This window comes from Camelus bactrianus, chromosome 10 (genome assembly GCF_048773025.1).
Source record: "Camelus bactrianus isolate YW-2024 breed Bactrian camel chromosome 10, ASM4877302v1, whole genome shotgun sequence".
Lineage (NCBI taxonomy): Eukaryota > Metazoa > Chordata > Mammalia > Artiodactyla > Camelidae > Camelus > Camelus bactrianus.
The window spans coordinates 48,808,474-48,880,562 of NC_133548.1; the positions used below are offsets into that span (position 1 = coordinate 48,808,474).

General features: G+C 37.9%; 1 protein-coding gene across 2 annotated transcripts; it reads left to right on the forward strand.

Annotated features, from left to right (window-relative positions):
- The first annotated feature begins 3,876 nt into the window (after nucleotides 1–3,876).
- On the forward strand, nucleotides 3,877–59,145 carry POLD3 (DNA polymerase delta 3, accessory subunit). Of its 2 annotated transcripts, XM_010973135.3 has the most exons (12): nucleotides 3,877–4,073; nucleotides 5,344–5,399; nucleotides 16,938–17,040; nucleotides 21,475–21,514; nucleotides 22,751–22,883; nucleotides 27,412–27,676; nucleotides 28,872–28,944; nucleotides 31,887–32,052; nucleotides 34,496–34,602; nucleotides 40,494–40,624; nucleotides 41,755–41,833; nucleotides 47,725–59,145. In XM_010973135.3, exons 1-12 carry the CDS (start codon nucleotides 4,014–4,016, stop codon nucleotides 47,922–47,924), a joined length of 1,413 nt encoding a protein of 470 aa, XP_010971437.3. In that variant the 5' UTR covers nucleotides 3,877–4,013; the 3' UTR covers nucleotides 47,925–59,145. The 2 variants fall into 2 exon arrangements, with proteins under 2 accessions (XP_010971437.3, XP_074228719.1); XM_074372618.1 differs by lacking the exon at nucleotides 41,755–41,833 and having other exon boundaries at nucleotides 47,725–47,859.
- Nucleotides 59,146–72,089: the final 12,944 nt, after the last annotated feature.

Below are 72,089 nucleotides of genomic sequence, written 5' to 3' on the forward strand. Positions count from 1 at the left end.
ACTTACTCTGTGATCTTGGGTGAGTTACGTAACTTTTCTGTGCCAATGTTTACTTATCTGGAGAAAGGGGATAATAACACTTACTTTCTAGCGTTCTCACGGAGATTAGATGGGTTAATATTTGTAAAGCACTTGGAACAGAGCCTGGCATATAGTTAGTGGTATACAAGTGTTAATTATATAATAATAGTTACCATTTTTAGAGCACTTAGCTATCTGCCAGGCACAGAACATGTTGCCTTCGATCCCCTCAGTCATGCAAGGTCAACTATTTATAGTAGTGTGCTAGAGCTGGCCTGTACTTGCTTATGAGAGCTGAACATTAAAGTTTCAGAAAGTTTGTAAGTCAGCTGTTGAACAGAGCCATTACTAAAATTTAAATTATATAAATTACCACTAATAAATTATATTAAAAACAAAGATAATAAATATTCAGATCTCATCATTTCCCAATTATTTTACTAGATTTTACTATCATCTATGCTCTTGAGGTTATCTGTTTATTGTATCTGTACAGTGGAAATAATGGTGTGATAATGTGCCTCTCTTCCTAATTCTGTGACATCAGTTTCCATAGCTCAGAATCTGCTATGGTGGGAATATTTACACCACAGAAGTTGGCAACCCCTACAAATCAAGGCTTTGTTTTTTTAATTTGGTTAATTGGTTGTTCAACATTCATCAGAACACCACTGCCTATCATTGTCCCTTCTTTAAAGATGATGAAACTGAGGACTACAGACGTTAAATGATTTGCCCAAGGCCACAAAACTAGGAAGTGGTAAAGCTGGGATTCAAGCCCAGGTTTTTGTTTGTTTGCTTGCCTTTTCAAAGAAAAATATATTTCCAAAGTCCACATGCTGTCCAGTCAGCTACTCTCCCCTGAGGTAGGAATGTAAAAGCTGGGTAGGATTCAAATATAAGGGGAAAAGCTCTTCCGTTCCCCTTCAGCTCCCTGCCCTTAATGTACAAGTCCAACTCCTAGCCTGCCCCCTCCTGGGCATAGCAGTGGTTATTCCTTTCTAGTCCCATTATTCCAACCTTGGGGGGAGGGTATAGTTCAGTGGTAGAGCGCATGCTTAGCATGCCCGAGGTCCTGGGTTCAATCCTCAGTACCTCCATCAAAATAAATAAATAAACTATCCCCCAAAATAAATAAAAATAGTGATAAAAGATACTTTAAAAGGAAGTTTCCATTATTCCAACCCAGACTTAGAGATGCCTTTGATCACTTAACTTGATAATTCCATTACTGTCTTGCTTGGGGGTCCATTTTTGCCCATTATCCCTTCTTCCCAGAATCTCTTTTCTTTTTTCCAAGGTTAAGACTAAACCCTTTAGCACAGGAAACTACATTCAATATCTTGTAATAATGTTATGGAAAACTTTATGTAATAATATTATGGGAAAACTATAATGGAAAAGAATCTGAAAAGAATATATATCTTCTTTGAATCACTTTGCTGTACACCTGAAATATTGTAGATCAATTATACTTACTTTTTTTTAAAAATCACATTAAAAAAAAAGACTAAACCTACCTTTTTCAATACCTGTACCTATTTTCTATTTTCCTGGTTTGAGAATACTTGGCACAGTAGTTAAAATCCCTCAGATAAGAACTTAAACTTTTTTTTGGCTTTTTTAGGGGGAGACTGTTTATTGCTGGTAAAATCCTGATGGTATAATACAAGGTGAAAAAAAGATACCAATTTTGTAATATATATATATATATATGTATGTATATATTCCAACTATATATATATATATATATATATATATATATATATATATATATATATATATGGAATTTTTTTCTTTTTAATAGACTATTCTTTTAGAGCAGTTTCAGGTTCACAAGAGAATTGAGCAGAAAATACAGAGTTTACACATAGCCCTCCCCACCCACACATACATACTCCCCTACCCTCAACATCCCTCATCAGTGTGGCATATTTGGTACAATCGATGAACAAGAACTTAAACTTTTTATTGATGTAACATACATATAGAAAATCATATATATCAGAAGTATACAGTTCAGATCATTTTCCCAGACTTGATACACCCATGTGACTAGCACCCAGATCCAGAACCAGAACTTTATATATTTATCAGAAGCCTCTTCCTACTCCCTTTCAGTTTCTATTCTCCCAAAGATAACCACTAAACTGGCTTCTAAAAATCACACACCTCTTTTAATATTGGCAGATTTAGGACCACACTGGGCTAGGTAGTCTATAAGTATTATTAAATGCTCCCTTCAGGCAGGGAGGTACTATCAATTATCTTGACTTATTTCCCACTCCTGTGGAGCAATGACAAGAAAACTGAGTTCCAATCCCAGTCTACCACTTAACCCTGTGACCTGGAAAATCCATTTCTCCTCTCTTGAACCTTGGCAATCTAGTCTATAAAATATGGACAAACATAATCCATTTGCAGAACCAAATGAAATCTCACTCTCAAAGCCTGGTACAGTGTGCCTGGTATATAGTAATGTAATCGCTGTGTTTTTTCCCCCTAACTGTAGTTAGTCATTTTATTACTTGCCAATTCCAAGTACAAATACTAATTGTTGATTTTATTTTATGCAGGCATGATGTGAATGTTTTATCTATATTACCTCATTTATAACTCTGGCCAAATAGAATTCTTTAAATTTCTCATCTGCTTTTTCTCAGTCTTCCATATCTCAGTAGTCAAAGGCATCACTATCTAGAGATTTAGATTCCAGTCTAGGCATTTTCCTTTATTACTGTCTTTCTCATAGTCCACTCATCTAATTTATTAGCAGGTTTTGCTGACTCAGAGAAAATCCAAGTCACTCAGTTCTCAATTTCCAGTACCACTATGCTATTTTAAGCCACTACCATCCCTCACTTAAATATCTCTACAAAAATGTAAGCTACAGGTGAACAGACTCTGTGTATTATTGATCACAGCTGTATCCCCTAGCACCCACAACAGCGTCTCGCCCTTAGTAGGCTTTTGCTATGTCATGAACAAATGAATGTTGCAAAAAACATTTGTAGTGTGTGCCCTTACTATTTCCATCTTACAGATGGTGGGGGGAGGCGTGCAGTTGTTAAATAACTTACTTAAGTTCACATGACAAATATAAAAGCCAGGGCTCAAAGCCAGGGTCTAAACCTAGAGCCTGCTCCATCATCCACTAAGCTGTCCTACTAGACTACACTGGCTTATTCTGAGGCCAAGGGCTTTTTAGTTGATGTTAGGAGAAATTTTAGTTGAAATCCCCCAACCTGAAAACTTTTCTTGAGAATAAAGTTCATGTACCCCTTCACACGGCCTTGTAGGCACATCATGATTTGGTTTCTTCCAAGTCCCTTCTCTCCTTATTGGCTGCTTCTCCCAACATTCCAGCCATAATGCACTCTACTCCCTTCCCAGCAAATGCTCCTGCCTCTAACCAAAACAACTTTCTCATCCCCTCTGGAAAACCTTCCCTAATTTCTCAATTCTGAGAGATTATAACAGGCAGTACTTTATCCCAGCTGGCAGGACGCTACTAAAATACTTGTTTATTTTCTTAACTGTTCTCTGCTGTGTCTCAGAGCCTAAGAAGCGCCTGGAATAGACTAGGTACTTAATAAATATTTGCTGCATATGAAACGTATGAAAGGGCAAAGATTATTTTATCAATTTACGGTAGAATGTGGCTCCTAAGCGCGAGGTATTTCGCCCTGGGTCAGTCACTGAGTGCAGAGGCGGGATCTGAAACCGGAGCTCTACAGACAGCCGCACCAGACCACGCCCGCACTCCTAGCTCCTTTCTTCCTCGGCTCCGACGAGCTCCGCCTACTTCAGCCGGCGCGAGACTAGTTCCGATACTAGTTTGGCCCTCGGGCGGCCGCCGTAGCGCATCGCCCCCGTTGCCGTGGGAAACGACCCGGGACCTGGGAGGAAGGAAAGACGTTTCCCGCCGGCGGGAGCTGCGGTTGTGGTGTCAAGGGGCGCTCAGAGGCAGCGGATCCTAGCACCGCAGCACTATGGCAGACCAGTTTTATCTGGAAAATATAGACGAGTTCGTCACGGACCAGAACAAGATCGTGAGGAACTAGAACCGGGGAATATGGGCGGGCGACTAGGGTCTGGCCGGGTGAGGGTGGCGGGGGCCGTGACCCCTCTGCCGCGTGGGGACTGGCCGAGGGGAGACAGGTACCCCAGGGCGAGCGAGGACCTGTGGGACGCCCGCAAATCCTTGTTCCTGGGTGGGCGTGCTGGGCTCTGTGCTCTGTGGAGGGACCGCAGGCCACGGAAGTCAGGCGGGGAGGGAGGAGCGTTGGTTAATAATGTTTCTAAGGCGTTTGAGGTCCCAAGTTTACAGCTGAGGAAATTGTCCTAACCGGGTTAAGTGACAAATTGTTTATCCTTCCGACACTCGGTTTCTTCTGGAACTTTGGTATTGATACAGGCTTGACCTGCCCCACAGGGTTGGAGTAAATATCAAGTGAGATGATGGATCTTAATGCGCTTTGCCAATCGTGATGAATGAGTGCTTACTATAAGCTTTGGATACACGTTCTTAAATTTAATCTTTACAGTGACCCACGTAGAGGTCGGTGAAAGTATCCCTAGAAAAGGGAGTTGAAGCAGAGGGACCATTTATTTGTGGTTAGTAAGGGATAATCAGTTTTCCAGCCTAGATCTGTCTTTTGCTAGTACTTTCCTCTGCATCACACTGCCTTTGCCTAACTTATGTAAGTCTTGTCATTATTGGAAACTCAGCATTTAGAATTGGAAGACTTTGAGAGGAGGGTGACAGATTACAAGAAGTGGCAAGTGATCAAGGAAGGATGGAAGATTACGCTTTAGGCCGGTAGTCCCCAATCCAACCTCTTATACAGTATTCATCCACTTCACTTGTTCCCTGGCTCCTGCACCACCTGTGCCCTTTAATGTTTGTATGGCTGCAACTTTCCTTAGAAGTTTGAATCATGCCCTCCTACATAACCTAGCTTCTGGTGAGTTTGAGGATAGTGTTTGGCGGTGGCCCCCCAAAAGGACAGAATGTGAAAAAAGGGACTTTAGTAAAACAAGAAGTGCAAGGAAAATGAGAGCTTTTTCTATTTATATTCATCCTTTCTTTTTAGAATCTGTTGCCTTAATTGATCTGTGAAACAAACTTCTTAATATTTGTAAGATAAATATCTCAGTCCTACCTGCCCAGATGGATAGTTCTTGGCAAAATTGGGGTGGCATTTATTGTAATTTACCAGGAGTAATCGTCTAAGAGTGAGACTCTTTAGGAGCCCTTGGGACTGATCTGCACTCTGGAGTCATCTAGTAAAATATTAAAAATTTTTTTTCTTCTTGCAGGTGACATACAAATGGCTGAGCTATACATTAGGAGTTCACGTTAATCAGGCCAAACAGTAAGTATTGTTTATTGCTAATTTTAATCACATTGAAATTTTTTGTTTTGTCTTGTTTTCTTTTGCTTTGTTATTAGCTTTACAGATAGTCTCTAGGTAAGAACTTTTTTTCCCCTCTGGGGAAATGGGAAAGAATACTATTTTTACTACCTTTTACTGCTTTTGTCTATTATTTAGGAGATAGGTGTACTCATATACAAATGTGTGGTGATATGTTTACTGGATTTACTTGTAGCCTTGCCCTCTGGTTAACATCATTTTGTTACTTCAAATTTATTAAATGGGGTAGCCAGTTCAGTTTGCACCTCAGATTTATACGTGTTATCTTACATCTGCATTGCGTTTTTACTTGTGCTCCTTAGGCCTATCTCTGGGTGGTGTTTATTGAAGTACCTACATAAAGAGGTCAACAGGTGTTTGACACAGGCTGTATAAGACAGGAGAGAGCTATCTAAGTGAAACTAAAAAGGGAGTGTTTAGGATGGCACAGAGTATTGCCCTTCTTGAATTTTGTCATATCACCTTTCCTTGCTGAAACTTGTAGTCCAACTTGAGGCCAAAATGGAAAAGGCAAGTTAAAAACAATTTAAAAATTTTTTTTACTTATTTTTATCTTTAAAAAAATTTTTATTGAAGTATAGTTGATTTACAATGTTGTGTTAGTTTCTGGTGTACAGCATGTGATTCATTTATACATATGTATGTTTTCTTTTTCATATTCTTTTCCATTATTTCTTATAAAGACATTGAATATAGTTCCCTGTGCTGTACATATACAGTAGGACATTGTTGTTTACCTATTTTATATATAGCAGTTTATACCTGCAAATGCCAAACTCCTAATTTATCCCTCTTCCACTCCTTTTCTATTTGTTAACCGTAAGTTTGCTTTCTCCATCTGTGAGTCTGTTTCTGTTTTGTAAATAAGTTCATTTGTGTCATTTTTTAAGATTCCACTTATAAGTGACATCATATAGTATTTATCTTTCTCTTTCTGACTTACTTCACTTAGTATGATAATCTGTAGGCCCATCCGTGTTGCTGCAAATGGCATTATTTCATTCTTTTTTAAGGCTGAGTAGTGTTCCATTGTGTATATATATACCACATTGTCTTTATCCATTCATCTGTCAGTGGACATTTAAGTTGCTTCTACATCTTGGCTACTGTAAATAGTGCTGCATGCATTAAGGTGCATGTATCTTTTTGAATTAGAGTTTTCTCCAGATATATGTCCAAAAGTGGGATTGCTGGGTAATATGGCAACTCTAATTTCATTTTTTAAGGAATGTCTATGCTGTTTTCCATAATGGCTGCACCAATTTACATTCTCACCAACAGTGTAGGAGGATTCCCTTTTCTCTATACCCTTTCCAGCATTTGTTATTTGAGAACTTTTTAATGGATGGCCGCTCTGACCAGTGTGAGGTGATACCTCATTGTAGTTTTGATTTGCATTTCTCTAATAATTAAAGATTAACATCTTTTCATGTGCCTTTTTGCCTTCTGTATGTCTTCATTGGAGAAATGTCTGTTTAGGTCTTCTGCCCATTTTTTTTTTAAATTGTATTGTTTGGTTTTTTGTTATTAAGCTGTATGAGCTATTTGTATGTGTTGAAGGTTAATCCCCTTGTTGGTTACAACATTTGCAAGTATTTTCTACCAGTCCGTAGGTTGTCTTTTCATTTTGTTTATGGTTTCCTTTGCTGTGCAAAAGCTTGTAAGTTTGATGAGATCCCATTTGTTTAATTTTGCTTTTGTTTCTATTGCCCTGGGAGACTGACCTGAGAAAACATTGCTACAATTTATGTCAGAATGTTTTACCTGTGTTCTCTTACAGGAATTTTATGGTGTCATGTCTTACATTTAATTCTTTGATCCATTTTGAGTTTATTTTTGTGTATGGTGTGAGGGAGTGTTCTAACTTCATTGATTATGTACAATTGTCCAGCTTTCCCAACACCACTTGCCAAAGAGACTGTTTTTTCTCCATTGTACATTCTTTTCTCCTTTGTCAAAGATTAATTGACCGTAGGTGTGTGGGTTTATTTCTGGGCTCTCTATTCTGTTCCATTGATCCCTATGTCTGTTTTGGTGCCAATACCATGCTATTTTGATTACTGTAGCTTTGTAGTATTGTCTGAAGTCTGGGAGGGTTTATGCCTCCAGCTTTGTTCATTTTCCTCAGGATTGCTTTGGCAATTCTAGGTCTTTTTTGGTTCCGTATAAATTTTAGGATTATTCTAGTTCTGTGAAAAATGTCATGGGTAGTTTGACAGGGATTGCATTACATCTGTAGATTGCTTTGAGTAGTATGGCCATTTTAAGAATATTAATTCTTCTAATCCAAGAGCATGGGATATTTTTCCATTTATTTAAGTGATCTTCAGTTTACTTTATCAATGTGTTATAGTTCTCAGCGTGTAAGTCTTTCATCTCCTTGGTCAGGCTTATTCCTAAGTTTTTTTTTTTTCCTTTTTGTTGTGATTTTAAAGGGGTTGTTTCTTTACTTTCCTTTTCTGATATTTCATTGTTAGTGCAAAGAAATGCAACAGATTTCTGTATGTTAATCTTGTATGCTGGTACCTTGATGAATTCATTTATCAGTACTAGTAGTTTTTGTGTGGGGTCTTCAGGACTTTATATATATAGTATCATGTCATCTGCATATAATGACAAGTTTACCTTTTCCCTTCCAATTTGGATACCTTTTATTTCTTTTTCTTGTCTGACTGCTGTGGCTAGGACTTCCAATACTGTGTTTAATAGAAGTAGTGAGAGTGGGCATCCTTTTCTTGTTCCAGATTTTAGTGGGAAGGCTTTTAGCTTTTCACCATTGAGTATTATGTTGGCTGTGGGTTTATCATAAATAGCGTTTATTATGTTGAGATATATTCCCTCTATACCTACTTTGGTAAGAGTTTTTATTATGAATGGGTACTGAATTTTATCAGATGCTTTTTCTGCATCTATTGAGATGATCATGTGATTTTTGTGTTTTTGTTGATGTGGTATATCACATTGATTGATTTGTGTATGTTGAACCATTGTTGTGCCCCTGGGATGAATCCAACTTGATCGTGGTGTATGATCTTTTTTATGTGTTGTTAGATTCAGTTTGCTAATATTTTGTTGAGAATTTTTGCATAGTCATCAGAGATACTTGCCAGTAATTTTCTTTTTTGGTAGTGTGTTTGTCTGGCTTTAGTATCATACCGATGGTGGCTTCATAGAATGACTTTGGGAGTGTTCCCTCCTCTTCAACGTTTTGGAAGAGTTTGAAGGCTCTGTATAAGTTCTTTGTATGTTTGGTAGAATTCCCTAGTGAAGCCATCTGGTAGGGAGTTTTATTTGTTTGTTTGTTTGTTTGTTTGTTTTTAACAGATTCTTTTTGACTTCTAGTGAACAGTCTATTCAAATTATCTATTTCTTTTTGATTGAGTTTTGATGGCCTGTATGTTTCTAGGAACTTGTCCATTTCTTATAGGTTGTCCAATTTGTTGGCATATAATTGTTCATAGTATTCTTACGATTTTTTTGTATTTCTGTGGTATTGATTTTTTGGGGGGTGGGAGGGAATTAAGTTTATTTATTTTTATTTTTATTTTTAAACAGAAGTATGGGGATTGAACCCAGGACCTTGTGCATGCTAAGCTCTCGCTCTACCACTGAGCTATACCTTCCCCCTTGATTGTTATTTCTCCTCTTTCATTCCTTATTTTGGATTTTTGGGGTCCTCTCTGTTTTCTTCTTGGTGAGCCTGGCCTGAGGTTTGTCAGTTTTGTTTACCGTTTCAAAGAACCAGCTCTTGGTTTTATTGATTTTTTTCCATTTTTTAAAAATCTCTGTTTTATTTAGGAAAAGGCAAGCTTTTGAATTAACTTCAAAATTTCTTCACCTGCAAATGTGCAGATGTTGTCTATGTCCCATGAGGAGGAATTGGTGAACAGGCTGAGAGCACATATATTGAGTTAAATATTCCTTTTGTTTGCTTTATTCCTAAGAGGGGGTCTATTTTTCCCTATTTCTTGAGTTATAGGACATTCATTAGTGTTAGAAAATCACTGATCTCTAGAATGGGTTGATTTGGCTTAATTTGGATTACTGTTTGACAGATTTAGAAACCTGGTTTTGAGTGTGATGTTTATGCCTCCAAGACCTGAAACTCTTGACCCAGGGATGGGTTTGGAGTCATTTTGACTATTTGAGATTGCTGTTGCTAAGACCAGACCTGGCCCAAACCTAAGAGGTTCAGGTAACTTTAGGAATGGATACCCATAAGAGTAATTATTTATTGTAGTTATGGATGCTTAAATATGAAATGAGGTAAGTATTACTATATAAGCCTATTGAGGTTTAAAGGTGCATATTGAGGCCTGAAGATGAAATAAAGTTGACTGCAATTTTACTGTAGCGACCCTTATTTCCTGTAATTTTTATAGACTTAATATGCTATCTAGCCCTTGCCTGTCTCCCAACTTCATCCCATACTGACTGACATACCATACATACTTTACCTGGCTTATACTCTAGCCACATTTGCTTTTCTGTTCCTCAGATATGCCAAGTCCATTTTCACCCAAGGAAGTTTGTACCGTTCGTTCCCTCTGCCTGGACTGCTCTTCTCCTAGCTGTCCTCATCCTTCAGGTTTCAGCTTAAATTTGACACATTACTTCTTGTAACAGCCCTTACCTAATGCTCACTTTCAGGTATCCCTGCTCCTCCCTAACTCTCTGTTATGTCACCCTGTTAATTCCTTTCATAATTCTTTTTTTAAGAACAGCTGTATTGAGATCTAATTCACATACCATATGATTCACTCATTTAAAATGTACAGTTCAGTGATTTTTAGTATATTCACAGAGTTGTGCAGCCATCACTACAGTTAATTTCAAAATATTTTCATCATCCCCAAAAGAAACCTTGTATCCGTTAGCAGTCCCTCATCATTCTTGTCCCCCCAGCATTAATGCAACCAACTAATACTCTGTCTAAAGATAGATCTGTCCATATAAATGGAACCTTATAATATGTAATCTTGTGTATCTAGTTTCTTTCACTTGGCATAATATTTTAGAAGTTTGTCCATGTTGTAGTATGTATCAGTACTTTATTCCTTTTTATGTTTGATTAATATGCTATCATGCAGGATGTTATTTTCTTAGGGCTGCCGTAACAGAATAAATACTACAAACTGGATGGTTTAAAACAACAGAAATTTATTGTCTTAGTTCTAGAGGCTGGAAGTCTGAAATTAATGTGTTGGTAGGGTCATGCTCCCTCTGAAACATATAGAGAAAAATCCTTCCTTGCTTCTTCCTAACTTCTGGTGGTTTGCTGGCAGTCTTTGGCATTCCTTGACTTGTAGCTGTATAACCCCAGTATCTGCCTTCATAGTCCCATGGCATCCTCCCTGGGTGTCTGTATCTTCACATGGTCATCTTACAAGGATTCCAGTCATAGTAGATTAAGGAGCCCACTCTATTCCAGTACGACCTCATCTTAACTGGTTACATCTACAAAGACCCTGTTTCCAAATAAGGTCACTGTGAGGTATTGGTGGTTAAGACTTCAGTATATCTTTTTTGGGGGAACACAGTTCAACCCATAACATGGGTATACCATATTTCATTTATTCATCAACTGATGGACATTTGAGTTGTTTCCACATTTAGAGGGTATGATGAATAATGCTACTATGAACATTTGTGTACATGTTTTTGTATGGACATATATTGTCCATTCTCTTGATTATACACCTAAGATTGGAATTTCTGGGTCATATGTAACATTTTGAGGAACTGATGAACTGTTTCTCAAAGGGGCTACACTATTTTACAATTCCATTGGCAAAGTATCAGGGTTCCAATATCTCTACATTCTTGTCAACTCTTTTTATTATATGTCTTTTGCCATCCTAGTGGGTGTAAATTGATTATCATTATGGTTTTGATTTGCATTTCTGTAGTGACTAATGAGTTTGATCTTTTCACATGCTTATTAGCCATTTGTATATCTTCTTTGGAGAAATACCTATTCAGACCCTTTGCCCATTTTTTTCATTGGGTTTTTTATCTTTTTATTACTGAGTTCTAAGAGTTCTTTTTACATTCTAAATACAAAACCCGATCAGATAATGATTCGCAAAATTTTTCTCCCATTCTGTGGGTTGTCTTTGCACTTTCTTGATGGTACCCCTTGAAGCACAAAGTTCTTACTATTGATGGAGTCCAGTTTTTTTTTTCTTTTGTTGCTTGTACTTTTTATACCATATCTAAGAAGGCTTTACCTAGCCCAAGTAAGTCATGAAGATTTACTTTTGTGTTTTCTTCTGAGAGTTTTGTAGTTAGCTTTTACATCAATAATTATTATTATATTTAAAGTTTCTACATAATCTTGTGCTCAATATACTAAAAATGCTCATAATAGGAATACGCTGTAGTTTTCAAATTAGGTGTTGGCTCAAGCTAATTTTTAAATGAAGGCCTAAAATGTGTATAGGCATATCTTGTTTTGTGTGCTTCACTTTATTGCACCTTGCAGATATTGCACTTTTTACAAATTGAAGGTTTGTGGCAACTCTGCATTGAACAAGTATCTTGGTGCCATTTTTCCAATAGCATTTGAATATTTCTTGTCTCTGTCACATTTTGGTAATTCTCACTGTGTTTCAAACCCTCTGCTAGCAAAAAGATTATGACTTGATAAAGGCTCAGATGATGGTTAGCATTTTTTAGCAGTAAAGTATTTTTTAATCAAGTTATATGCATTGTTCATTTAGACATGATGCTATTGCACACTTAATAGACTACAGTATAGTGTAAACATAACTTTTATATGCACTGGGAAACCAGAAAATTCATGTGACTCGCTTTATTTTAATACTCACTTTTTTGCAGCGGTGTGGAATTGAACCTGCAGTATCTCCGAGGTATACCTATAAACAGTCACTATTTCTCCCAAGAATCATTCTCTATAAGATGTAAGGAAAGGGCCCAACTTCATTCTTTTGCATGTGGTTATCCAGTTGTTCCAACATTTCATATTTCTTAATACTAGCTAACATTTTCTTGCTTATTGTATGCCTCCCTCCCACGAGAATGTAAGCTGCATGAAGGCAGGGAACACATTTATCAGGTTCATCTCTTTTCCACTTACTATTGCTATGTAACATGTTGCCCCCAAATTTAATCGCTTGAAACAACCATTTTATTATGTTTATAGATTCTTTTCGCTTGGGATTTGGGCGAGGCACAGTGAGAATGGTTTATCTCTGTTCCATGTTGTCTGGTGCCTCAGCTGGAAGCTTCAACAGCTGGAGCCCAATCATCTGTAGGCATCTTTACACATGAGTCTGGCAGCTGATGCTGGCCATCAGCTGGGTCTTCAGCAGGGGCTATTGACCAGTCATTGCGTGTGGTCTGTTTATATGGCCTGGTGTTTCCTAAGAGAATGGTATCTTCAGGTAGTCAGACTTCTTACACAGCCGTTCAGGACCCCAAAAGCTAGTGCTCCAGTGCAAGGCAGAAGCTTATTGCCTTTTCTGACTTGCATCGGAAGTCAAGCAGTGTCAGGTCTGCTTCATTTCTTTTGGTTAAAATGACTCACTAGCTTTCCCACATTCAAGGGGAGGGGATGGACTCCACCCTATGGGAGATGTTGCAGCCTTCTTTGGAAAATACGGTATGCCACAATCACTGCATCTTCATGCCTGTAAATATTTATTGAGTGAGTACTGAGCACTATGGTACTATTTTCACAGACGTTTATCTTACATAATCTTTATAACAGTCCAATGTGATGGGTGCTGTCAGCCTCTTTAACAGATGAGAAAACTGATACTTAAAAGTGTCCTGTCACCTTTTTTTTCCTTTTACCTATAATGGGATCATTTAAAGTATCATTGTTGGTACTGAAGGCAGTGACTGGACATGGTTGTTATTGTTTGCTTGGATTCATTAAAGAGGTATTTTTTCAGTTTTTACTATATTTTTAATATTATTTAGGCTCTGTCATAAAACAGCAAACCTGACAAATAAGGTCCCTCCCATCATTAACTTAAACAAGGTAATTTTAGGTTATAAAAATGCTGTGAAGGAATTAAAATAGATTAGCGAAGGCAATATAGACTATACACTGTATTCATCCAAGGGAAAATTATGAGTGAACTGATCAGGAGGGAAAATAAATGAATTAAAATAAGAAGATGAGAAGGTATAGTTAATTATGTGTGTAGGAAGTGCATCTTGTAAGAAGTCATACATATTGTCATTCATATTTAGGAGTAATTTGCGTGTTTTGTTGGTAAGATGTTTGGCATAATAAAATTAGATGAACCTGCTCTGGAGATTCAGAAATTATGCAGAAATTTTTTTTTTAAAGGGTTTGTGCAGTTTTGACCTTCTTGTTAATATAAGAGAACTGGGTTGATATGGGGTGCACAGAGGACAATGACTGATGATATAGGCAAGAATGTGAGTTATTGATAAAAGATAAAGCATTTAGCCAGCAAGCTTGAAAGCATCTTGGGCGGGGTCCCTGCTGTTCATTTCTACTGGCATGTCCTAACTAGCATAAATAAACCAAAATGTTTGTAAATCTGTGTGCCTCATCTTTCCTAACATAATTGCTGCGTGGACAGAAACACTAAAGAGAACAAGATAGAGGAATCAACAGAAATGCTGAATAGGGCATATTTTTTCCTCAGGATGCTTATAGTCTAGTGGGAATGGTAGAAATTTAAACTAAATAGTTAGAATATAGTGTGGTGAGTGCTATAATAACAGATACGGAATAGGTTCTGTTAGAACTTAAGAGGGGAGGGGTGCCCTGCTGGCCTGGTGGTGGTAGGGGAGGATTCACATAGGTGATAACTGAGCTGCTGTTGTGATGAGAAATTAGGTGGCTGAGGTCTGAGAAGAGCATTCTAGGCAGAAGGAGGGGCTTACAAAGGAGCCAGGGGAACTGCAGAGTGTTTCTTGCATTGAAAGTAGTATGAGTTTGGGAGAATGGTGAGAGATACAGGGGCCAGAGCAAGAAAGGTCTTACATGTCGCTGCTAGGGAGTTGGAGTTGCTCCTTAGAAGATGGAGCACTACTGTAAACTTTCAAACAAGGAATAATACTTCAGATGAGAATAGTCAACTACCTTTTTAACAACACTTGATCACTAGTAGACACCTCAGGTTTAACATGCCTTCAAACTTAATTCCTCATTTCTCCCCCATGTCTCCTGCTTTTCTCCATCTCAGTGAGTAACAGCCTTTTTTTTTTTTTTTTTTTTTTTGAGTTGATTAATATAATCATCCTTGACTTCTCTTTCTCTCATACCCTTCGGTCAATCCATCAGCAAATCCTGTTGTTTCTCCCTTTAAGATATACCCATAATTCATCCACTAATTACTACCTTCATTGCTGCCACCCCTAGTCTGAGCCACCAGCATCTCTGGCCTGGATTACTGCAGTAGCCTCCTAACTGGTCTCCCTGCTTCCTTCCTTGCCCCTCGACAGTATATTCACACGGGAATCAGGAGTCCCCTGTAAGGTGAGATCATCTTATTTCTGCTCTAAACCTTCTAGTGACTTCCTTGCTTAAAGTCCTGCATAGGGCCATGGAGCCCTGCATGTCTGGCACTTGGCTCTCTTCTCCCCTGCTTCCTTATTCAGCACACACACCCATTTCTGTTCCTTGGACATTGCTTATGTTCTTGCCTCAGAACCTTTGCATTTGCTGTTCTTTCTACCTGGAACCTTCTTTCCTGAGATATCTGCATTGGTGGCTCTGTTACTTCCTGCAGGGCTCTGCTCATGATGCCTTCCCTAATCATGTAATAGCAAAACTTCTTCAGGCAGTTCTCCTAATTCTCCTAATCTTTTTTTTTTCTCCTATAGAGTCTGACATATTTTGTTTGTTTATTCTTTGTCTCTCTTTTCTACAGTGCAAACTCTGAATGGGTAGGAACTTTGGTTTTGTTCACTGCCCTATCCTCAAGGCATAAAACCTGAAGTAGCCACTCAGTAAAGTTTTGTTGACAGAATGACTTCATTTGCATTTTTAAAATTTCACCTTGGCAGCCTTGTGGATAATGAATGGGAAGGGGGTAGGAAGAGGAAATTAACACTTGGAATTGAAATGGTCCAGTCAAGAGATTTGGAGGGCATGGAGTCAAGAATTACTTGGGAGGGAGAACTGACAAGATCTGGCAAATCACTGGACAGGGAGAAGTGAAGGATAATGACTCCCAGATTTCTGGCTTGGGTAGTTTGAGCAGATGATGTTGTTGTTGGGAATAAATGAAGCCATAAGGATGAATGAAATGGATCAAGGAGAATATGCAGTAAGGTGACCAATCATCCTGGTGTGCCCAGGACTGCCGGTTTTAGCACTGCAAGTCCGTGTCTCAGGAAACCCTTCAGATCCAGGCAAACCCAGATCGTTGATCATTCTAATATAGAGTGTGAGAAGGTAGCTGAAGACACAACCCCAACAGTTTAGGAAGGAGGAGGTAGTCAAGTCTGTGCCGGAAATGGAGCAGAGGCAGTTAGAGGGGTGGCAGGACACTCAGTGAGGCATTGGATCAAGGAAGTCAAAAGAGTAGCCAACAGTGTAGGTTGAATTTCCCTTGGAATTTTTGTTTCCAGCCATCTTGGCAGAAGTATGACATGTCATAGAGGCTCAGTGTTTCTTGAAATAAAAGATACAAATGATGTGTCAATTTGGTTGATGTTTCTATTAAATTTTTAAGTTTTTGAGGGGAGTCAGCTTCTGATACTAGCTGGATTGTAAGGATAAAAATGAACTTAGAGATGATACTAAAAGCAGCATTATTACTACATTGAATGTTTTGTAATCTCAGGTTAATGAATACTAAGCAGTGTGAGTAAGCTCTTACATTCTGCAGTTCTGGAACAGCACTGGATATGAATGATCATAAAGTTGGAATTTCAGAGCTGGTCACTTGTGATCATCTCCATAGTGGTTCTTAATGTTTTGGAGTAATCTTTTTGTGAATCTTTGGAAAACCCTGAACTATTTCCACCTTCCCCTCAAGAAATACATTTTGCTTACAGTTTTGGGCAGTGGAAGGTTATGGATGGCCACAGGAATCCCAGGTTAAAAAAATTGCCCATCTAGTGGATCCCTCCCAAATAATACCTCAGGATATGGAGGCCTGGAAAAACGAAGTAATTTATCCAGGATCACATAGCTAGATAGTGACTGAACTTTTTCTTGATTCATTATTCTATCCATTGTGTGGCTTTGCCTCTGTTTTAATGTAGGCTCAGTCCCTCTTGACCTATTATTATATTTCTTTTATTTCAGTTGCTTGGTCACTGTGCCAGCTCAATATAAGTTGACCACAACCCCTATGTTCCATCCATCTTTTTTTAACTCTCTGTCCATGGACAGAGCAAAATTACTCTGTAGAATATTTGATGGACTGTCAGATTTAATATATCTAACTTTTAAGTCATGAATTAAGAGTTGATGAGGTAAACTTTTCCTAATGACTTACTTGTGCCTTTTGTTTGGAACAGGATGCTGTATGATTATGTTGAAAGGAAGCGAAAGGAAAATTCAGGAGCCCAACTGCATGTCACCTATTTAGTGTCTGGCAGTCTCATTCAGAATGGACATTCCGTAAGTTCTCAGAATCTTATAATGAGTTTAAAAGTGTTTGAGCCATCAAGTGTTACATAACACAGGGCAAAAAATAACAACAAGATTCGGTATTATGGAAGTTTTACAAAGCTGCTTGAAGATGATGATTATTTTGGATTTTTAGTCTAAACCTAAAACTATGAGAAGTTTGGGTAATATCTTGGCTATGATGCAGAGACTATGTCATTATTGTACAATTTTCCTAGGCAAAAAGACATTAGGAAACTGCTTCTGTTATTCCTCTTTCTTACTTTTTGAAGGTATGTTGGGGACAAGTACAAATTTTATATTTTATTAAGTGAACTTGATTTTAATTTGAGCTTTCACCCAGAAGCTCTGCTGAGATAACTCCATTCCTTCTCCTGCACCAGACTGATCCTTGGGAATTTTGATAATTCCTCGTCTCTTGCTTCCTTCCCAAACTGAGGTGCACCTCCTCTGTTCTCACTTCCCACACCTCTTACCTGAAGGTTCTTTACTCCCACACCACCACCACCTGCCCTACAGAATTTTGCTCAAGGATCTGAGTCCTTCTCAGAGATTCAATGATACATATTTTCCTACTCCTTTTTGACTTTCCCTAAGACTCATAAGTTCAGAAGCCAGATTTGTCAAAATACTGACTGGATTTGACTTGTATCAACAGTCTCACGCATGTGAGATTTAAAACTGGAATGGCAATTTAGTAATTTACAAGGAGAAGCAAAACTTGCTAGGGGTATCAGATCCTTATATTCAATGACCAGCATATTCTGTCCTTGTTGGTAAGCTACTTGGTAAGCCTGATGAAAATCGGGATATTTGCAAGTGTAGATGGATTCAGATGTCATTATGTATCTGAAACAAGATTAGGTAGACCTGATTCATTTGCTCTCAGAAATAAACCTAACCAGAATCCTCTCCCTGTATGGCTCTGGCGTAGTTCCCGCTGAAGTTTGCATCTGAATGTCTTCTTTCCTTTGTTTCCAGGGTTAAATAACCCCCTTCTATTTCAAGAATTTCTGGAATTTAGCCAAAGCCTTCCTTTTAGTCATATAGTCAGTTCTTTACCTGGGAATCATTGTGTACCTTTAAAACAGTGGGTATTACTCTTTTTTTGATCACTGATTCCTTGAGAAAGAATAATGTATATGTTCACACATTCATAAAACTTTTAGCGTTCACAGACCTTTGGAACAAAGGTCCAAGGTTAAGAATTTATGTTTTAAGATAGAGTTATAGAGTTTTAGTCTAACCCATATGACAGAGGTTCTTAATTTCCGATCCTTGGATGGTCTTCAGGGTTCAGGGGATTCTTAGATGAACCCCTGAAAGTACATTTGAATTGTATTCCTCAATGCATTTTTTGGAGACTGTTTTTCAAAATGATATGTAACACATAATCAGTTAAAAACTTCTATGCTTTGGCTTGCTTATGTAAGGCCTTCTGTTTCTAAATTTAAAAGGGCATTTAAATTCTGCCTACCTTTTTTAAAGCAGCAGTATGCTTTATCAAATGAAGTTTTTTTTTCATTTATTTATTTTTTATTGAGGTATAGTTGATCTACAATGTTCTGTTCCTAGTGTACAGCATAGTGATTCAGTTACACACACATATATATATTCTTTTTCATATTCTTATTTATTATAGGTTATTATAAGGTATTGAATATAGTTCCCTGTGCTACACAGTAGGACCTTGTTGTTTATTTATTTTATGTATAGTTTATATCTGCTAATTCCAAACTCCTTTCCCTCCCTATCCCTCTCCCCCTCTGGTAACCAAAAGTATCAAATGAAATCTTAACTGGAATCCTAAAATATAAAATATATTAATAGTAGAGTTGCTGTGGTTGTTGGAATTTTGAAGCCCTGTCCTGGGGAACCCTGTAAAATTACTGACGAAGTGTGGATGCTTACCCATGCTTTTTTCCTTAAAGAGAGCCCACCTTAAAAAAAAAAGCAGATTATTGAGCATAATGTCAGCTCTTCTAATGTCAGGTTCTACTTTCTTTTTTAAGTTTTAAGTGTTTCTAGAAAGAAAAAAGACACACAGGCTTTATATGGATTTTTCAGCATGTAAATAATTTTTATTTTTCCAATAATTATTATTGTAAAAAAAAATGCTTAATAATACATAGACAGTACAAGCCTCCTTCTCATCCATCCCATCCTGGACAGTCTTCCAGAGAGTTATTTGATAATTTCACAGAAATGTTTGGTTGACTCTTTTTGTGTTGTTAGAGGTTATCAGCCTGATTCATCCTTTATGAAGTTCTGTATTAGCTTTTCTTTAGCTGAGATTGATTTTATTGTTGCCTAGATCATTAATTCACTAGGAGTTACAAAATGTTAATGTTCTACTTCTATCATTCCTTCTGGATTTATTGGCTGAATTTTTCTATAAAGAAGAACTATCTCATATCAACCCACCTATATTTTTCCTTTTTCTTTAACTGCCAAAAAGCTCAAAGGGCTTGCCCCCAGCCAGGGTCTGGGTTTCTGGATGCTGAACTTACTCCCTTAACAGGGACCCACTGATTCAGAGCTCCACTCTGGTCTGTGTTGTTTTAGCAGTGGCACTTCCACGTGTTGTTTTTATGCATTTCTCTAATACTCCCTAAGGTAGCATTTAGTCACGCTGAACTGTCTGGGCTGCCATATTTTCTCCTGAGGGTGCCAATTATTGTTTCTAGGGCTCCTGTTACAAAGTTACATAGGTTTGAGTGATTAGTTCCTAATGTTGGTTTTTCTCATAAGCTTTGTAATTTTCATGTACAATTTTGTAGAACATGACATTTTTAAGAATGTTTGGTTTTTTTTTAAGAGAAGATGTGTTATGAAGATATACTAATATTCCCAGTTCAAATTTACAGTTATACTTTTTAAAAACTTACTTGATTTTAAATTGCTTTTTTTCTTATGTTATAAACTTTGGTGTTTCCTAACATTAACATTAATATGTGGTTGCTTTAGCCAAATATATGAGATTTAGAAAAGCAAAACCAATAGTTTTACTAACAATATGACTACTGAAAACAGCTTAAGATCTCTTTGCAGTTCTTTTTGTCTGTAGGCTATATCTACTAGGGATGTACAATCAGCCTGTGTTTTAGGATCACTTGAAATAATTTCGTTCTGTAGTTAAGCCACCAACTCAGTATCTAGTTAAATTCAGTTTTTCCCCTTACTTTCAGTTTTTAGGTTCTCTCCTTTCTCTTATAGGTAACTTTTTATTAGTTTTGTGTTGTCCTTCAATTGTTCTTATTGTTGTATTTTTTTTAATATAAGCAAATATGTGTTTATATTATCCTTCTTGTCCCAGATAGAAGTTTTCATTCTTTACACTCTATTTTGTACTTTTTTTTTTTTAACCTACAGTAGATCTGGAGCATCACTCCATGGCAGTTACAGATATATTTCTCATTCCTTATTACAGCCACATGATCCTACATTGATAGGTATACCTTAGTTTATTCAGTAGTCTCTTATTGGTAGTTAATTTGAGTTATTTACAGTCTTTGCTTATTACATTTAGTGCTGCAGTGTATATTTATTTTGTATATTTTTGCCTGTGTTTTAGGGTTATGTTCCTAGAAGTCAGATGTATATGAACTTCACTGGGTATTGCTAAATACTTCTCCATTCTTCATTCCTACCAGCAACATATGAGAGTGCCTGTTTCTGCACAGCATGTGTGGTCCTGTTTCAGGGTCATCAACATTTCTCCTCTATTAGCTGTCTCTTCATACCTCTTGCCTATTTTCCAAAGGATTGTTAGTCTTTGTTTCCTCTGTTTTAGAAGCTACATATTAAATCTTTGTGATGTAGGTTGCAGATATTTTTCCACTTACTTTTGTCTTTTTACTTAAGTTTTTTTGTCATCCAAAAATGATTTGTTAGTTTTTATGGATTATTTCAGTTACCTCTGAATTTTTCCTCATTCTCAGATTATATTAGCTATGGAAGAATTCACCCATATTTTTTTCTTTTGCATATCTGGTTTCATTCTATATGTTTAGATCTCTTATGGATTTAGAATTTATTTTATTGTATAGTGTGAGAGATTGATCCAATTTTTATCTGGTTCCATGTGATTATACAGTAATCTCATAACATCACTTACTAAAAAGTCCTCTTTTCCTCACACTAATTTGAGATGCTGTGTTTTTTGTTTTTTTTTTGTTTTGGTTTGGTTTGGTTTTTGTGGGGGTTTTTTGTATTACTGTACTCTCTCACTTTCCTTAACCTGATTGAGAAGTTTTAAAGTAACAAAGTTAAAAATGAGTATAACTATTAAACTGTAAAGTATATTTTTAGGGGTACCTAATGTTTCTAATTTTATATCCAAGTACAATTGAATTATTGGCAAGGAAACTTTAAAACTGCAAGTTGTATTACTTTAAATACTAATAAAGTGTTATTTCCTTACAGTGCCACAAGGTTGCAGTAGTGAGAGAAGATAAATTAGAAGGCAAGTATTTTAGCAATTTAGCTAGCTTTTCCTCTTAAGGCATCAGTGTAGGTACAATAAAAAAAAAATCTGCCACTAACGTCTCATATATTTAGCTGTTTTACTGAAGAGCCATATATTCCTTTTATTAGTAGTTTCTGAAACATGTTAAAATATGATACTATACTAACTTCCTATTTTCAAGGCCAATAGCTGCTAACATTTATAAAGCACTTTTACCACAGGATTTCAAAACTCATGACAAACATGTAAAACCTTTTATGAATACATAAGGAACATCCCATCAACTGTAAAAAGACAGTGTTCTCTAAATATCGCATTGTGTTCCATAACAATTTTTTGAAGAATATTGAAGAATGCTTTTTAAAGTCAATAAGACTTAGTATGACTTCTAAATTAAATTTGTTTACCCATTTCAAGACTGTTAATGCTACTGTTTTATTTTTTATTACCCAATTCAAAGGAATTTTGAACAGTCAGGGTCCATGTGATCTTGGATTATGTCTTAAGACAAAACCTGCACTGTTGTACTTTGTATATAGATGCCCACCAGTGGAGTCCTTTTCTTACAAATTAACTTTAAGGTATTCAAGATAGTAGAAATGTCCAATATTTTCTTTCTGAATTCTGACAATGGTAGATTTATTCGTCCAGTAGATACATAATGAGTATCTATTCTGTATCAATCTTTGTACTAGGCACTGGAGACTTGGAACAAGTTAGGCGTTAGTCCCTTCCTTCATGGAACCTAAAATTTGTTCTTAAGATGTTCTTTTGTGTTTTTTATCTGCAGATTTATCTGGTTTATAGTATTTTTGTTATATATAGTTTTTTTTTGTAAACTAAAATTGAATTACATAAGTGAGACTTCTCAGAAATTAGTTATTCCTCAATTATATGCTAGTATAAGATTCTTCCCTGACTGAAAAAAAAAAGAAAAAACACACACATCATAGTATGATCAATCATTCATTAGTATTTACTGAGTGTCCACTGGATGAGTGATATCCTCACAGGTACTGTACTTAAAACTGACTCACCACCTACCTTTCATAATGTCCTTGTCACAGACAGAAGAGTTGCTATTATTCTATATATATGACTGTTTGGCCTTTTAGAGCTTTTGGGATCACCACAAATTACAAATGGTTTTAATGCAGCAGGGTTTCTTGTTAAAGTCACCACCATGCTATGAAGTTTGTGTATTAACAGACTGCTTTTCCTGTTGACTTGTAGCAGTGAAGTCCAAGCTAGCTGTGACTGCCAGCATACATGTGTACAGCATCCAGAAAGCCATGCTAAAGGACAGTGGGCCTCTGTTCAATACCGACTATGACATCCTTAAAAGCAACTTGCAGAACTGCAGCAAGTGAGCTCCTTAATGTTCCTTGTGGGCTTCTTTACGAATTGGTTTTGTAAGATGTTTACACAGTGGCTGCCTCTTAAGAGTGAACGCCAAGTCTAGTAAAACCCCATTTATCTTGCAGTAAGACACATGCCTGGTTTTATTAGTACATCATAAGGTGAAAAATAGCAGCCACAACCCATATTGAAAACCCCAGTGGACTCCCCATAAATCTCTTTCTCATGTATTTATCCTGTCATTACCAACAGAAATGTTTGTGGTGCCCCCTCTTTACTCCTTTACTCTAGTCTTTGCTTGTCTAAATCCTACTCATCCTTCAAGAACCAGTTCAAATGTTGTCCTTCAAAAAACTGTTCCTAATTTGATATCCCTCTACCTTCCATCCAGAATCAGTTGATCTTCCACAGCCAGGATCGGGTCTTGTTTTTTTGTATCTTTCACAGCACAGGGAGAAGATGGACTATAATAATGCACGTTGGTTTTGGAAACTGATGGTCATGGGCTTGAGTTGTGGCTTTGTTGTTTAATGGCCTGGTGGCTTTGGACAAGTTATTTAAACTCTTTTGAGCTTTGGTTTCTTCATCTTTAAATTGGATATAATAATGCCTACTTTGTGAGGTTGTATAGAGGGTTCATACCAGATCCCCAGACATATATTGAATACCTACTACTTTGACAGGTACTAAGGATGATAATTTGAATTAATTCAACAAAGATCTGATGAGTATGTGTGATGTGCCACATACTATAGAGTCGATATGGCCCAGTACCTGCTTATGAAACTGATGGTCCTATGGGGGCCAATTACAGTACAGTGTGACAGTGCTACAATGGGAGTAATAGGGTGGGAGGATGTTGTAGGGGGCACTCATCCTCCCCGCAACCCTGCCTTTTTGGTTGTGGAGTGAGGGGGCAAGACAGAGGTGGCGTCTTGAACAGAACATCTAAGTTGAGGCCTGAAGTCGTAGTAGAAGTAGTCAGAGGAAAGTGGGAGAGTAAGAACAGGGTTGAGAGAAAACATGGTGCTTGTGCAGAACCACATAGTTTTCTATGGCTGGAACTTAAAGTGAGGGGCAGGAAATAATGATACAAGGAATCAGACTATGATTTGACTACTGGGATAAGGAATTCAGACTTTATTACAGGGGCACAGGGGAGCCACTGAAGATTTTGAAATAGATGATTGAAATGATCAGAATTGCATTACAGAAAGATCACTTTGGCTGCAGTGGTGAAAACAGATCTGAAGGGAGTAATCTGACGGCAAGGCCATCAGGAAGGAGTTATGTTGCAGTTATTCAGGGTGGAGATGACAGTTATCTAAAGTACAGTAATGGTGTTGGGGATGGAGAAGTACAAAGGTTAGAGTCATACCATCAAAAACTGGATGGTATGGTAGTGGTTAGAGACCAGGAGAATGTGTATGGTGGGGCCATGGTTGGCGGAAGGAGCTGTTGATGGTGTTAAGGATGATGGCCATGTTTCTGGCTTGAATTGCTGGATGGGTATTGGTACCATCGCTAAGAATGGGAGTATATGAGGAGGAGCAGGCTTTGGGAGAGAGGGAAAAATGATGAATTGGGTTTGGACATGTTGAATTTGAGTACCCTGTGGGGAGTCCAAGTGGAGATGTCCATTGCAATAGATAGGTGAGTCTAGAGCTAAGGAGAAAAATCTGGGGTAAAGGTAGAGATTTTGGAATCAGAGAAAATAGGCGATTAATTGGGCTACAGCAATAGATACAATCATTCAGAGAGAATGTATAGAATAAAAGAAGGGCAGAAAGTAAAACTCTAGCCACAAGTACTAGCAGGATAACCTTGGGGAAATTAACCTCTCTGCTTCAGTTTCCTTGTCAGTAAAATTAAACTAACGATAGTATCGATCTCAGGGTTGTAGACAATTGAATTAATATATGTAAAGCATTTAGAACAGTGCTTAGCACACAGTAAGCACTATTTAAGTGGCAGCCATTTTTTAAGCAATGGGCAGAAAAAGGAGCAGCCAGAGGTAAGAGGAAAATCATGAGAGCATATGAAGTTCTTAAAACTAAGGAAAGAGTTTCCAGAAGGAGGGACTGAATGACAGTTCAAACCTTGCTGAGAAGCTAAGTAAAATAGGAACTGAAAAGTGATGGCCGTGGTAAGAGCATTTTCAGTGGAGTGACCACATTCTGGTCAACTGAGTAGATGGGATGTAAGGAAGTGAGACAGCAAATACAGAGAACTTTCCAGAAAATTTGACAGTAAAATGGAGAGAAAAGGGAGGTAACTTGCTACAAAGGAATTGAAAATAAGGGATGATAAATACATTTTTAAAGTTGAGAATGCCTTGAACTTGTATTACTAGGAAAGAGCCGCAAAAGAGGAAATAGTTGAAGATACTGAGGGAGGTGGAATAACTGATAGAGCTGGGCCCTTGAGGAGAAATAGAAATAGAATTGCCAAAAATAATTTCTGTAAGTTCCGTTAAAATAGGATTGTGTCTATTTTGTTAACCGCTATATACCAAAATGGTGCCTGGCAAATGATAAGCATTTAGTAAATAATTGTTGAGTGAATTAATGATAGACATTAGTTCTTTTCTTTCTTTAGCTCAAAACCTTGAAGGTAGTAGGCATACCAATATTTATTAAATACACAAGTATAATTATACAGCTAAAGAGTAATAATTTATGTCTTTTGTCTTTTAGGGAAGGATTATAAGAAAATATTAACACCCTGATGTATTTATGTAAATTAATTATTAGATTTAAGAAATAGTCTGTTTTAAAATCTAGTTGTGGCATGTCAAGCTCTAAAAATCAACTCTGTTGTATCTAGCACGTAAGCAAACAAAAATAAAATTGACTCAAAACTCCAAAATGAAATTTGCATAGGGACCACCAATAAACATGGCAAGTAGAAATGTGATAGTAGGAAGCCCTTTAATAAACCTTTTCTTAAATACTTAAAATATCCTCTATAGAAATGTGAAGAATTTATCTCTAATAAAGAAGTTTGTGTTTAGTCCTGAGAATTACAGGCCAGGTGAGATCTGACTCATTGTTTCATGTGTTTTAAGAAGTGTTGTGACAGGAAAAAAGCTGAAATTTTAGGATTGAGCAGATTCTTCTCTCAGACATGTTCCCAGCCTAACTTGGTCTCTTCCCCATTGCCAGTTCCTGGTCCTGACCCTAAGGTGTGGAATGTAGACCAAAAGGAGAAAGAGTTGTCTTAGGGCCAACTTTAGATGTTGTCAATGAAATAAAACATTGCTCTTTTCCTTGTACATGGAAGCCTTGCAAGGCCAGAGAGGAAGACTGGTGGGTGAAAGGAAATGATTTCCGTCTGTTCTGAACTCTGATGCACAAACTATTTGTGTTAATCTGGGGCTTTCTATGTGGACCATAATAAATCAGTAGAATGTTTTTGGAGCTGTGGGCTCTAGCTTGGGGCTGCTCAGCCTAAAGTTACTTCTGAAATCAAGTGATTTTATCAGGGATTTTTTTCTTAGGCCAGTTATTCTAGCAGTTAATCTTGAAGCTGTACATGATTAATCTCTAATGTAATTGCTATCACCACATAGTTTCTTAACCTCCATCTTTTCCCACCCCAAGTTGACTTAAAATAATCTTTCAGTGACTTAAATAATCTGTCATTCAACCTGTATTTCTATGTGCCAGGTCTTGTACTGGGTACTTGAAATACAAAACATGAATAATAATACACTTAACCTTCAAGGAGCTCTCAACTACCCCAATAAGCAAAAGACTGGGGGAAATAAAATGCTGTTCTTTGTTAGGAAATGTTGGAAAACTAAAGCAAAGTACAGCCATTTGAGAAGGCTGAATCGGTTACCCATTCACAGTATAGAACATTACATTATGGATTTTTGTGAAATAGGCACATCTACAATGATTAAAGAAGAGATGAATGTTCCCTTTAATATGCTATGAAGTTTGTTACAAATTTCTTCACTTGGCTATGGGCATACTTGTCTGGGGCTGTTAGTTGAGATTATTAGAAATTATTATTAACAAATGACTGTAAAGGACCACAGGTTATAGGAGCCAGTAGCTCTGTTCCCAGCTGCTTCCATATTTTCAAGCATGATCCATTCTGGCTGGGAGAGTTGCCAGGAAATGTTAATATTTAAAACTCTTAATTTTGATTCAGTCAATATTTATAGTATATCAAGCCCTATAAGGTGAAGGTCTTTAAAAACAAGAGATAACCATTTGGTTTACCAAGGATAGTGAAATTACTAACTTTAAATTTTAAACTTTAAAATTTAACTTTAAATTTTCCATATGGTATGGTAGAAGACACCTTCCAATTTTAGTTCTATTACTAACGAGTTGTATAACCTAGGATAATTCACTCACTTTTCTCCAGCACTTGTTGCATAAAATAATTTCTCAAATCCATTCTGGTTCTAAAATTTCCTAATTTTATAGTATTAGGGTCAGAAAGTATTGTGTGGAAGAAGCAAGAGTTTGAAAGTACGGCTTGAAGTTGACATTAATTTAATGTGACCTATCTGTCCTCAGGTTTAGTGCCATCCAGTGTGCAGCTGCAGTCCCTAGAGCTCCTGCTGAATCCTCATCTTCTGAAAAGTTTGAGCAGTCAGATCTTCCAGTATCACCTGAGACACAAGCCAATAATGAGTTGACCACCAATGGTCATGGCCCACCTGTCCCCAAACAGAGTTCCCAACAGCCCAAAGGAATTATGGGCATGTTTGCTGCTAAAGCTGCTTCTAAAACCCAAGATACCAACAAGGAAACCAAAACAGAGGCTAAAGAGGTCATAAATGTAAGTCTTCTTTAAGATATGCTTTTACTGTCCAGAGTAGGTAACTAGAAAAGCACTTCATAATTCCAGTGGTAGTAGTTTAATTCACAAGGTTCTGATATTTAGTTCTGATTTTTCTAGTTTAGTTTAAATCCTTTAATTCTTGATACTCTCACCGTAAGTAGTCCTTTTTCTTTTGGTAATACTTCTTACCAAGCTTCAGATTCTCCTGTAAAATGTAATGCTTGCCTTGTACACATGACAGGATTGTTGTGAGACCCAATTGAAATAATGCATGTGAGAACATCTTGAAACTGTAAACTACAAAGAATTGCATATTAGCAGTATGTCATTTGGCAACATCTTACATTCTGGGGTTTGCCACGTATGCCTGCCTTCCTAGTATATTTAACCTTCTCATTCTATTTTATGAGTTCTTGTTGTTTTCCTTCATTCACTTTCCTTAGTTTTTTTTTATTGTTCAGTCATCTGAACATTGACTTAAAACACATTGATCTGGGCATTGACTTAAGAAAAGTCTCATTAAGATAACTATTAAAAATAATCTAGAAAGCATAATTATTGTCACTAGTATCATTACTTTCGTTGTCTTTTTAAAGCTTCCACTTTGGGAGAGGAGAGGAGAGGAGAGGTAGACAGAAGACGCTGGCATCTATAGGACTTCTGTGTGCCAGTAGTTTGATCTTTGTTTAAATCCTCTAATCAATTCTGTGAGGGAGATATTATCGTCTCCATTTTGTATGTGGTGAAACTGAAGCTTAGATTTGTTAAGTAATATGCCTGGATGTCATATTGCTCTAAGTGGTGGAGCCAGCATTCCGTTCCACTTACAGTGGTTACAAATGTAATGTTTTGGAGGTCTTTCCTGATTGTGTACTGCTTCTGATCTGTTTTAATTCTGTCAAGCTAAGTAGTTTTTAAACATACTCAAGAAAAGTTTAGGTGCATTCATGGATAATAATTTTATAAGAACTATGAGGAACTAAGCTTTGGAGATTTACTCCAGGTATTGTCTGGTCTGGATTTGTTCTTGTATCTAACACCTACACATTTTGGCATGATACTGTAGAGACTGTACGATCATGATAGTGTGCTCTGCTGTTGAAGAGATTTTTGTGGAAGAGACCGTGACTTGAAGAACAGCCTAAACACTAGAGAAAAAAAGTCATGTGTATTTTCTTTTCCATGCTTTTAGGCATCTTCGGCAGGCAACAAGGCACCAGGGAAAGGGAATATGATAAGCAATTTTTTTGGAAAAGCTGCTATGAGTAAGTATGTTCTTACCTTCTTTTGACTAATACATGAATTTTAATATAATCACTTGTTATATCTGAGGTGAAAGCGACTTTGTCCAGTTTTTACCCATTTAACACACTACCAAGTAACATTCCTGCATCTTAACATAAATTTACAGTCTACTGACCTATAAATTGCTGAACGTAACCAACTGGGACAGTGGATTTTACAAGGTGAGCTGAGCTCAGTTTAGATCTCTTGGAGGGTAGTTTGCGTATTCTCATTTTTACTTCATGCCTTGAAAAGAGAATTAAACATTTGTTTTGTAGGGTTCTTAAAAGTGGGTGATTAAAATAAGAGGGAGGCTACCTGGTTAAGCAGTGTATTGTTGGGGTTAATATAGTGGATGCTGGGGTCAGTTTGCCTGGTGTGACCATTGTTAACTCCATTTCCCAAGGGGCTACAAAAACAAATTTTTTGCCTTTCTTTAGTTATTTTTGCAGATTACTTATAGTAATGAACTAAACCTCAGTATGAATTAGAAGGGCCCAAGTGGTAATGGCCATTTAAAAGCATTTACTTTTTGGGGAAGCAGATCTCCTTTATTTAAAAAAAATTTAGATAAGAATACTTTCATATAGAAAAAGAATATGAAAATGAATGTATGATTGTATATGTATGACTAGAGAACATCATGCTGTACACCAGAAACTGACATAACATTGTAAACTGACTATACTTCAATAAAAAAGAAAGCAAATTTTAAAAAAGGAAAAAAAAAAAAGAATTCTTCCACAAAGAACTAATAATCACATATTTCCATATTTCTCATATCAAGTACACATTCCCTGAGAGTATGTGGCCAGAATACGAGGAAGAATGCAGGAGTTGCAGGGTAATTATGACACACTTCTTGGAGCATCAATTTTACAAAGATTTTGTGGGAAGCATTTTGTCACATGCCTACGCAAGCAAAATAAGTCAGAAATCTGCTTTTCTGTGATGTTCAAATTGGTATAGGACAGGTTAGGGTAATAGTTTTTTTATTTGCCATAAAACCTATCAGGGAACATTTTTATGTTCTGAAAAAATATTTAAAATTTGCTACTTTCAGATTATTGGGAAGCACGATTATATTGCAGGCACGGTGTGTAGGAGGACTCCCTACTTCTGTGAAAATAGATCATGCTGCATGGCTGGTATTTGTCCACTATATGTAGTCAGATTGTGTGGTTTCTTGGCAACTTTGATGAGGCCCACATGTTTATTTGTTGTTTCTCTTTTTATGTATATATAACCTTAAAAAACAATGAATTTTAAAATAATTATTATTTCTAAATACTTAAAGATGTGACTGTTTGCAAATTGTAAAAGCCAAACAGAAGTATACATTTATTTATTAATGTGTTTAGCAAATATTTATTGAGCACCTACTTCGTGCTTCACACCATTATGCACTAGTGATACCATGGAGAAAATGCCCTTATGGCCCTATATCCTACTGAAATAGACAGACAAATAAATACAGAAAAAATAGTTAACGATTATAATTGCAAGGCAGAGAATAACAGGATGTTACGATAGAATGTAATGGAGGAGGAAAACCTGGATAAAATAAAGAATGAAATATTCAACTAATTCAAAGAATGGCTTACAAAGCTGATTTATTTAACAAATTTTTTTTTAAGACTGAGTGTTTAAATTAAAATTATGAATGTTTTTATTATATTTGACACATAACAAGATCATTGCAACAAAAATGAAGCTTGAGGGTTGGATGAAGAGAGTTGATTGTGGGACCTGAACCATTTAAAACTTAATGCTGGGTAATAACAAGTGTTGGCAAGGATGTGGAGAAATTGAATCCTCATACGTTGTTGTGGGGAATGTAAAATGATGTGCTCACTTTGAAAAACATTGTGGCAGTGCTTCAAAAAATTAAACATAGTCACCCAGCACTTTGACTCCAAAGTATCTATTCAAGTGAATTAAAACTGTATATCCACACAAAAACTTGTACACAAACATACATAGCAGTACTCTTAATAACCAAAAAGGTCCATCATCTGATAAATGGATAAATAATATGTGGTATATCTTTCTGATGGAATATTATCCAGCTATAAAAAGGAATAAATTACTGATATATGCTACAACATAGATGAACCTTGAACGTTACACAGAATGAAAGAAGCCAGACACAAAAGGCCACAGGTTGTATGACTGCATTTATATAAAATGTTCAGAATAGGTAAATCTATAGAGACAGAAAGTATATTAGTGGTTATTAAGGGATGGATTGGGGAATGACGCTAATGGGTACAGGGTTTCTTTTGAGGGTGATGAAAATATTCTAAAATTGGATAGTGGTGTTGTTGCAATTAAAAACCACTGAATTGTACACTGTAAAAGGGTAAATTTTATGATATGTGAATTAAATCTCAGTAACAAAAACCATAGTGCTTTGTATCTTTTAAAAAAAAATACAGCATTGGTGACAAAATTTAAAAGTCATCATCTATTATCTTTCTTTATTTAAAAAGATATTTCATATTTTCTTAAGTATAAAAAGGAGATGCTTTTCTGTTGTCACAATTTGTCAGCTGCATACTCTTGGGAAGCATCTTTTAATCCCTCTGACTCTTAATTTCCTCATCTAACAAATGAGAATGTTGGTACCTCATAAAGTTGTATTCATTTTTTCTAAGCTCTGCCTTTACTGTCATTTGGCCTGGGGGCTGTGATATGAGGGATTAGGAGGAAGCAGAAATGAAAACAGTTACAGCTAGAGTGGTAGTTGGAAAGGATAAATATTCTCTTGACTAGACCATGAGCTCTTTAGGATAGGGACTGTTTTTTATTCCTTTAGACCCTGTTTCTAATATATCATGTGGCACTTAGTAAACTGTCAAAGGAATGATAGATTAATATTACATGATGGGGTTATATATCATCTGCTATACTTTATTTATAGATAAACTTAAAGTCAATTTGGATTCAGAACAAGTAGTGAAAGAAGAAAAAAAACTGGAGCAACCTCCACTCTCTGTCACTGAACCAAAGCTGGCAGCCCCTGTGGGCCTGGAGAAATCTAGCAAAAAAATAGAGCCTGTTAAGATGCAGCAGAAGGAAAAAAAAAGGTAGGAAAATTTTGTTGCTTGTTGGGGAAGAGTTTCTCTGCTGGGGGTGAGAAAGTCTGTTTGGGCTCATTTGCAAGCAGGCAGTTTTCAGTTGAGTATCAAATTCTTCTTAATGCCTTAGGGATACAGCTATATAACTAGAATGAACAGAGAAGCTCCATAGCTTAACTAGTGAAGCAAAACTGTGGAATCAGCCCATTCAGTTGATTTAGAGCCCAAAGCCAGTTTTGGGGGCCCTGTTGATCTAAATTGATTGTCTTTTCTTCTTTACTTCATTTTATATTTGTGGACATGGCATTAAGTATGCCTGATTGTCTGTCTGTGTGTCTGTTTTTCACTTCAGATTGCCAAATGAGGGGTTACTGTTTCCAGTGAAATTTAAGAGAAAAAGTTCTTTGTTTTCTTTTTATATCAATGAGTTTATTTTTCAAGTGGTAAAATGTAATTAGAAAAGAAAATAAAACGCACACAAGCTGTTAAAAATGAATCCAGGAATTTGAGACACTACCTCATAGTTGGTAGGAATTAGTCTGTTGAAAGAAATTCTAAAGGACACTGTCAGCACTGATAGGCCCAGAAATACTTGACTTTTGTGGCAAGGTTGGGGCTACTCTGTTAGAAAACGTCAGCAAAATGCTGAAGTTTCAGAGGGTCAGAGTTCTGTCCAGTGGGCCTCACCTCCTAGGAACATGATATGTATGGATTAAAATGTCTCCAACCATGAGACATTTTACATTACAACACTCGTTGATGGTTATTGCCAGGAATGCATTCAGTATTTCACCACTAAATAGGATGTTAACTGTGTGTCTTTAATAGATGCCCTTCACCAGTTTCAGATAGTTCTTTTCTATTCCTAGTTTGCTAAGATATTTTATGACTGGGTGTTGATTTTTGACAGATGCTTTTTCTGTGTTTATTGAGGTCATCATATAGTGTTTCTGTTAATGTGGTGAATTACACTGACTAGTTTTCAAGTGTTAAACCAACCTTGCATTCCTGAGCTAAACCTCAGTTAGTCATGATGTATTTCTTCTTCTTATGTATTGCTAGATTCGATTTGCTAATACTATGTTAAGAATTTTTTTGCATCTACATTTATAAGGACTATAGATCAGTTATTTTCTTTGCTGATAATGTCTTTGTCAAATTTCTGTATCAAAGTTATGCTCATTTCATAAAATTAGTTGGGAGGAGTTTCTTCTCAGTTTTCTGAAAGAGATTGTGTAAGGTATGTATTGTTTCTTTCTTAAAGTTTGATAAAAGTCACCAGTGAATCCAGTTTGGAGTTTTCTTTGTGGGAAAATTTTTATGATTTTGATTTCTTTAAATAGAGCTATTCAAGTTTTCTTATTCTTTTTGGGTCATTTTTGAATGTGTTTTTAAAGGAATTTAATTCATCTAAGTTGTTGAGTTTATATCTGCAGAATCTATAGGTATCACTACAAATTTCTTCATTCTTTCATTCCTTATATTGGTAATATATACTTTTCTTTTTTAATCAATCTTGTGAAAAGTCTCACTAATTTTATTAATATTTGCTAAAAGTAACAACTTTTACCTTTGGTAATTTTCTGTTTCACTGATTTCTGCTCTTTATTATTTCTTTCTTATTTTGGGTTTAATTTGTTCTTTTTCTAACTTAAGGTGGAAAAATAAGTTGGTATTTAGTTACATAAGAAATAAGGTAGTTGAAAGCAAAAACTGTCTTCTACATATTTGTGTCTATAAATAGTAGGCCCTTAATAAGTTATTTGCTGATTGAATGAATAGCGTGGTGGAGTATCCAGATAGAGGAGCTAAATAATGTCAAGATGGATCTAGGGTTTTTTATGTCATTAGAATCACCTTAGTCTTCTGTCTATATCTTTGCCCATATTGTTCTTTCTTTTTAAAATATGTCTCCCTTTTCTATATGATAAAATTCTATTTAGCTTTTGAAGTTTTAAAGTAAGACTCGTGTTCCTTAATGTTTATTTGTCCAGTAAAATTTATAACGGTGTATTTTATAGTTAGTGGTATTTATATCTGTTTTTCCTGCCAGATCTTCTTGAGAGCATGGTATTTTCTTGATCTTTGCATATGAATGTTTAGCAAAAAGCCTTGTATACAGGTAGTAGCTGCTTATTTAATGCTTGTTGAATGATTGAAAGGTCAGTAAGGGAAGAAAGAAGGAATTTGGAAAAATTCTCAATAGCCTGGTAAGTAGCTTATAGTGGTCTTTAGAGAGCTAGAGAAAATTTTTATTCTGGTTACTCCCATGAAGTGACCTAGTTGTGGTCAGTTAGCAAACTATCCTTAAAAAGAATCCTTATGGGTCTATTGTGACCTCTTATTTTCTACCCTCTGGAATTAAGATCATGAGTTACGAAGCAAGACCCATAGTGAGATATGAATACTTACATTTTTATTTTGTGCTAAAATTATTCCTGAATGGCAACAGGAGGAAGCAAGTGGAGTTTTCTGATGATGAGACAAAAGAAACTGAAAACATGAAAAAGAAGAGGAGAAGAATCAAACTTCCTGAGTCTGATAGCAGCGAAGATGAAGGTGGGCAGTGCTATTAATTTTTGGTTAGTGGGGTTGTCTCAGTTTGGGCTCCAAAAATACTGTAGACTGGGAAGTTTAAACAACGGTTCTAAAGGCTGAGAAGTCCAAAATCAGGTGAGAGCTCTCTTCCTCATTTGTAGGACACCTTCTTGCTGAATCCTCACATAGAGAAATCACCCCTCTCATGCCTCCAGTCTCATTCATGAGGGCTCTGTCCTCATGACGTAATTATCTCCCAGAGGTCCCACCTCTAAATACTATCATTTTGGGGATTAGGGCTTCAACATATGAATTTTGGGGGAAGACACAAACATTCATTCAGTCCACAGAAGGGTCAATTATTATTATGATGATTTTAGCCCAGGAGCTAAAAAGTTACTTATTATGGGTCACAGAAGTAATCCTAGCATTGAGAGACATATAGTACCTATTTCTGTTTAAAATCTATTTTAACCTTTTGATAAGAACCATAATCTGGTAATTTGCCAAAATAAGAAGTACAAAGGGAAAGAAAATAAGGATTATTATTATATTTATTATCAAAGACATTTTCTTTTTTAAAAAATAAAATAGAATTATTCCTTTGGCTACCTCATGTGAATCTTATAAAATGGATGATATTGCAGCATCAAGGGTATTGGTGGTGGTTTGTACCACATAAGTAAAACATACTAGGATGAAGAATCTGCAGTGTCATTGTTGAAAGGGAATGACACCGTGGACCCCCAGTTTTAGGTTGTGGACACTGTTGTAAGATAAGTGAACAGAATAAGGGCAGGATTTGCGCCTGAAAAATTAATGTGCCTGTTAAAAGAATACCAAGTATTCTGAGAGCCAAGATCTATTCCCAAATTGTGTAAATGAAAGTACAGAAAAAGAAGGAGGCTAAAGAGAAAGATATCTGGGTTGAACTGACATGCCAGATGACTTTGACCCTGAAAAGCCTGCTTTGAGAACCAGTGGTGAAAAGCTTGAGCTGCTGTGATTGATTCTCCATGAATTCATGGCGTAATGAGTATAAAACATTTTAGGTAATGCCCGGGGGAACTCTTGTCCAAAGGGATTCAGCATCACATAAAGGTAGACAAAAGCAAACAAACTGACGTTAAAAGAGATTAAAGGAGAAAATTGAATGCAAAAAAAGGAACCTGCTATGCTGTTGAAGAACGAAGCTAAACTTCTTAGACTCTACTCTTACCGGAAACTGCTATAAGAAGCACTGAAAATGGTAACAGAGTTTTCCCCAAAAGTGGGGGGGGGGGGGGCGGGTATTAGCCCAAGTGAAGAAACAAATTATATATATAGATGACAGTAATGCAAAGGAAATGAACAGACCTAAGAAATAATACAAGGAAGTTGAATATGTCTGTGGCAGAAAGAAATTTTTTTTAAGTGAGGGAGGGAGGTAATTAGGTTTATTTATTTACTTTTTTTTTTTAAGAGGTATTGGGTATTGAACCTAGGACCTCGTGCATGCTAAGCATATGCTCTACCACTTTGAGCTATACCCTCCCACCTCAGACATACATCTTTGACTCTTCCATGGATTTAGGGTTTTCAGTGACTGGAATGGATAGGGATAAGGTATTGTGAGCATCCCAGTGGGACAGTTGCTGTATACTCATCCCATGTCATTTATCAAAATGCTTTAACCAAGACTGCAGAACAGAAGATCCCCAAATGTGTGGATGAAACAAGAACCATCAAGAAACATTCTGACAGGTTAAGAGTTAAGGAAATAGAGGCAACTCCATGCAGACACATGGGAAAATAACTTAGGAAATAACTTAAGAATGTATGCTAACTGAAACAGCCTTTCCTAATTCCAACCAGGAGAAGAACTTGGGGAAGATTCTAGAAAAGTCTTTGAAGCCATCTGCCTAATGGACATTTAAAAAGTAAACTGGATACTCTAGTATTAGTGAAGGAGTCAGCTCTAAGTCAAGGAATTAACTGTAGTTGATTGAACACTCGTTACATACTTCTGAAATATTTTCTGTAGTTTGATCCTTAGCTCACAAAAATAATACTCATAAGTTATTAGAAATATGAGTGGGGTTATTTAGTTTGGAAAGGATTGAGAAAATGTGAAAGAGGTGGACAACCTATAATAACAGATGATATAGAGCAGAGGCTCTCAGATTTTTTCTCTGGCAAAGGTAACTTTTGGCATCTGACTAAATTTATAAACCTTTGCCATTTTATTCCTAAATTTCTTCTTTGTCTCAAAGCCAGTGGGATTTTATTTTAAACCTTTACATAGTCTCTAAATTATTATTGTTTTATTTCTGTTACACTGATTATGTGCTATTAGTTCAGTATGCTGTCTCCAGCTAGAAGTTAGTACATGAGCAATAGGAGTGGAGGAAATGGCAGAGACTTTGCAGTCAGACAGACCTGGGTTTAAATCTTGCCTCCATCACTTACTGTGTGGCTTTCAGTAGATTACTTAACTTTAGTTCCTTGTTTCCTCATCTCTAAGATGGGGATGTTATCACAAACTGGGTAGCCCTTTTATGAACATCCAATAAGATGCTGTGTCAAAAGTGTCAGGATAGTGCTTAACGTTATTTTTCCTAATTCATGCCACTTTTTCAATTGAAATTCAGTAAGCATTTAATGATAGTAAATGCACTTGAAAATACCTTCTCAGAAAATTCCCTTCAACTTCATATCCTTAACTCTCTACTCAAGGGACTGTTCCTTTCTCCTTCTCTCTGGCAGAGTCATAAGCACCGTTAGCAGTTCTGCATACTCTCTTTGCAAAGCAAGAAAAGGCCAGACCCAGAAAGAAATAACATTAAGAGTGATATCTACATTGCTAGGAAGCAGTAGTTTTAACCAGTATGTTTCAGTCTTTGCTAACATTTGTAGTCCTTGCAGATTGCTTATAGAGAATGTTAAGCCAATGATCCATCCACCCAACCCCCTTTTTTTGAGAGTGGTTATTCTATAGTATTCATTCTTTTTTTTATTGAAGTATAGTTGATTTACATTGTTGTGTTAGTTTCTGTTGTATGCATAGTGATTCAGTTATATACACACAGATACACAAACTACTGTATATAAGATAGATAAACAACAAGGTCTCACCCCCTCCCTTTTTTTTAAAGGTTAAGACAAGTAGTTACAAAAATTTCCTAGGAAACTGTGAGTGATTTCCAAGAATTCTAATTACCCATCTCTTCCAGAAAACTGATGAACAGTGGTTACATTGCTAGATCCCTTGGGTTAGTTTTGCCCCAGTTCTAATTCTGCCTCAACAGAGGTTGCTTTCTTGGGTAAGTGATGTTTCACTGCTTGAGTACCTTAATATGAAGAGCTGTAAATTCGTTACAAACATATTTAAAATACACCAATGCATCAATCATTCCTTATGCTTATATCACGAAAAGTCTATTGAGGGAGAATGCTTGGCTTGATAATAAAGATGAAGGCAAATAGATACGGATTCTAGCATATGAATGTGGGCAAGTTTTTTAAAAATCTCTTTGAATCTCAGTTGTGTATAACAGAAATAGTAATAGTGATTTTGTGGGGTTATTATAAAAATGAATGACTAATATTTGTAAAGCCCAGAAAGTTCTAGATGTTTTCCCTATCTTTTCTTCCTTATTAAAAAAAAATTTAAACAAAGTAATACATATACACAATTTCAAAAATCAGATAAAATACAAGTTTTATAATATAAACCTCTCCTTAATTGACTCAGTTAATTGACTGATGCTTCTCTTGTCAACTTTCTCCTATCTGCCTTCCATCTTCCAGGAATTTGAAATTTCTTATTCATTAAGAGCTCTTGGCTCCTCTGATGTTCTCTTCCTTATTATGGGGGATTACAACATTTCATTTCTTTTTTATCGTTGTTTCTCTTTGCGGGTATGTGGAAGGGAGAAGGAGGTATATACCAAATCTTCCTTGACCTAGAACTCCCCTCATCCCAAATTTAGTTCAGAAAATAATTCTTTTCCTTTATTAAAAAAAAAATTGTTACTCTATCCAATGCCAGAGAAATCGTGGTACCTCTGCCTGTATGTAGCTTAGAGTCTGAAGGGGGGAAATAGATAATCAGTTCCATATAGCACAGTGAGAAGGGTCTTAGAGGGTGCTGCTTGGGATTATGTGTTTTCCTTAGTTAAAACAAGTCGTTACAGAACTGGAAATAGAATAAGAACTCATAAATTTATTACTGTGAGTACTCAAAATTCCTTTTCTTTGGCGTCCTCACTGCATAAACTTTCCTTCTACCACTGTAACACATTGTGACACAGCTTTCTTAATAGCTATACCTTCAGAAAAATAGGTGCTTATGGTTCTGTGGTTTGACTTGACTTTTGCTTGCTTGAGCTCCCATCATGTTCTAGCCTCCCAGAGATGGTTAATAAATAGCTGGACCACTTTCCTTTTATGTTTCTGTCTGTTGTTTTCTAGAGCTTATAAAGTTGTGGGGCCCATTTCATAATTGAAGTGTATAATTTATTGTTTCTTGGCTTCTGTTCTGCTTCACCTTTTAGTTCATTTGGCCTTGAACCCCTCACTGTCATAATTTTTAACACTGACCTAAATCAGTTGGGAGAATTTCAGATCCAAGACTTGTGCTAAGAATTTGAATACAGCCAGGAGATTCAGGGAGCAGGTGAGGCTAGGCAGCTACCCAGTCCCTTGACCAGTAATTTCTTGTGGTGACTAAGCAATAGGTCAGCTGAGGATTTTCACTTTCTCTCATGGGCCTTCTACTAAGATCACTGTTTCTGGAACTATTCAGAAATGATGGAATTTTCCTGGTGGCTCTCTTCTCAGGTGGTACCACTTCTATAGTGATATTTCTTTCCTTAAAATATTCCTTTTTGCCTATCTCAGTGTAGCAAAACAAGTCTCATGGGAGAGGCAATCACTTGAAGTACTTCCCAGACAACATATTAATAAGCAGGTCTTAGTTAGAACGATAATTGTGATCATCATTTCAAAGATGATTCCCCAACCCCCGAAGTTATGTTCTTAGTATCAACTGGAAAATTTCAGTCTAACAAACATCTTAGGTGACTGCTAATAATCCTTAGATCACGTCACAGAATCACTATTACTATTATTTCTGTTTTATACAACTGACGTTCAAAGGGATTTAAAAAAGACTTGCCCGTATTCGTATGCTAGTATCCATGTCTGTCTGCCTTAGTCTTTATTATCAAGCCAAACATTCTCCCTCAGTAGATTTTTAATGACATAAGCATAAGGAATGGTTGATGCATTGGTGTATTTTAAATATATTTGTAATGGATGTCTTCAGATGAAAGGTACTCGCATTTGGTATAATCTGAGGATTATCTCCACTTACTTGATATTAAGAGAAAATGTCTGGCCCTGAATGGTAAGGCGGCATGATATAGTTGGAATAGTAAGGCTGTGGAATCAGAGTAACTGGGGTTTAAAACCTCCTGCCTCAATTGCAAACTCTGTGACCCCAGCAAGTTAATTAACATCTCTGAACCTCTGTTTACGCATCTCTAACGTGTGAATAATAGTAATTTGTCTCTTGTTTTCTGTGAGGATAAAGTGAAATAATGTAAGTGGAATAGATGACACATGGTAGATGAACAGTGGATATTTGTAAAATAACTTTATACCCTGACTTATCTGTAAAATTAGAAGCTTAGCTCAGATGATCTTTAAGGTACATTCTAGCTTTAATAATTCTTGATTCTGTTTCTCTTTGTATGAAAATTAATAAAATGTGTGTTTTAAAGATATATAACTGCAGAGTCCTTGGTTATCATGAATTACTGCTTGCAAAATGTGCTTTGCTAGACATGGAAGTGTAAAGAGTCCGTGGAGAAGGCATCGTACCAGATACTGCCGTAGTTCTCTTATCTAAGCTTGTTTCCTTATTTCAGTCATACCAGACTCTCCTGGGGCGTATGAAGCCGAGTCACCATCCCCACCTCCTCCTGCTTCCCCACCTCCTCCTGCTTCTCCATCTCCTGAACCACTGCCGAAGACCGAGCCAGAGCCTCCTTCTGTCAAGGTACAGCTTTACTGGGATGGCTGCCTTTCCATGTGTCTTTCATTGCCCAAGGATAAAGCTGCTCTGCTAAACTAGTTTGCCGCTGTACCCTTCACACGTGCCAGTAGTTGCCTCCTGTCGCATTCAGCTCTCCTAAAGGTGGTGCAGAGCGGGCATGTCCTCTCTTCTTACCTGAAGTGGGAGTTCAGCCATAGGGTGTCATCTCAGGAATGTAACAGAGGTCAGTCCTGGGAGCTCTTTTGTTTTTCATGACCTCCAGCTTCAGGGCAGCTGTGCTACCCAACTTCTGTTGGCTTTGTGCAAAATGAAGTCTTGCAGCAGAGCAGAGTGTGTGAAAGAGTAGAACAAACAACTATGCACATTTGTTGCTCTTCTAGAAAGGGCTGCAAATGGAGAAATACGGTTTTCAGTGATTTTCACCTGCATCTTGTCAGCATCTGTTAGTGTAATGAAGGGTTAAAAGATGGGTGGGTGTTTTTTTCCTTTATGACTATTAGTTTTCCTTAATTTATTGTCTTACAGACTATCTAAATTTTGTACTAATTTCCTCACTAGCTGAAGAGAAAATGGGGTGAAAGACCAGTAGAGAAAAAAGGAAATTGGTATAATACCTGTTTGAGACAAAATTTGATGGTGGTAAAGTTGCAGTGTTGAGGCTGAATGAGCAGGTATCTAGAGCAAGGGTGGGTGCTGTGGAGACCTGTGGTCTGGTTTAGGGGCCCTTCCCTTTGTGTTTCCATAATATCTGCTGTGGCCTTGTATTAAAGCCCTTACCGCAGGGTATTGCCATGGTCTTTTTCCTTGTCTCTCCTCCACTAAGGCTCTTGTCTTATTGGTCCTTTTTAACTGTGATGCCTACACTACTCAACAAGTTTGTTGACTGAATGAACAGTTCTTTGTTCAACATACTGTTTTTCTTCTCACAAACAATGGAGTAACAGGCCTGCACATACAATGAGCATAACTTGTCCATGTGGTTGGGCTGGTTCCCTAAGAGGAAATGTATAAAATTCCTTGTTCAACTTTTTATCATGGCGTATTGGAAGTAATTATTATAGATTAAAAAGATTTTATTATTTTTCTCTATTGCTTCATTGGTCAATTTAATGTTGTTTCCTTTGATCTTTTAGAGCTCAAGTGGAGAAAACAAAAAAAAACGAAAGCGTGTGCTAAAATCTAAAGTCTTTGTGGATGAGGAGGGCTGCATGGGTAAGAAAAATCTGGGGCTCCAAATCCAGAGAGAGAGTTATTACCATAGAGCACCTTAATCCCTTACAGAGCAAGATGCCCAAACTTCAATGTGCACATGACTCATCACCAAGTGATGCTATATGCTGCTTGCTTGTGGCCCACACTTTGAGTAGAATTTAGAGAACACTGCAACCAAAGTCAGAACACCTGGGTTCCTGTTTGGGCCATACGCTGTAAAAAGAAGCCTTGAGATCTTGGATAAAAGTCCCATCACCTTTGATGGGGGTTTCTTGACCTGTGGCATGGAGGGAAAATATCCATGTTGCCTATATGTGGGGTTGTTGTGAAGCTTCAGGTGAGGTCATACATCTAAAATAAAACACTTTCAAGAGGGAAACCACATGCCAGTTTTAAATGTTTTCATAGACATTGAGAAACATTTCTGGGTTTTTTTTTTTTTTTTGAATGTTTGTTTTATACATCTGAACAATGGAAAAGAAGTTCCTACAGATGATTGGACTCTGAAGAGTGTCAAGAGTCTTCTTGGTATTTCGTCCCACTTGTTTTCTAGAGACGTATGACTGGGAGATCACTTCCTTTGTGTGTGTTTGTAAGCCATGTTAGGGAACAGCATTGTGCTTTTTATGCAGGCCTACAGGGAATTAGAATTCAGGCTTTGAATCATCAGTTGATTCTTCAGCCATGTTTTAGCTTGTTCTACCTTTTCCACAGTTGACCGACTTCTGTGGGTCTTTTAGGGTTTGAGGCCCAATGAGATGCTCAGATCCTTGAACTGTCTTTTGTGTTTGGAGATTGAGGCTCTTAAACCTCCTGTTAGTCAGGTCACCCATAACTGTCATTTCTTCTTTCCTGTGACACTGGCCACACCTTGGCTCTCCTAGAGAAGTATTTTTTCTCTTTCTTGTTTGTCCTTTTCTGGTTCAAATTTTTGTCTTGAAAATGTTGATTGACTCTGAACATCAACTTTTCCTCGGCAGCAATGTGATTGTTAAAACCTGTGAAGACATCGGTCTTGAGCCCTGTCCCACTATTCTCCACCTCCCACTCCTGTGAAAAGGCCTCTGCCATCTTAATTGTAGCATGATTAGGGAATAAATTACTTACACAGGGAAATTCTGTCTTTTCAGTGCCAAGTTTCTAATGAGCCTATGAATTCTGAATCTTAGTCTTTTTTTGTTTTGTTTGTTTTCACTTTGTCTTCTAATAGTGAATTTCAAGCCTCTTGGTTTGACTGTTGGTGGTAATATATGTATTTACTGTTGAATTTCTTATTTTTTTCTCTTAAGTTTAAGAGGACAAAAGCATCAATGCCAGTTTTTTCCTCCTACCTCAAAAGAAAAGTGTCAAAAATACCTATATGAGAATTAATTGGGAATTTGTAGCTAATTACCTATTGCTTTGTTCAAAACATAATACTTAAGTTTTGGCCAGGTGTGGGATATGAACTCTCCAGACAGGACTATTAAGAGCCTTGGATGCAACAATGAAAACTGTGCTCACATAGCACTTTTTTTTTTTTTTAAAGGTTTTTAGTCCAAGCTCGACCTAATGAATCTTGGCTCCTGCTACCAACAAAGGAGTTCTGCTTTCCTCTCTTTGCTCAGACTGTTCCAAATGTACCAGCACAGGGGGCTTGTCCTGTCCTGTGCTGAATCAGAACTGGTGTGTGGGTTTAAAAAGCTGACCTTTCCCTTTCTGTGAGTTTACTGCAGGGACTGGGGAGTTGGGCCCCTGGGATAAGTTTGGGGTGGACTTCTGGACAGTGTAGATTTCTAAGAGCAAAACAGTTGAATGGAAAAGAATTCTTCTTACCCATGCAAACTAGGCTTTTTTTTTTATGGCAGCCCAGAAAGGTGGCATGTTGTTCAGCTAAAATAGAGGTCCTGTATTTTTAAGTTGAAATCTCCTTTGTTCTGTAGTTTGAAGTAGCTACAGCTTTGAATATAGAAATGCTCCTTTTAGCTTTTAGGGTATATACCAAGTGTTCTGGTTAAGAAATTCTGTTAGTGCTGCCAGAACTGGTTTTTAACTCCCTCAAGCAATGCATCACACTAAATTGGCAATGAGATAACCAGTGATTAGTAATAATGAGCTAATTGATACTGGAGTTTAATATTATAGGCATACTGCCATTTGAACACAGAATATAGCTTATGGGGGAGCAAGTCTTATACCAACAACTAATAGTAAGTCATTTCTTTATTTGTAGATGGCTCTTCAGACTTCCCTAATTTGAGATATTGAGTAAATAACAGCACATAATTTTGTTCCAATAATTCAGTTACATAATGCTTTTGAAATTGCATCAGGATGGGAATGGTTTTCTGGGATCATAATTGTTGAACTAATAGGTATGCCATGGAAATTCCTTAAATATCTCAACACTTCTCAAACTTTGCTGAATATATGCGTTACTTGAAGATCTGGGTAAAATTCACATTCTGATTCAGTAGGCCTGGGGTAGGACCTGAGATTCTGTGTTTCTAGTGAGCTCATGGGATATTCTGATGCCTCTGGTCTGTGGAGCCTTAGGCCTTCAAGAATGCTTAATGTATATTTAAAGCTTACTAGTGTTTTTTTAGCCTCTAAGTTGGCAGGAGTCAGCCAAAGTGAATTCTAGGCTCTTGAAAGTAATGGCAAATCCTGGGAACTCTTAGGGTGGGGACCATTAATTATCTGACCATAGTAGGATTAAATGGATAAAGTGAAGGAATACTCAAAGGGGAACCCTCCTACACTGCTGGTGGGAATGCAGTTTGGTGCAGCCACTATGGAAAACAGTGTGGAGATTCCTCAAAAGACTAGGAATAGACTTACCATATGACCCAGGAATCCCACTCCTGGGCTTGTATCCAGAAGGAACCCTACTTCAGGATGACACCTGCACCCCAATGTTCATAGCAGCACTATTTACAATAGCCAAAACATGGAAACAGCCTAAATGTCCATCAACAGGTGACTGGATAAAGAAGATGTGGTATATTTATACAATTGAATACTACTCAGCCATAAAAACTGACAACATAATGCCATTTGCAGCAACATGGATGCTCCTGGAAAATACTCCACTGGCAATAGCCAGTTGACCTCCAGCTTGGCTCATTGTGAGGGGTAAAAATAGCACTGAAGAGTGCTTGCCACAGATTTCTGGGTGTGTCCTGTGAGGCAATGTATCACCATTTTACAGGGGAGGAAAGAACAGCGATTCTTCAGGTGTGGCCCCTGACCTGCAGCAGCAGCAGCAGCACCTGGGAACACTGTGAGAAAAGCAGATTCCTGGTGTCACCCCAGACCTACTGAATCTAAAACTCTGGAAATAAAACCCAGCAGTCTGTGTTTAAACAAGCCTTCAAGTAATTCAGATTACATGTTAAAGTTTGAAATTATATAAGTGACAGACAAGATATTAGAACACAGGTGTATTTGATCCCAAAGCCTATGCCTCTAGAACAGTTTGACGGATATATATTTTTTGTTTGAAGTATAGTCGATTTACAGTGTTGTTTCAGGTGTACAGCAAAGTGATTCAGTTTTATATAATATATTCTTTTTCAGACTCTTCCATTATAGGTTATCACAAGATATTGAATATAGTTCCCTGTGCTATATAGTAGGTCCTTGTTGCTTATCTATTTTATATATAGTGGTGTGTATCTGTTAATCCCAAACTCCTTATTCCTCCCACTACTTTTTCCTTTGGTAACCATAAATTTGTTTTTTATGTCTGAGTCTATCTCTGTTCTGTAAATAAATTTGCTTGTGTTATTTTAAAAAATTTTACATATAAGTGGTATCATATGATATTTGTCTTTGACTTTCTTCACTTAGTATGGTAATCTTTAGCTCCACCTATGTTGCTGCAAATGGCATTATTTCATTTTTATGGCTGAGTAATATTCTGTTGTATGTATGTAGGTGTTTGTGTGTTTATATGTGTGTGTGTACACAACGTACACACACACACACACACACACACATCTTCTTTATCCACTCCTTTTGATGGACATTTAGGTTGTTTACATGTAGCTATTGTAAATACTGCTTTGAACATTGGGGTGTATTTATCTTTTTGAATTAGAGGTTTCATCTTTTCTGGATATATGCCCAGGAGTGAGATTGCTGGGTCATAATGTAACTTTATTTTTAGTTTTTTTAAGGAACCTCCATACTATTCTTCATAGTGGCTACACCAGTTATATTCCCACCAACAGTGTAAAGAGGGTTCCCTTTTCTCCACACCCTCTCTAGCATTTCTTATTTGCAGACTTTTTGATGGTGGCCATTCTGACTGGTGTGAGGTGATACCTCGTGGTTTTGATTTGCATTTCTCTAATAAATAGTGATGTTGAGCATCTTTTCATGTGCCTGTTGGCTATCTATATATCTTCTTTGAAGAAATTTCTATTTAGAGCTCCTGCACATTTTTTGATGGGGTTGTTTGGTTTTTTGATATTGAACTGAATGAGCTGTTTGTGTATTTTGGAAATTAATTCCATGTTGGTTGCATCATTTGCAAGTACTTTCTCCCATTCTGTAGGTTATCTTTTTGTTTTGTTTATGGTTCCCTTTGTGGGACAGAAGCGTTTGAGTTTAATTAGGTTCCATTTGTTTATTTTTGCGTTTATTTCCTTTACTCTAGGAGGCAGATCCAAAAAAATACTGCTGTGATGATGGATATATTTTATTAGAAAGAAATGATCAATAATTAAGAGCCTAAAACTATCATTGTTCATTAATGGGAAAAAATACTTTTCACTTGACTCATTTGAGTATTTATTATGCATATTAGGCTACTCTGTTCAGCTAAGAAAAGATATTTTCCTTTACTTTTCCCATCATTTGCTGCAACCAGGAAGGATGAGAAAGAATTTAGATAACTGATTATACAGCTGCTGCAGCTCTCTAAAGTCACAGGAAGGTGGCATTGTAGTTTCTTGCGGTTGGTGTGTGCGCTGCAGTTGTATTGGAGAGACCCTCATCAGTTCTGGGACATCATTATCTAGGAAGCCATTATCTGTGCCTGTGCCCTTTGGGGCTTATGGTGACTCCTCACTGGTATTTCTTTTTTTTTTTTAAGTTTCCAGTCTGGAGGGTTCAGTGAATTTTATTGACAAGAGAAAAGACAAATAAGCCTTTGGCTGATAGGAAGTAAGCACAGTGGTAACTTTCTGATTTTATCATTTTCCTTCCTTAAAACCATCAAGTTTGTCATCTGATTGAGTATGCTTGGGACAGTTATCTTCCAATGTAGACCACTAGCAAATCTTGGGTCACTTAGGACCAAGAACTGAACAACCAAGTAACTAATCTCCAGTTCTCTGTACTTCAGATGTGCAGAGAGCCGGTAACATCAGGTAGGGCTAGCCAGGAGGGTCCCTGGCAGTGAATCTGGCTAGACAGGAGGGGGACTGGTAGTGGAGCAGAGATTAAGACCAGGAAAACCAGTGATGGAAATGACAGGTGCTGTGGGCCTGGGAGGTGAGGCTGAAGAAGTCAGTCAAAGCATGGAGGAAGAACTAGAGCTCAAGACGTTAGCCAGCAGAGACCAGTGCCCAACTGCAGCATTTGAACTGTCAAATGACAGGGCCCATTTCAGGGCAAGGGACATAGCATTGAGGGAGTAAGGGTGAATGTTGATTCTGAGCCCCAGCTAGAGGTTGTTTGGGCTCAAAATACTACTTCCTATCTGAGGTGGGATTTGATCGCCCAGCGGGAGGAAGCGGTGGTGGAAAGTGAGCACACCTGCCTCGATCAATGGGTCTGAGGGGATTGTGGTGAACCAGACGTCTCATTCTCTCTCTCTTTTCTTAGACATCTCATTCTCTTGATAGAGTGGTGTTCTAAATGACTCAGCCTTCTCATATCCCATTTTTCCCTTGTTCTACCAGTGACTGAAAAAGTCTTTGAGAGTGAATCCTGCACAGATAGTGAAGAGGAGCTGAAGATGAAGACTTCCGTCCACAGACCCCCTACCACAACGGTGAAAAAGGAACCCAGAGAGGAACGAAAGGGTCCAAAGAAAGGGACTGCTTCTCTGGGCAAAGGCAATAGACAGGTGTCCATTACTGGCTTCTTCCAGAGGAAGTGAACTGCCATCTCTGTTAAATCAGAGACGTCGAGTGGTCAAGGGACAAGACCAAGACATACCGACTCTCGCTTACTGTGTAAGTTCATCCAGCGCCTCACCTCGCCTGTATCAAAAGACTTCTTCCATTCTGTAAGGTTTATACGGCTTCTGGTTTTCAGCCAAAAGGAAATCACCTGGAAGCAAGAGGCAAAGGAATATTTTGAAAGTTGTTATCTTCTCATGACATTTTTTTAAGCACAATCTTTGACCTGTCCAGAATTCACTCCAAAGATAAATTGGAACAGGTTTCAGAATTATCACTGAAGCCATTTCGTGGCTAATCCACTGCACCCTACTCACCCTACACCCTGATCCATCTGTTTATGGCTCAGGAAGTGATCCTCCTCGTTCTGTTGTATTCTGTGGACTTGTGTGGATATTCTTTTATCCCCGAATTTTACAGGATACATTTACCATTTCCCCAGCATCCCTTCCCCACTACCACACTTCTGTGTGAAGCGTTTTCTGTAAGTCTTTTAAATCTTGGTTGGACTAAAGGCTGAAACAAAAATCTCCCTGTAATCCTCTTTTCCTCCATTATAAAGTACATCGACACCTGGCTACAGACCAGCACATTACTTGTGTTCTAGCACTTTCACAAAAGCTTACTCTCTAGACCTTTACTTGCAGTTAGTGGTTAGGGAAAAGCCTCCGGCAGAGCACAAATAGAAACGTAATGATGTATTCCACTCCACCAGAAATTACTTAGAGTCAGCATTGATGATATTCGAGGACTTGTCATGTTGCTGACATGGGAGGTGCTTTATACTGACTGCTTTTTGTGACTTTTGTCTACTCCCCTCTCTCCCTTTCCCACTCTCAATACCTGGAGAGGGAAACCCATACAATGAAACAAAGGCTAAAAAGAGAAATCCCTTCTTACCTACAGTATACAACAGCTGAGTAAAATTTCTCCTTTTCAAGGAACCCAAATGTTCAGAAACAATTTTCCAGGAAGGTAACAAGGAAGAGATAAAGCACATTATCTACAGATGTTGCTCCTCTGTATTTTTAACTCCCCCACGTGCCTAGAAGTACAGGTTCCCCAGGAAGGTAAGGAGAGACTGAGTCATTGGTAGATCTAAAATTTTCATGTGTTACTTATGGAAAATCATCTATTCCAGTGATAACTCTGAAGTGACTTCCTGTATGGCTGGATAATAAGCTCAGAGGACAGAGGTGGTGTGGTGGTGATCTTGCACAGAGAGCTCTGAGGAAAGGAACAGAGGCTCAGCTGCTGGCATGACTCATGATTAACAGACGAGGGATGTCTGATTTGCTCCTTCCGCCTTAGCCTGGTGTATGTCGTAAGCGAGGCAGTCAGCCGTCTACTGTTTAAGGTTAGGATTGTGACTGACCTTGGATTAATAGGAGCTTCTTTAGCAGCCGTCACCCCATGGACTTGATTAAAACCAGAGGTTTGGGAGATGAATCCCGGCATTACATCTAGGACTTGACAAGGCAGGGGCTTTGTGCAGCAAGCTGAGTAAAGGTTGCCATATTCCAAACTCCTTTCCTTTTAAAATGTAAAAGGATGGAGAGAAGGGTGGAAAGCCTGGACTTAAAACTTTACAAAAAACTTCTGGAGAGGAATCCCTTTTAAATGGTTATTTTTGTCATTGCCTCTAGTCATTTTTCTAAATAGAAATGGAAAATTTTAAAAAGCAACAATCCAGTCTTTTTAAAAAAATTATTATGTTGGGATCTCTAATAAAAGCAAATTTTAAATTGGAAAACTGGTGCTGGTGGAGTTCTATCTTTGAAAGGATAACGCAAATCCTGTGATCACTGTGCCCAGCCCAGTATGCTGCCTCCACTCTGAGCTGTCTGCAGGGCTCAGTAAGTAGTGAGTGCTGGCTGGTTTTGTCTTTTTGTTAAAAACAAGACAAAACAAAAAAAAACTACCATATTACCCACATGAGTTAAATAAATTTGAGAAGTTTTAAAACAGCACTTCAAACTGAATGTCTGACAAGTGTGTTATTTGATGGGACAGCAATTATTTAATCTCTGAGCAGGAACAAGGCTGGGTTTCAGTTTATACTGTTAAAACTGCATACCCATAGTAAACAAGTTATTTGCTGTCTTCATCATTTTTTCAGCCCTGTGGGAAATCTTAGTTTCAGCCAACCTCATTTTTTAGTTCCTTTAGAAGAAAATCTAGTCCTGATCTCACACATTGTGTTAGTTTGGCTTCATCACTTGCTGGCTGTGTGTGACCTTGGGCAAATTTCTAAGCCTCAGGTTCTTTATCAAAATAGAGCTCAAATGAGTTACCATGGGTTGTCAAGGCTGAAGGAGTGTATATACAGAATAAACTGGGCACACATAGGCACTCTGCAAATGGTGGCTTCCTTCTCGCTGTCGTAAATGATGTAGTCAGTCACCCGCTTCCTGAAATGTTATCAATGATATGACCCAGATGTTATACTCTTTCAAAATCATCATTCTGGCTGTAAATGTAGTCAAAGAGGGAAGATAGTTGTCCTATCTTATGAAAGGTTTTAGAGAGTACATTTTCCTGTTGTGAGAAAGTGAGATTTATAGATGGCTCTATTTACTATTCATTAAAGCATATATTGCATATCTACTATATGTCAGGCCTCTGATCTGAGCACTAGAAGATATAATAGAATCCTAGAATTTGGCACTTGTCCTCAGAGTCTAGTGGACAAGACAAGCCAGTAAAATGCAATTATAGCATCAAGTGGAGAGTGTGGTGCTAGATAAGCCCAGGGCCCTCTGAGAACCCACAGGAAGTGGGTGTTGAGGACGTCTTCCCAGAGGAGAGGAGGCCAAGCAGTTTTTGGAAGGATGAGTAGGATTTTACCAAGCCAAGAGGAATGGAAAGGATTTTCCAGGCGAAGGAACATGGCTGTTGCGGGGGGAAATGGACTATTAGAATTTGGGAATAGGGAGGAAAATATATTGAGAAATGAAGTGGGGTCCTGCTAAGGAGTTTGGATTTTGTTTGAAGACTGAGGGCCAATTGAGTTTTAAGAAGGGTAACATTAGAAGTTGATTTTCATTTAAGCATGACAGCTGGCATTTTCTTTGATTTTGTGTGCCATATAGGGAGTGTTTCTACCCATTCTTGTACATTGTATCTTAGTCCTACTAGTATTCAAATTAAAGTTGTAATGGAATTTTTAAAAAATGTCCTGGTTAAAATAAGACTGCTTAATTTGGGCAGTCAAGGTAGACAATGGCAGCATTTCCCTTGTTTTCCCATCAATACAGCTTTCTCTTGCAGAAATGATTTCACTTTTTAAAAAGTGATTGCAAAAGCTGGTAGTTCTCCGACACTCAATGATACAAGCCTCTACTCATTTCCCTGGAAAAAAAAAAACCCAGGGGAGGGGGCGGGGATGAGTGGAACAGTTCTATTCCTTTTCTATCTTTGTTTCTCTAAGAAGACATTAGTTATTATACAGGAGAGAGCTGAAGAGAAGGGCCATATAAGGAAACGAAATAGTTGCTCCAGGACCTGAGTGGAGTGAGTGCATAATAATGTATTTGCCAGAAATGTACTCTGTGTCAAGACTCGTTTTGGTAAACTTGTCTCCTTTCATTGGTTCCGGGATCTCAGTATGCTGTAATGCAGCTTTTTACCACCATGAAACATTCTGGGGCTGCCTCGTTCTGTTGTGAGAAGGCAGTATTGCTTTCTGAGTTATTACCCTGGCGGCTCTGTAAATTAGCCCATGCTGTCACCATGCCCTGTCTGAAGGGCACATTGTACCCAAATGACTGCATTAAGGATTGACTCTTGCCACTCCCTGCTGCATGACACTTCTCACCACTTGTATCTGTGTCCAGTTTTTTTGTGTTAAGTGTGGGCCACCCACAGATTGCCACCCAGGCTCTCCAGCCTGAGAAACTTGGTAAGGCTTCTGATCCAAACCCACCTTAACTCTACAATTCCCCTTCCGTTTTCAAACCCTAAATATTGTCTGGCTCCCACTTCTCTCCTCCTCTTTTTTCTCATTTGCTTTTGCCAGACTCCTTGTTTCTTGAGGCTCCACTTTGGCTTCTCCCTGTCTTTTTTTTTTTTTAATTTAAACTCAAAGTTCTTCATGGCTAGTCCTTCTTTAACTTCTTTCTTTCAGTCTTTTCAGCTTGTTTTCTCAAGTTCTTATGTCTTTTACTGGACTGCTCTTGAAGAGTGGAAAAATCACGTTGTTTAGTATCCACTTTGGATTATTCAAATGCAAAGTGTCAAGCAGTTGTTGAATGCTAGTTATGTTTCATCCTGGATAAGATACTTTAGGGATGGCCAGAGCTCAGAGGTTATCATTTTGGAGTGGCAGGACATGCACAGCCAATAGCATTAAATAGCAATTGAGATGATACTTAGATGTGGTAGACAAGGGACTTAATTCAGAAGAGAACCAGGATAAACATAATGGGTAAAAATTTATAGTCCTGTGTAAAGAATAACAAAGGATTTAAGACCAGAAACCGGCTGAGGAAGGTTCACCATTTTAGTGTATTTTTATTTAGCTGTTCAAACGTCACTCACCATTTACACAGTCATGGTGGAAGTAAACCGTGATAAAGTGAATCCTTAATGGGGTTATTTCTGTCCTACCTTAAAAATGAGAATACTGACAAGACAGCAAGCAGGTACCCCGGATTATTCCAAGAGGCAGCTTATAGGATCTACATATATTAGATCAGCATAACTTCAACTCAGTTTTGTACACACTCAACAATTTTGGCATACTGGAGAAGCAGGGTGCTGTGATGGAAACAACACAAGTTGGGAGGCAGAGGGCTCTGAATTCAAACCCTATTTAAGGCACTGACCTCAAGTAAGATACTCATCCTCTAAGAACTTGTTTCTGCGTCTTTATAATGAGTTACTGTCTACCTTACAGGGTTGTTTTAAAGCTTTAAGAAATACTGCATGGGCTGTCAGTCCCTAGTATTTTGACATATAGTAAGGCTAACATAAAGCAAGATAACTTACATTTTTTACACACATACTATGTGCCAGGCACTGCTCCAAGTATGTTAAATGTGTTAACTTTTTAAAAATTGAGGTATAGTTGATATGCAATATTATATAAGTTTCAGGTATACAGCATAGTAATTCACAATTTTTAAAGGTTATTTCCATTTATTTATACTTAAAAATATTGGCTATATTCCCTGTGTTGTACGATATATCCTTGTAGCTTATTTACTTTATACATAGTGGTTTGTACCTCTTAATCCCCATCCCTATCTTGCCCCTCCCCCCAGATATATTAACTCTTAATCCTTATAGCAACCCTAAGAGATAGGTAATTTTATTCCCATTTTACACATAAGGAAACTGAAGCAGGGAAGTAACATAACTCGTTCAAGTTCACAGAGTGAGCAAGTGACAGAGCCAGGATATCAATCTTGATAATTTGGCTTCAGTGCCTGTAGTCAACCACCATGCTATACTGCTCTTGGCTATGTTAGTTTACGCTTCCATACTGCCCAATGATGATTCAAGTTCATTTTTATAAGTGAAAGTACAACTAGGTGTTCAGATCCCAGATTGTCACATCTGAAGGCGATCTTAATGTTTATCTAACTCAACCACCCATCTGCTGCGTGAGTCCTCTCTACAGATCCCTGCCAGGTGGTCTTGAATCTAAACAAAGATTCAATTATGTTCAGTATCCCATACTTTCTAAATTACAAAGTTAAATAAGTAGACTAATAAATGTTAAGGAGAATTTAAAGGGTGGCTAGAATAAAGTTTTATGATTAATTTTAGATCATAGGGAAACTTCTGAATACAGCATAGTTCCCTAAGTAATCCATTTAGTTGCTTTTAGTTTAAGTAAAGAATACTCTTTTTCCTAGGAGAAGATTGTCCAATTCTTGGCCTTGCCTTTGAGTCAACCTTTGTAAGAAGATCAAGAAGAAATTTGGCAGGGTTTTTTTGTTTTTGTTTTTTGGGGTTTTTTTTTTTGACTATTTAGGCCATGCTGTGAGTTCACATGTAGAAGAGTGGCCCCAGGACACTTGTTAGCCACTGATTGCACTGGATTAGGCCAAGCGAGTATTCTCAAAACCAGGTTTTCCTAAAAGGTATGTGAAGATCACATAAACACAGCATCTTCATGGTATGGTGCTTCTTTATTCTATCCTGGGTTGGGATGTATAGGAAGCAGAACCATTTTCCTGTAAACCAAATAGATAGGAGTATTTCCCTTGTCCCTCATAGTTATATTCCACCTTTATGTGGTGTTTTACTTGATCTTATTTCATCCTTGTGATAACCTTCAAGGATTTTCTCTCCCCTGCTTTGCAGAAAACAAGCCCAGGTCATTTAGCGAGTTTGCCTAAAATCTCACAGTAAAAGAGTGGACCAGGGCTAGAACCAGGGTCTTCAGACTTCACATCATGTGACTTTTCCACTGTGCGACAACCCCTAAGAAGAATGTGTTGGTCTACTCAAGGGTGTGCCTGGAATTAATGCTTCCTGATTTGCCCAACAACCATGGTGGCTGCTGTGAAAGACACAAGAAAAGCACATGACACGTTCTCTGCCTTCCTAGAACTGACAGTCATTGGAAAGGCAACCCATGTGCATATTTGCGCACCGCACAGACTTTTGTTAAAAGTTTACTATGTGCCCAGCACTGTCGTGTTAGATGCCAGGGATAACATACAAAGATGAATTTCTCGCCCTTTGAGAACTTTACTATCTAGGGGAGGGAGAGACACAGACAAATAATTCAAATGTGCTATAATGATAAAATTAGTCCTTATCATGGGCCAAAATTTGTGCTAGACATTTTTTCTCTAATCTTTGTAACACTTTTCATTTACAAATGAAGATAGGGAGGCTCAGAGTTTAAATGTTTGGCCAGTAAGTGGCAAAGGTAAGATGTGTTCATTTTTAATAATAAATTTAATTTTAAAAATTGGAGGAACTAGAAAACTCGAATGATGTGATTAGCAAACCTGAATAGGAAGCTAACTTCCTGTCGTATGGATGTGTGAGCCAATGCGGAGGTTGGAACAAAAGGAGTGAAATGAATTCCACCTTTAGAATCGTTGATCCCAGCTAGGGATGATCTTATCAATGGTTCAGGTCACTGCCTCTTTTGGCTATAAGCCCTTGCATCTGTCTTTACATAAGGAGAACCACACTAGCAGACTAAAGGCTAGAAGACTACGTCTTTCCCTCTGGGTGGTTTTCCAGCTGGCCTGGGAGGAGAGCCAGAGTTTAAACTATAGGATTTCTGACTTGAAACCTATATTCTTTCCACTGTATCAAGTCCTTCCTCCCCTGCCCAGAGTCTGTGGGCCAAGGGAAGGGTTGTCTGTGACTGCCGTAGGGATTAAGGATCCACAGAGGATGAAGTGCTTAAACTGAGAATAGAAATTTGCCAAATGGGAAAGTGAAGGGCACTCCAGGCAGAAGGAACAGGACTTACAACATAAGACGCATAGGCACATGAGAGCGCAGAGTGTTTACAGTTACAAGTGGTTTAGTGTGAGGTAGAATCATGGGTTATGAGACAAGTAAGTAGGCAGAGACCAGATCACAGAGGTCTTTGCTAAGTAGTTTAGACTTTACTCTACAGGCAGTAGGAAGCCACTGAAGAATTTCAACATGTCAGATTTGTACATTAGAGAAATCATCCTTTGTAGCCTGAAGAGAGAATCACCAGATCATAAATAAGAGCCAAATTGCACCTGCATCTCGAGATGGAGAAAGCAGAGGAAAATAATATGAAATTGGATTTAGTTCAGTTTTAGGCAGATGACTTTCTTGATCCCCTTAGAAACTCAGGACAGGAGAGAATTGGGAGTGACTTCAAATGTGGACTGATTAGCCTTTTGCTGGGTCATCTCATGCTTGGAAATCCTGGCTCCTGCCTGAGCCATGGTCCTTGTTAAAGCATGGAGATGGGATTGGTTCCACAGTTCCACTAAGGATACATGTAGGCCACTCTCTGACGCACGGACACACACTCTGATTTAGACCTGGAACTGACTGCATCTCCCTGGAATTCTTTGGGCCAAAATGACCCACAGTCCCAGACTGGTCAACTAAAGTCATCTTACGAATAATTAAATAACTTTAGTCATATTTATCGTACACCTGTTCCATGCCAGTTTCGTCCATATACTTTATCATTTATTCCTAACAATTTTGTTAAATGTAGCTATCAGCCCAATTTTGTTAGGAAATTAACAAGGAATTAGGAAATTAAGAGAGGCCACCCAGCTAGCAAACGGTAGAGCTGGAATTTGAGGGGCAGACTGAGTGCCCTGTCGTCATCCATTCCTGACGTGAGTTCTTTTCCCGTGGTGTGGTGCGCTGTAAGCAGCCTTGCGTGTATCATAATGCGGTTCACATCAGGCACTCACTGAACAGCCATTATACTTGGGACTATGCAGTGATGTGCTTCTATTCTATCAGTAAGCTTTTTTACTGCAAACTCCTGAGCTTACCCCTAAAATAGGGGACCAGCTATCCTGAAGCCTCTGCATGAAGCACCCTACACCCCTTACTTAGAACCATTCATAGCTCACAACATGAGTTCCGTGGCTTCCCAGCCTATCACACATTAGAAGCAGCAGAGCAGCTAGAGATGGTCCCTGTTTGCTATCAAGCAAGTGGTTGTCACTTCTTGGTTTTCTAGAAAGTACTTGGATTTTAGAGTCAGAGAGACTGGGGCTTAGTGCCTATTTACTGTCATTGTGACTTCTAGAAAGTCACTTAGCTTTCCTGAGCCTCAGTTTGCTCATCTGCAAGGTGAAGATAATATCTATGTCAAGATTAATGTGAGGATTAGAGACAACAAAGTGCCCAGCTCATAGTGGTTGGTCAGTAAATGATTAACTATGATTATTTTCAAAGCAGTACTTTAGGCTTTAATGTTACCTATGTGTGAAAAATGAGTTGTCATCCTTTATTATGTTTTTTCAACTGACCTTTGTTAAAGTATCTACTTTATGTTACAGACAAACATACTTTGATATTGGACTATCAAAACTGATACTCTTGGGATTCTGCTCACCTGTCCAACCCTTGACCCTCCTTGATCCACCAGCACCCCTCCCCTCAGTGGGCTGCCGTGTCACTCCGCACATATCCTGTACTCGTTTCAACCACATTTCTACTTGAAACCATTTAGAGTGAAGCCAGTGGTCTGAGTGCACATTCTACTTCTCCAAGTACAGACATCAGAGGGCGCCTTTATAAATGAAAAAATAAACAGATCTCCGGCAGCGAAGAGGCCTCCCCCGCCTCCCCTGATGATGTGTGGGGTGCTCAATGGTCATGCCTGTAGTTTGAGCCCATCTGTTTTTTTCTGTCTGCCTCCTGAGTACTGTCCCCTTGTGGTTTGCATCATTCCCAAAGAAGAGCCAACTCTAACCCTCCTCAATCCACTTGGTCAAGAGCTGTCTTATTTAAACACACTCCCTCTCTCTTTGGGCGCCAGATGTGAAGTTTCAAGGCAGTGGAGGCCAGGCTGGCTAACACTGTGACACCTGCTTTAGCAGGCAAGCCAGTCAGCTGCTGCTTCTGATGATGTTGGCCCTTTTTCATGGACAGCATGAGGGTTTCACCCCACCGAGCACACACACAGGCAGCTGAGGGAGCCTCATAAATTATGGTTTTGTTTGTTTACTTAGGGCAGGCAGCACGGTGTAGTGGAAAGAGCCCTGCACTTGGAAGCAGAAAACATGGGTTTGAGTCCTCACTCGTTATGTCATTTTGCCTTCAGAGCCCCTCTTTCTTCATAGACATATACCATCTGAGATGGTGATAAGTGCTATTGGTCTGTCTGCTTATGGGCCATCTCCTTCATGGTGTTATAGTGAGTCCCAGGTGGTCAGGGACTGTTTTGGCCATCATTCTATCTCCAGCACCTAGGACAGTGCCTGGAACATAGTAGGCCCTTAGAAAAGATTTACTGAATGAATGAATTCTAAAACTGCCTCTTCCACTTATTGGCCATGTGATCTGGGAAAAGTCCTTTATCTTCTCTGGGCCTTCATTTTGTCAGCTGTAAAATGAAGCCATTAGATCTCTATCCCTGATGCTCTAAGATTATAAGAATTCATTCATTTAAAAAATTACCTTGTGTCTGGACTGGGCACTCTGCCAAGCCCTGAAAATACACAGTCATGAACAAGTCAGAAACAGAACCTGCCCTCATGGAGTTCTGAAAGGGAGAGGCAACCAAATAAATTATGGCATACACGGGTATTGAGGGACCATTGGGATCAGCCTACAAAGGATCTGTAGAGGGCACTGTGAGAGGATGTGACAGGGGACCTAACCATGTTGGGGATCATCCTGGAAGATATCCTGGTAAGAGGGACATTTAAGCTCAACTTTGCAGATTAGCAGTGGGTACAGGATCTCAGGCAGAGGGAAGAGCATAGGTGAAGGCCCTGGGCGGAAGTGTGGCTGGAGCACAGTAATCAACATGGAAGCTGTACCCAAGATGAGACCAGAGAAGTAAGCTGAGCCAGATGGTTGGGAACGTTGTGGCTGTGATAGGGATTTTGTTATTCTTAAGGCAAAGGGAAGCCATGGAAGACAATCCCTGTCACTAGGGAGAGCTCCCTAATACAGACAAACAGGAAAGCAGGACCCATTCTTACATGCCTGTCCAAGATAGGGTCGATATTACCCCATTTTGTAGATGAGGAAACAGGCCCGGGGAGGTCAGGGGACTTACCAAGACCATATAGCACAAGTCAGTGATGGAGTCTGATTTTTGGAATTTCAGTCCACTGCTCTCAATACTCTACAACATTACAGAGTTGAGAGCTGTTTTTCCCTCTAAAATCCTCCAGATGGCTAAAATTTGAACCTAAATACCTTGTAATAATAATTTTTATCTGAAATTTGAATGTTTTGTAAGTAACTTTTACGCAAGTCTGATAGACACAGATTTCTCCTGAGCATTATACTTGCATTTGGGGTAACTGCAACCAAATCTCTGATGTATTTTGTATTATCCTTAGGATCAATTCTTAGGAATAGAATTACCATGTCGAAGGATATGTACATTTTTGAGACAGATACTGCCAATTGCCTCCTCAAAGGTTGTACCGATTGTGATGTTCATCATCAGTACATGAGAATGGCTTTCTCCTTCTTCAAATACCAGAGACCAATCTGATTTAACTTACACAAAGTTGAATAAAGCTGAATTACCAGTCATACCTTATTATTATTATTTTTTTAGAGGCAGGAAATACAACTAGGCTTTGGTGATTTTAATTGAGGAAAGAAGATGAAGCTATATAGTGTCCGGAGGAGGCAGAAAACTCCCCAAAGACTAGGAGAAGCCAAAAGGTACCTCCCAAGGGGTCTGGCCATTGGCTGACAGGGAGGCATTTGTGTCAGCAGCTGCTGCTGCTCACAACTTGGTGTGGTTCCTGGAGACGTAAGCAGGTTCTATGACGCTGACAGAGCTCTGTGGGCTGAGGAGGAAGAAAATTCCAGCAGAAGCTCTGTCAGTGAGAAGAGCAGTGTTGAGTTATCACAGCCAGCAGACTTGGGAGAATATCACCATGGGCTTGTTACTTCACCTAGAGGGGTCACAAGCCCAAGAGTCAGAGATCTTGGTGTTGTCACCCTCACCTGGCTGCAGTGATGGGCCTATATCTCTGTCTCCTACAGCGCCTTGCACAGAGTGCGTGCTCTGGGCCTTGTTTCAGAGCCGAGCCAACCTTTCAATAATTTGCTGTTAACTCAACAAATATTTAATGTGCTAGGCAGTGGAAATAAAGTGAAGATTAGGACAACATAGTTTGTGCCCCCCTACAGAGTTTACAAGCTAGTGAGGGTTAACTATAAGTAATAAGCAATTACAATGTTTATGAGAGATTGGCTATGAGAAAGAAGTACAGGGTACCATAAAAATAGATTAGAAGGGCCCCACGTCCAGACTTGGTGGATACAGTAAAGATACAGGGTAAATTCCAGTGAGGACAGGGGCTGTGAATACCTTGTCCACTGCTGTATCACAGGACCTGCTACAGGACGGATCCTCCATAAACAGCTAAGAAACAAAAGAATGAATGAATGAGGTGATGCCCATGTCTGAACTGGAAAGCCAAGCTGAGGACAGAAATAATGTTCCACACAGAGATAAAGGCAGTGTAAAGGCCTGGATAGATTAAGAAAATTGTTCAGTGTGGCTGATGCCAAGTCAAGGAAGCTGAGAGTAGAAAGATTTAAGGCTGAAGAGGCAGGAGGTCAGGTCATGGAGGGTCTTATAAGCAAGCCATATTAAGGAGAATGGATTTTTCCTTAAAGGAAGTAAGAAACCAAGGAAAGTTATTAAGCAAGGAAGTGATAGGATCAGATGATACAGTTATTTTGTGTCAGCTCAATACCATATAGTATCTCTTATTTTCAGAACAATCTTGCAAAATATCTATTATCCCCTCCTTTATAGATGAGATTTTGTGGCTTACCTAAGGTCAAATAACACATCTGGGATTGAAAGCCAGGCCTGGCTGACTCCAAAGCCTGCATATTCTTTCCACTATATCCCACTGCCCCCACTGTGCTGGATATTCTGGCTTTCATATCTTATTATGGACAAGGCCTTCACCTGGTCCTTGGCTCCAAGAACACCATCCTTCAGCCAGGCATGTCACTAGCTGGCTAGGACAACCCAAAGCCTACAGGCTGTACCGTTACTGCTGACTTCTTTCCGTGTGGGACGGTGAGAGCTTGTGGCTTCAGATAAGATTCTTCACCTGGCTACCTGCTGACCTGCTGTTAGCCTTTTCTACCGCACCTGCCCAAAAGAGATTTTAACACACTGTTAACGCAACAACGGTGATAAACAACAATCATTTGTGCAGCTTCTGCCAATGCTCCAGGCACTAAGATCAGGAATTCATATACATTACTTCTTTTCATCTTAACATTTTGATTTAGCTATTATTAGCCTCAATTTTCTCATGTCAAAATCAGGCAAAGAGAGTTCGACTTGCCCAAGATCACACAGTTAAAAAATGATACATTTCTGCTTCTGGTCATGCCAAGTAACTGATACTGAATTAGCAACATCCCCCCGCAACAAAAACTATGAAATTGTATACGATATATGAAATAATTGTTTTCAGACATTAGACAACAGGCAGAGTAGGAATGTTATCCCTAATAGGAAGAAAACAAATGCTATGTGCCTCATTATCACCCAATTTGGAGGTAGTTTCTAGACCCTGATGCAGGGAAGGGATTGCCAAACAGAACATTTGCTAAAAAGAGGAGATAGAAATTGAAGTTCAGGGTTACTGAGGCAGCTGAAATTTGCAGGGCAGGGTTTCAGACAGACTGGAGCTGCACAGAAAAGGAGCTCCAGGGATATGCATTGGTGTGCACCTACACATGCAGAGGAAGGCATTCCAGGAGGCCAGGCAGGGAACAACTGCTGGAGAGCTGAACCACTACCACTGCATGCAGCGGTTATAACTCATCAGAATACAGAGGTCTCACTGAATACTCCACGCGTGCAGTAGAACTCTTTGAAAGGCCAGGTCCTAACATTACAGCTAATCTAGCCCGGGAGTAAAGGCTACTCTAGATACAGCCTAACAAAGCTTCAACACCAGCCTCAAAAGGATCAAGCTTGTCCACAAGTAAATTATCTGCCTGCCAGAGCAAAACTCAACACCTCATTACGGAAGACAACAAAATCCAGACACCCAACAATGTAGCATCCATGGTGTCCAGCATAAAATAAAATATGAGTAGACATGCAAAGAAGCAGAAAAATATGACTCAGAACCAGAATAAAAATAATGTAATAGAAACAGATCCATAAATGACATTAAATTTGGAATTAGCAGACAAGAGGAGATTAAAATAATTATATACATGTTCAAGGCATTAGAGAAAAACATAAGGAAGGAAAATAAAGAAACTCGACAGAAAACTGAAAATTATTAAAAAAAAAGGCAGAAATGATAACTGAAAAATACAATTTTTTTAAAATTGTCACTGATCTATAAGATTCAATGCAATCCCAATCAAAATCCAACACGTTATTTTGTGGACATTGAAAAGCTGATTTTAAAGTTTATGTGGAGGCTTAAAAGATTTGGGACAGCAAACAATATTGAAAGAGAAGAACAAAGTTCAAAGTCATTACCTGACTTGAAGACTTACTATAAAGCTATAGTAATCAGGACAATGTGATGTCGATAAAAGAATAGACATACAGATCAATGGAACAGAATGGAGATCCTAGAAGTAGATCCATATAGATACAGTCAACTGATCCTTTTTTTTTTTTTTCATTTTACTGAAAACATCAATACTAAGTTTAAAGCTATCATGGAGAACAGAATTGCAGCTGATGTGTTAGTGACCTTCATGGGTAAAATATGGATAAAATATTCTTTTAATGGTATGAATATATGCTTTGCCTCCATGTGCATGTGACAAAGTACATATGCAGTGGAACTTTTATAGCTTTTACAGCTGGTTTTTGACAAAGGAGTAAAAGCAGTACAACAGAGCAGGTCATCTTTTTAACAAATGGTGCTGAAAAAACTGGACATGCATATACCAAAAGGAAAAAAAATAATCTAGACACAGAATTTATCTAGACACCCTTCACAAAAACTAACTCAAAATGGATCATAGACCTAAACGTAAAACACAGAGGTATAAAACTCCTAGGAGATAATATAGGAAAAAACCTAGATGACTGTGGGTTACACGCATGACTTCTTAGATACAACATCAAAACACGATCCATGAAAGAAAGAATTGATCAGCTAGACTTAATTAAAATTAAATATTTCTGCTCTGAAACACTATTAAGAGAATGAGAAAACAAATCACAGACTGGGAGAAAACATTTACAATAGATAGATCCGATATAAGGCTGTTATCCAAAATATACAAGGAACTCTTAAAACTCGACAATAAGAAAATGAACAACCTATTATTAAAAAATGGGCAAAAGATTTAAACAGACATTTCACCAAAGAAGATACACACATGACAAGTTAACATATGAAAAGATGCTCCACATCATGTCATTAGGGAATTACAAATTAAACAACAATGAGCTACCACTACACACCTATAAGAAAGGCCAAAATCCAAATAACACCAAATGCTGGCCGTGAAGTGGAGCAACAGGAATTCTCATTCATTGCTGGTGAGAATGCAAAATGGAAGAGCCACTTTGGAACACAGTCTGGCAATTTCCTACAAAACTAAATAATCTTACCATACAAGCCAACAATTGTGCTTTTTTGATATTTCTCCAAGTGAGTTGAAAACTTATATCCACACACAAAAATCTAATGTCCACACGACACCTGGATGTTTAAGACATCTTTATTTGCATATGAAGTAAAAACTAACAGAACTAAAAAAAGAAGTAAATAAATCCACAATTTAGAAGAATATAGAATGCTGAGGGCAGGCCTTCCAGAATGGCAGAGTAAGAAGCTCAGCAATCCTCCTAAAAAAACAAAAATAAAAAAAAACCCAAAACATTAAAACTGGACAAAATTGTCAAAACAAAAGTAATCAAAGGCTTACAAAAAATTGAGAAACATTGATTCATGAAAAATTACTGAAATTTGGTAAGAACTGTTACATCTTAGCCTGCAGCTGCTCCTAACCGTTTTCCCCCACAGAACCAACCCAGCTCAGTCATCATGGTAACTGTTCTACAGAAGAACCTCAGCTTTGTTTTGGGAAGGGGCTCGCTTTATTTGGAGTGGAGCTTGAAAGAAATAGTAGCAATCTTGGCGACAAAAACAAAACAAAACAAAAAACCAGGGAAGGCCAACAACTCAGGTAGCCTCAGGTTGAGGTGTTGGTTGGGGCAAGCAAGGGACCAGGAATTTAACAGGGCTATACGGGGAACTAGACAGTTACAGGGGGCCTGGATAAGCTCCCTGATAGCTCCAGCAAAGCACATGTGCAGGAGAGACTGAAGAGTGCCCTAGCTGTCCACACTCCTGGTAGAACTTGAGACCATTTAAACAGGTAGAGGGGGCGTGAGAGTGTCCCACAGACAGTAAACACTGGAACAGACTTATAAACTACCTGGATTTTGAATGTACTCTTTAACCCCCACATTAGATTCATCATAGAGCCACTGAAGAAAACGAAAATATTACAAGCTCAAGGTGTTTTAGTACAGCCTCTAACCAATCATGGGCTGACTTTCTTAGCAATGCTGACACAGAGGCAATCCTAGGAAGCAAGGCTTAAAAATGAAGACAAAAAGTTAAAGAAACAAAACAGAAAAACAAGAAAGACACCAGTGGCTGCACACCACAGCCTCCACAGATTTAGTCAAGTTCCTAAACAAGGAAAAACAACAACCCCTAAGAGAAAAAAATAACAAATTTCAGAATAGCTAGATTGTATTATCTAACAAATACAAAAAATGAGATACACAAACAAATGGGAAAGTATAACCCATATTCAGGGGAAAAAAAGCAGTCAATACAATAATATAAAAGATTTGAAAAAACTTATGAACTAATTTGACCTGATTGACATTTACAGAACATTGCACTCAATAACCACAGATACTTGTTCTTTTCAAGTGTGCATGGAAGATAAACCATGTGTATTTCTATAAAACTCAACACTTATCCTTGATTCTTGATAAAAAGGGAAAAAACATAACTTTACAAAAACAAGAAATGGAACAAAACATGCTCAATCTATAAAGCAGAATCTATGAAATATTGAACATTTTCCCATTAAGTTTAAGAACAAGGCAGTGATATCTGCCATTATCAATTCATTCATTATTATATCACTGGAGGTTCTGGCCAATGTAATAAGACAAAGAAAGTAAATAAGAAGCATACAAAAAGAACGTATGCCTTTGAAAACAAGTAAAATTGTCTCTGTGCTCAAAGAACATGATCACGTACATAGAAAAACTAAAGAAATCTAAACAAACAAACAAGAGAAACCAAAAAAACTACTGGAGCTAATCAGTGAATTTACTAAAGTAACAGGATACCAGGTCAATATACAAGAATCAGTTGTATTTATATATACTAACAATAAGCAATTAGAAAATTTTAGAAAGTTAAATACTATTTATAATAACATTGAAAACATACAATATTTAGGAATAAATATAACAAAATATGTGCAATACCTCTGCATTAAAAACCATAAACAATGAAGAGAGAAATTAAACAAATTAAAAATTAATAAATATCATGTTCATGAATTGGAAGAACACAATATTGCTAACTTGTCAATTCTCCCCAAATTGATCAATAGGTTCAAAGCAGTGTGAATCAAATTTCTAGCAGCCCTTTTTACGGAAATTGACAACTTTCCGTAAATTTTTATATGGAGATATAAAAGATATCTTTTTTATCCAAATTTTATATGGAGATATAAAAGATCTAGAATAAAGCAGTCTTGAAATAGGACAGAGATAAAGAATTTACATTACCCATTATAAACAAACAGGACTACATCAAACTAAAATGCTTTTTGCGTAGCAAAGGAAACTATCAACAAAATGAAAAGGCAGCTACTGAATGGGAGAAGATATTTGCAAATGACGTATCTGATAATGGTTAGTATACAAAGAACTCATAGAATTCAACATCACAAAAACAATCTAATTAAAAATGGGCAGAGAATCTGAATAGATATTTTTCCAAAGAAGACATACAGATGGCCAATAGATAGATGAAAAGATACTCAACATCACCAATATCAGGGAAATGAGATAACACCTCACACCTGTCAGAAAGGTTATCATCAAAAAGACAACAAATAACAATTGATGGTGAAGGTATAGAGAAAAGGGAACCCCCACGCATTGTTAATGGGATTGTAAATTGGTGCTGCCACTATGGAAAACGATATGGAGATTCCTCAAGAAATTAGAACTAGAACTACTATACAATCCAGCAATTCCATTTCTGGATATTTTTCTGAAGAAAATAAAAACACTAATTCAAAAAGATATATGCACATCAATGTTCATTGCAGCATTATTTATAATAGCCAAGATATGGAAGCAATCTAAGTATCCACTGACAGATGAATGGATAAAGATGTGGTGTGTATATACACATACACACATACATACACTTACAATGGAATATTACTCAGCCATGGAAAAGAATGAAATCTTGCCATTTGTGACAACATGGATGGACCTAGAGGGTACTATACTAAGTGAAATAAGTCAGACAGAGAAAGACAAACACTATATGATTTCACTTATGTGTGGAATCTAAAAAACAAAACAAATCAGCATACATAACAAAACAGAAACAGACTCACAGATACAGAGAACAAACAGGTAGTTGCCAGAGGGGAGGCAGTAGAGGGATGAGTGAAATAAGCAAGGGAGATTAAGGGGTACAAACTTCCAGTTACAATATAAATGAGTCACGGGGATTAAATTGCAGCATAGGGAATATAGTCAATAATATTGTGATAATAATTAAAAGTCATAATAAAAAATAATATTGTAATAACTTTGTGTGGTGACAGATGGCAACTAGACTTATCATGGGGATCGTTTTGTAATGTACAGAAATATCAAATCATACGGTATATACCTGGAAGTCACATAGTTTTGTAGGTCAATTACACTTCAATTAACAACAACAACAACAACAAAAAGACATGTAATCACAGTTTTCTAACACATTATGTAGTAAACAATATTTACATTGTTATAATGATGAAAAAATAATTATTGATGTAATGAAAAGTATGATAAAATTTGGGGAGGAAGATGAGGAACAAGAGGTGGAGGTATTAAGTCTTCATCTCATAACATTTTTCTTTTAAAAATTACTTTTTAATTTTCTTTTTATTGTATCTATATGAGATGATAGATGTTAACAAAATGTGGTAATCCATTCACAATATATGTAAACCAAACCATCATGAGTTTAAGTTTACACTTTAAACTTATACAGTGATGTCTACTAATTATTTCTCAATAAAACTGGGAAAAAATTGTGTGGAAACATAAAAGATCTAGAATACAGCAATCTTGAAATAGGACATAGATGAAGAATTTACATTCCCTGATCTCTAAGCTTACAGTAATGCCACAGTAATCAAGACAGTGTGGTATTAGTATAAAGATGGAAAAAAACAGATCAATGGAACAGAACACTTAGTCCAGAAGTCAGTGGTTAATTGATTTTCAACCAGAGAGCAAAAGCAATTCAACGAGGAAAGAAAAGTCTGTTCAACAGTGCTAAAACAACTGGCTAGGAAAATGTTTTCTAGAAGAAAACATAGAAGATTATTTTAATGATCTTTGGATAGACAAAGATTTCTTAGACAGGACCCAGAAAGACATAACCACAGAGACAAGTCGATAAAATAAAATTCATCAAAATTTAAAGTTTAATTTAAAGCTTCTGCTTATCGAAAGATACCATTAAGAAAATGAGCAGGAAAGCCAGAGAGTAAATATTCACTATACGTTTATCTGTATCTATATGTTGACAAAGGACTTCTATTCAGAATATACATACAACCCCTACAGCTCAACAGTAAGAAGATCCAATTAAAATTCAACTTTTAAAAAATGGGCAAAAGATATGAACAAACTCTGAATAAAGGAAGGTAAACAACTGGCCAATAAACACACAAACATGTGTTTTAATTTCATTATTCATTAACAAAATGTAAATGAAAACAACATTGAGATTATCATAACATGCCCACTAGAATGGCTCAACTTGAAAAGACTGGCAAACACCTAATGTGGTGAGAATGTGAAAGAGGCAAAATACATTGCTGTGGGAGTGTAGAGTGTAGTGATGCAATCACTTTGAAAATTAGTCTGGAATTTTCTCATAAAGTTCACGTGCACCTACCAAATGACTCAGCAATTCCACTTGTGAATATTTACCCAAGAAAATGAAAACATATGTCCATATAAAGATTTGTATGCTAATGTTCACAGTGGCTTTATTCTAAAACTGGAAACAACCCAAATATCTATCAACAGGTGAATGGGAAAAAAAAGTTATGCTATATTCATATAATGGAATACAACTCAGCGATAAAAAGGAGTAAACTCTACCAAACAGTTAAAGAAGATTTCAAACCAATTCTTCCAAACATTGGAAGAGGAGAAAACACTTCTCAACTCATTCTATGAGGTCATTGTTACCCTGATACCAGAAACCAGGCAAAGATATCACAGGAAAACAACAACTACAGACTAATCTCTCTTATGAGTATAGATGTAGAAATCCTCAACAAAATACTACCAAACTGAATCCAGCAACATATAAAAAGGAGTATACACCATGACCAAGTACTATTTATCCTAGGAATGTAAGATTGGTTTAATAACTGAAAATCAGTTAATGTAACACACCTTTTCAACAGAATAAAGGATAAAAACTACATGATCATCTCAATAGAATCAGATAAAGCATCTGACAAAATCCAGCACTGTTTCATGATTTTAAAAAACACTTAAAAAATTAAGACTAGAAGGGAACTTCCTCAACCTCCTTCATAAAGATCATCGATGAAAACCCACGGCTAACATCATATTTAATGGTAAAAATCTGAAAGCATTCCATACATGATCAAGAACAAGACAAGAACGTCCATTCTTACTGCTTCTATTTACATTGTGCTGGAAGTTCTAGCCAGAGCAGTTAGGCAAGAAAAAGCAATAAAAGGGACCCACACTGGAAAGGAAGAAGTAAAACTATCTCTGCATTCAGGTAACGTGATCTTCCATGTAGAAAAACCTAAGGAATCCACTAACAAACTATTAGACTTACTAAACAAGTTCAACAAGATTTCAGGATACAAGATCAATATACAAAAGTCAATTGTATTTCTACAAACCAGCAATGAACAATCTGAAATTAGAAAACAGTTCCATTTAGAATAGTATAAAAAAGAACCGAAATACTCAGAAATAAATTTAACGAAAGAAGTGAAAAACTTGTATTCTGAAACCCACAAAACATTGTTGAAAGGAATTAAAGACCTACATAAGTGGAAAGACATCTGATGTTCATAAATCAAAAAACCTAATATTATAGGATGAGAATGTGCTCTACATTGATTTACAGTTTCAACGCAATCTCCATCAAAATCCCAGATGGCTTTTTTTTTCCCGCAGAAATTGACAAGCTAATCCTGAAATTCATATGGATACATAAGGGACCATAAATTGTCAAAAGATTCTCAAAGAGGAAGAAGAAAATTGGAGGTCTCATATTTCTTGATTTCAAAACTCACTACAAAGATACAGTAATCAAGATCCCCTGATACTGGCATAAGGAGAGACATATAAATCAGTGGAACAGAACTGATAGTCCAGAATTAAACCATTATACTTATGGTCAATTGATTTTTGACAAGAGTACCAAGATGCTTCATGGGAAAAGAACAGTCTTTTCAACAAATGATGCTGGAACAACTGGATAGCCCCATGCAAAGAAAGGAAGTTGGGCCCCTTCTTACATTACACATGAAAACTAACTGAACAGGGGCTGGAGGTAGGAGGGAAGGGGAAGTTCTTTAATGGGTATGAGTTTCAATTTCACGAGAAGAAAAGTTCTGAAGATTGGTTGCACAATCTGAATGTACTTAACACTGCTGAACTGTATACTCCAAAATAGTTAAAAGATAGTAAATTTTATGTTATGGATATTTTACCACAAATTTAAAGTTTTTAATAAAAACATTTAACTTAAAATGGATCATAGACCTAAATATGAGAGCTAAAACTATAAAACTCTTAGAAGACAACAGGGGTAATTTGTGATCTTGGATTAACCAAAGCCTTCTTACAACACCAAAAGCATGAGTGAAAAAAAGAAGATAGTTAAATTGGAGTTCAAAGGATGCTCTCAAAAAATAAAAAGACCACCCACAGAATGGGAAAAAATATTTGCAAATTAATTATCTGATAAGGGAACTGCATCCAGAATATATAAAGAACTCTTACAATTCAACAATTAAACGACAAATAACCCAAGTGAAAAATGGGCAAAGAATCTGAATGGAATTTCTCTAAAGAATATACATAAGTGGCCAATAAACATGTGAAAAAATGCTTAGTGTCATTACAGAAATGCAAATCAGATCTACAATGAGAAACCACTTTAAAACCCACTGAAATGGCTATAATAAAAAAGATAAAAACAAATGTTGCTGAGGACTTGGATAAAGTGGAACCCTCATACCTTGCTGGTGGGAATGTAAAATGGTGCAGCCATTTTGGAAAACTGTTTGGCAGTTCCTCATAAAGTTAAATATGTAGTTACCATATGACCCAGAAGTTCTACTCCCAGGTGTATACCCAAAAGAAACAAAGCATATTTCCACACAAAAACTTGTACACAAATATTCATAGCAGTGTTTTTCATAATTGTCAAAAAGTAGAAACAACCCAAATGTCCATCAACTGATGAACAAATAAAATGTGGTCTCTCCAGACAATGAAGTATTATTCAGCTGTAAAAGGGATGAAGTACTGATACATGCTACAACATAGATGAATCTTAAAAACATTATAATAAACAGAAGAAGCCAGACACACAAGACTGCATATTATGTAATAATGGGATGCAGAGTAGACTGGGGAGGTATAGCATACCATCAGTGTTTGCTGGATGGATAAATGCATTAAGTTAAATACCCAGGACCTGGCCCACTGGATTTAGGTGAAAGAGAAGGAAACTAAGGTAAGGCGGAGCTTTCTAAGCTGAGTGATTGAGGGCCAGGTGGGAACATTAAAGACACCTGGAGAGGCTGGGGAAACTGAAGATCTCAAGTCTCAGAGGAAAGCACAGATTTAAGAGCCATTGGCTTAGAGGTGATAAGGTGAGGTGATGGTTAACTTTACCAAGGGAAGGAGTTCAGAAGTAAGAAGAGTAGGGGCGGGGGTGGGGTGCACCTGAGCCTTCTGCCCTTACTTATTTTTGGAAGAGGGTGTTTGAGGCCCTGGGTATTCAAGTGACAAGAGGCGGGTGTGGTACAGGGGAAAGAACGGAGGACTTGGGTCTGAGGACCCAGGCTCTTTACTTTAGTTTCATCTTGCTGCATGACCTTGGGCAGCTGATCTGTCTGAATCTCAGTCTCCTCACCTGTAATCAGGGACAATAATGCCAGCTCTCTCTCCCTCCCAAAACTGTTGCCTGGACTCAAAAGGGAGAAAGCATAAGAAAGTGCTTTGTAAACTGTAAAAGACTCACCAAATGTAAGGGATTATTATTATTGCAGTGGGAGACGCAGAAGGCCAATAAAATGGATTTGGTTGCAGTAAGCACAGGGGTTACTTTCTGTTTCTTGAAAAAAAAAAGAAAGCAAGAAAAACCAGCAGCAGCAAGTACTGCCAGGTGCACAGCGTAGTTTTTCCAACTTTGAGAAGCAAATAACAGAGAGGGGCCAACTGGCTCATCCCAAGAGGCCTGTCTTCACCAATTGAATCTGAAATCACGACCCAGGGAATGGCTGCAGGCACGGGCCCAGGACAGCAGGCCCTGTCCTGGCCGAGTGGGACCCAGGGAGTGCAAGGCCAACAGAGGTTGTCCACATGGCCAGAGACCTGTCCATGGGTCCCTGCGGCTTGGAGCTTCCTTCAGGCCCTGCCCAGCCAGATGTACTCCTTGGAGTCCCAGGTGGCCTGTGAAGGGTGCTGCCCAGCCCCCAGGCCATGTTCAGGAGCATCATCTCAGGGTTAGGCAGAGAAGTGACCATGGCTTCACCACAAAATAAGCCAAGTAGGGTTTCTATGGCTCTCCAGGTGGCCGGCCTCATTAGAGCTGAGGGCCACGTTGGGCCTGCCAGAACTGCGGAACACCGTCCAGCGCAGGAGGCTTGGGGAAGCTGTTTCCAGTTCTTTCCAGGCCCAGAGACACGTCTCCCCAATGCCTGGCTAGATGTGAGCCCAGGCAGTTTGTGTGCCAGCCTGGAGACTGTCCTCTCACACAACACCCTGGCCAGGGCGAGAGAGGACCTTAGCGACTGAGTCCAGCCCGCTTGCCCCCATTTTCAGTTGAAGAACCTGAGGCTCGCAGAGGCAGGAACCAACTGAAAGGTCAGATCGGGGGGCTTCTCTGAGGCCCAGCAATGTTGCAAAGAGCAGAAATCAGACTACAGCCTCCCCGCTGCCCACCTCT

Excerpts from the sequence above, each read along its gene's own strand:
- POLD3 (XM_010973135.3), top strand. The coding sequence starts at position 4,014 with ATGGCAGACCAGTTTTATCTGGAAAATATAGACGAGTTCGTCACGGAC. Across the intron at positions 27,677-28,871 it reads AGGCTAAAGAGGTCATAAAT|GCATCTTCGGCAGGCAACAA; the intron begins GTAAGTCTTCTT and ends CCATGCTTTTAG. Across the intron at positions 28,945-31,886 it reads TTTTGGAAAAGCTGCTATGA|ATAAACTTAAAGTCAATTTG; the intron begins GTAAGTATGTTC and ends CTTTATTTATAG.